The sequence below is a fragment of the Urocitellus parryii genome, chromosome 6 (assembly GCF_045843805.1).
Source record: "Urocitellus parryii isolate mUroPar1 chromosome 6, mUroPar1.hap1, whole genome shotgun sequence".
Classification (NCBI taxonomy): domain Eukaryota; kingdom Metazoa; phylum Chordata; class Mammalia; order Rodentia; family Sciuridae; genus Urocitellus; species Urocitellus parryii.
The window spans coordinates 79,309,140-79,367,733 of NC_135536.1; the positions used below are offsets into that span (position 1 = coordinate 79,309,140).

At 35.6% G+C, this 58,594-nt stretch overlaps 5 protein-coding genes across 6 annotated transcripts; all 5 read left to right on the forward strand.

Moving 5' to 3' along the window:
- Nucleotides 1–7,327: 7,327 nt before the first annotated feature.
- On the forward strand, nt 7,328–8,275 carry LOC113199133 (olfactory receptor 11G2-like). The gene has a single exon (XM_026412021.2). It carries the CDS (start codon nt 7,340–7,342, stop codon nt 8,273–8,275), a length of 936 nt encoding a protein of 311 aa, XP_026267806.2. The 5' UTR covers nt 7,328–7,339.
- Nucleotides 8,276–19,913: 11,638 nt separating this feature from the next.
- Nucleotides 19,914–20,840, forward strand: LOC113199152 (olfactory receptor 11H4-like). Its single transcript, XM_026412035.2, has one exon. It carries the CDS (start codon nt 19,914–19,916, stop codon nt 20,838–20,840), a length of 927 nt encoding a protein of 308 aa, XP_026267820.2.
- A 7,767-nt stretch (nt 20,841–28,607) lies between these two features.
- On the forward strand, nt 28,608–30,219 carry LOC113199151 (olfactory receptor 11H6). Its single transcript, XM_077800133.1, has 3 exons — nt 28,608–28,711; nt 28,883–28,886; nt 29,236–30,219. Exons 1-3 carry the CDS (start codon nt 28,608–28,610, stop codon nt 30,217–30,219), a joined length of 1,092 nt encoding a protein of 363 aa, XP_077656259.1.
- Nucleotides 30,220–35,651: 5,432 nt separating this feature from the next.
- On the forward strand, nt 35,652–36,596 carry LOC113199139 (olfactory receptor 11H7). The gene has a single exon (XM_026412025.2). It carries the CDS (start codon nt 35,652–35,654, stop codon nt 36,594–36,596), a length of 945 nt encoding a protein of 314 aa, XP_026267810.2.
- Nucleotides 36,597–40,505: 3,909 nt separating this feature from the next.
- Nucleotides 40,506–45,229, forward strand: LOC113199131 (olfactory receptor 11H4). Of its 2 annotated transcripts, XM_026412019.2 has the most exons (2): nt 40,506–40,530; nt 44,298–45,229. In XM_026412019.2, exons 1-2 carry the CDS (start codon nt 40,506–40,508, stop codon nt 45,227–45,229), a joined length of 957 nt encoding a protein of 318 aa, XP_026267804.2. The 2 variants fall into 2 exon arrangements, with proteins under 2 accessions (XP_026267804.2, XP_026267803.2); XM_026412018.2 differs by lacking the exon at nt 40,506–40,530 and having other exon boundaries at nt 44,255–45,229.
- The last annotated feature ends 13,365 nt before the right edge of the window (nt 45,230–58,594 follow it).

Consider the following 58,594-nt stretch of genomic DNA (forward strand, 5'->3'; position numbering starts at 1 on the left):
TAAATGATGCTTAAATAATTGTATATCCAAATACCCCAAAATTGGATTTTAATATTGCAACACCCCACAAATTGCACAAAGATCAACTCAAAATCAATCATGAAATTAAAAGTATAAGCCCCTACAAGAAGTAGATGGGAAATTCTTGTGACTCAGGCTTAAGAAAAGATTTCTTAGATACAAGAACAAAAGCACAGTCCATAACAGGACAAACTCATAAACTAAACTCCACCAAAATTACAAACATCTATTCTCAGAAAAACATTGTTTTTTATTTTTATTTGTTTTTTTAGTTATACATAAAAGTAAAATGTATTTTGACATATTATACATACATGGAGTATAACTTCCCATTCTTGTGGTTGTACATGATGTGGAGTTACACTGGCTGTGTATTCATATATGAACAAAGGAAAGTTATGTCCGATGGTAAAGCATTGTTAAGAGAATGAAAAGACAAGTCACAGACAAGGAAAACAAATGTTCCAAAATTGTTGAAGGACTTGCATCCAGAATATATAAAGAATGCTCAAATATGGGTAATCAGAAAATGCACCTTGTCATTGGCATATGACTAGTGAAATACATGTATATATTTAGTTTCAATTATATAAAAATATTGGCTTCACAAAAGGTGATCTTGCCATTTGCAACAACATGTTATACTTGGAGGACATTATGATAGGTGAAATAAACCACAAACAGAAAGTAAAATACTGCCTGGTCTCTCTTATATATGGCATCCAAACGGATGAAATACATAAAAGGACAGTAGAACAGTGGCTATCAGAGGCAATCGGGGTGTAGCAATGGGGATATATAAGACAAACAGTACGCATTGCAGTTATGAAGGATGAATAAGTTCATAGATCCATATACAGCATGAGGGCTAGTAAATAACATTTTATCATATAATGGAAATTTTCCTTTTTTTAATTTTTTTTTAGTTACGATGAATACCAAGACATACCTAGACATAATCACAAAAGCATGGAATCCAACCTGCTAGGATTCATCCTCAGCGCTTCCCCCTCAATCCTCTGCCTTCCTCCACTCCACTGATCCTTCTTAAATTGATTCACAGTTTGCTTTTTTTTTTTCAATTAGTGTCCTGTGGATACACTTGATACTGGAAACCACTTCCAAGAGAATAGATTTTAGGTGTTGTGGTCAAACACACAAAAAAGTAACTGTTGGATGATGGATATGTTCCTTTGCTTGACAGTAGTTGTCATTTAACTCTGTATGAGTACTTAAAAACATGTTGCACACCTTAAATATATACAAGGAGGAAAAGACAACACGTGGCCTAATTTAAAATGGCAAAAGGTTTTATCAGATGTTCAATGAAAGATAAACACATAGCAAATAAATAAAAATAAAAACATGTTCAATATCAGTAGTCATTAGGGAAATACAAATTAAAATCACAATGAGAAACCAGTATACACATTCTAGAAGGACTAAAATTAAAAGGACTGACCACACAAGTGTAGGTGACAATATTTAAAAAATTGGAACTCTCATATGCTGCTGCTGGAAATTTCAAATGTTACAACTTTGGAAAACAGTTTGGAAGTTTCTTAAAAAATTAAGCATGCATCCACCATTTGATATAATTATTTCACTCCTAGCTATTTATACAAGGCAACGAAAAAAAGACTTCATACAAAAATTTGTACACAAAAGTTGCTAGCACTTTTATTTATAATAACTAAAAGCTACAGACAATTCAAATACATCGGATCCCTTGATTGAGGCTGTATCCTGTAAGATTGTTTATGTCCAACAAGAGAATAGCTGTGAGTTTCAAACCAGCTGAAATACCTCTAAGGCCTCTCTGTGATTGGTTATCTAGGGCTGCTTTTCCCCACTTCAAATTTACAAGATTATCTTTGGCCACAAGGTAAACACACTTAGAAGAATTACAGATAGTATTGTTTATTGGTTGATTAGTAAATTAATCAAGTGACTGGTTTATCAATACTTCATTATATCTATGACACGTTTGAAGTAAGCAAAAGATACTATATTTTAACTTATATAGGAAAAACAAAATTTTAAAGAAAGGAAATTAAGACATGCCCCAAGGGAAGAAAATAATAAGAATAAGCACAGAGGTGTCTCTTGACATTCTTCTCCTTTGAGAACCATTAAATGTATCCTCAAGGATCAGGAGAAACAAGCTAACTTACTGCCTGACAAGCTCTGCTTACTAACCCTCCACCCTTTGGTCAACAAAATCAAGGATACATATCACAATCACCACCTTGTCTCTCCTCCTGGTTATGCCTAAAAAGACCATCATTGCTCTCAAAGAAAACTTCTAAGAGGCTTCAGTTTGGGATTCCCTCTGCTGATACAGGTAACAAAATGATGTCGCATTTAGAAGAGTAAAAAAATAATCATATAGTTGCAGAATCTAGTATTCTTAACCCACAGTTCTCTGAATTTACTGTGGTTATACACATACAACCAATATTTCTTAAACTCTTTTTCTTTCTTCTTTTTTTTTTTTTTGTCATTACTAGGGATTAAACCCGGGAGGTGTTCTACATCTGGGCTACATCCCAGCCCCTTTTTAATATTTTTGAGATAGGGTGTCACTAAGTTGCCCAGGCTGATCTTGAACGTACCATCCTTCTGCCTCAGCCCTTCTTACAGTTGTGCACCAGTGAGCCTAGCTTCTTAAACCCTTACTGGTCAGGCACTGCTCAAGATACTTTCCCACATATTATGTCTTTCAGAATCTTTATGCTAGCCCTTTTTAAAAGGCATAATTATGCCCTCTTTTATTGGTACATTGCAATAGTGCATAATATTGGGATTCATCATGCCATATTTCACACACACATAACAATTTGATTAGGCTTGTTCCCCAATGCCTTCCCTTTCCCTCTCCTCCTTCCCCCCAATCTGCTTGTTCTACTCTAGTGATTGTCCTTCTCTTCATATTATTATATTATTATCTTAATTGGTGCATTATAATCACAAATGTAAGCAGATTCATTGTGACATATGGACATAATTACACCTATTTTATATCTAAATATACTAAACATTAACTTCTTGTGATTGGTAAAGAAAGCTCTTGTCTCTAAATTCAGGCTTTTTTGTTAAACACAGCTGCCCATTATTGTCCCAGTCTAGACAAAGTTTCTTCCTTTTTGTAGGTATTTTCTAGAAATCAGCTGCCCAGAGTCACAGAGGTGGTCATCCCCTCACTGAATCTGCAAACTAGCTAGCGGAGGAAACTGCATTGTCATGAGTCTTCTCTGGACTGACTGTAGATGGGGGATCCACAGAGTCAGGTACCAAGACTTTTACTGTACTGAAACTTGGGAGAAATTTAGTATATCCAGGATGTGCCCTCTTCACACACCATGTATGACACAGCTGCCTCACTCAGCATAGTATATTTCAACTTTTCTGGGATTGACTAATTTAGCAAGTAGACAATCCTCTCCCCTTTAGAAAAAAGACAATGGTGACTGGTGGCTGTTAATCTACAGTCCAGGCCACCTGGATCCATAAATGCAACATTGTACACATGTTCACAGTGTAGCAGATGCACAGTGAATTAGCTAGACATGTTTTGGGTTTGGTTTGGTTTGTTTTTTCTGCAGTGCTGGGCATGGAACCCAGGACATCACACATACTAGGCAAGTGCTCTACCACTGAGAAACACCTGCAGCATGGACTTTTGTTTTATATGGTTTGGTTTTTTGTTTCTTGTCTTTTGATTTTTGGGTTTTGGTTTTTTTGACAGCTCCTGTTCTGACTCGTGGCAGGTAAACACCATAGTTTCTTCTTCTCAGAGAGAATAGGTAATAAAAGGTGAGGAGCAATGCCATCTGGCTGAATATGCCATGTTGAGCATAAAATGGTGTTGGCCTACCCAGAATGGTTTTCAGCTCTTTCCTGTTCTCTAAACAGTTGTGTGAGATTTTCTGACAAGGAATTACTCTGAGAGAAAGGGGTTTTATTCAAAGGTCTAACATAACTGTTTTCTCAGTTTGTAAAGAGTAATCTACTGCTACTTGGAACATAAAATGTAGAGGAACAAAAATAGGAAGGGGGATCTCTGCTAGGATGCTACTGCAGGAATTAGGGGGAAAGAGTGATAATCTGAATTTATGACATAACAGTAGGAAACAAAAAGAGAAGTGTAGGAGTCATATTTTGGTCATAGAAGCAGCAAGACCTGCCAGTGAATTGGATAATTAAAAGAAACCTTATAATAGGCTCCACTGGTACTGGGAATGCATCTCAGTGGTAGAGCATTTGCCAAGAATGTATAAGGCCCTGGGCTCAATCCCCAGTACTGCAAAAAAAATTTTTAAAAGGATAATTTTAAAAATATTTTTATTTGAAAATATAATTTTTATTAAATTTTTATTTTAAAATATAAAATAAATAATATTTATACCATTAGAGCTCTTTATTTGAGGAGTTTGTTTTCCATTAGGATGACAGTTGGAAAACCAGAAGGAAGACGTTCTTGAACATTAACAAAATCATTTGGTACATAAAAAAAAATTTGAAATAATGAGCAAAGTTATTATTTCAAAATATAAACTTTTAGAGACATCCTGGAAAATGCCTTAATTTAAAATGTCTAATTGTAATTAGTAACTTGATTTACAAAGAACTGAGCAGTGACTTTTTCCCTTCGGTGTTACTAAAGCTATAGATCTTAAAAAAAGGATTTTTTTAAATTTATGTAACTTAAAATCCATAAGTCACCTACATCTTTTATAGTAAATGTTCCCATGAATCACTCCTTCCATTAATTGGCAGTTAATAGATTCTCATAGATCCAACATTCATTAATATCCCCATTCAAAAAAGTAGCATTATCTTATACAGTTGCTTCAAATATGGACATATTCTTAAATTTTTCATGCTAAAACAGAAAAGCCCACAGCAAAATACATTAGATATTTTTATGTATGATTTAAATTCATCTTCAAAGGAAATGAATGTTTAGAACCTAGTCTCAGTTCCTGATCACATATCCTTAAAATCAGAACTGAAAGAGGACATAAAAAATGTAAGTCTGTGGTACAAGGCCCAGGATCTATTCCTCTCACAGTTCAGGCATTAAAAGGACTGAAGTAATATAAATTAAGACATGAACCAGCAGCATCTTAGAAAACTTTATTGAACACATGAGTCCAACTCTCATAGAAGTCAGATAAAATCTAGAACTATATCTGGGTAGGAGAGGAACAATTTTTTAAACATTATACAAGATCCAAAATACTAATCATTTTGCTAGTCCCCTTCCAAAAAAAATACACTATAATCAACAGTCTCTCTCATCACTATGTGCCATTTATTCAGGAAAGCCTTACTGTTTTTCAACATTCAAAATAGATTATTGTTAGACTCCTTGGATAACTATGCTATCTTTCAAGATACTTTATGATTGATTAATTGATGCTATATTCCAGACAACCAAAAATTATATATTTTCATGTTTCTACTGCATGTCTTATTTATAAAGTACTATAATAATAAAGATCAAGAACTGAGTACAGGATTATGTAACAAAGGTTGTTGGGTTTTTTAACTAGAAAATATAAAGCAAGCCACTATGAGAAGTATAATTACCCAGAGTCATTCTGTCTTGTGCTCCCAAGCAGTAGTGGGGAGAAGGATCAAAAAAACATTTTTTTCTTCAAGTTGCCTGCTAAACTTTAACATTAGATCAATAATGACAGGTTCCACAGTCGGTATAAATGGAATGAGAACCACTCAGACTTTCCCAACACACAAAATCAAAAATCTGTTTCAACAAATTAAGACTGATTCTATCTCCTGGCTGCACCTACCCTCAAGAGCTGAAGAACTGTTTTAACTTAAGTGAGAGGCAGCTACTTCCTAAAATCAACTTGAAACTCTACTCCTGAAATTGGTCAGGTACATTACCAATAGCATGAATCAACAAGCTACTTTACTATCTCCATAAAAAAGGAGGGGGGATTCCAAATTGTCCCAAGGATCCCCTCTTCTACCACTATACAATATGAATCAGCTTTGCCCCCAAATAGATGTATCTCTCTGGGAATTGAGGGAGTACAGTTATTCATTAATTTTATGAACATTTATTGGGAATTTTCTAGGTGCAAACATTTAGTTAATTCCCAATCATTCTAGTAGAGTAACTTCCCAAGTAAATTGACATTAAGCCCATGGCAAAGTGCTATTTGATTCTTACTGCTCAGGAAGATGCTCCTGAGTGAGCCAACTCAAAGAACTCTTTCTTGGTAGAAGCATATGAGAAAAGCAGCAGGTACAACAAGGAAATACCTGGTTTAAATCACAGGGTTGATCACAGGGCTTATCAAGATGAATTTCCCAGAGTAACTGTAAATTACATCCTGCATTCAAGTGTTCTCCTAAACCATGCCTGGGGACCATTTTCTTTATTACTCCTGAAATAGTCTGTCTTGGGAATGAATGAATGGAACAGATTTTATATAACCATCTACTCTAAAAAAAAAAGAAAAAGTACTTCCAAGAAGAGAGGTACCCAGCAGGACATCACCAGAAGAAAGAAAAAGAATATATACTTGGTTTATAAATTATACAGAAAAACAAGGAAGTAACCAACATAAGGAAAGAATAGTCTTGCCTAGCATGTGTGAGGTACTGAATTCAATCCTTAGCACCACATAAAAATAAATAAATAAAGGCTGGGGATATAGCTCAGTAGAGTGTTCACCTTGCATGTACAAGGCCCTGGGTTCAATCCCTACCATCACAAAAAAAAATTGAAGTAAATAAATAAAATAAAGCTATTGTGCCCATCTACAGCTTAAAAATATATTTTTAAAAAAACTAGAGCAGAGAGGCTGAGATAATGATTGACATGAAGCATGAAGGGAGAATCCATGTGTAAGTGATATGCTATTTCTTGACCTCAGTGGTAGTTACAATGGTGTTTTGTTTATAATAATTCATTAAACTATATTTTTATTTACTGCATATGTTCCATACATTTCCTAACAAAGAAATTTCTGTGTCTATACACTGATACTCATTGACTTCTAGTGTCTTTCACAGATCAACATCTATAATCAAACAGAACATTATTTCAGGAATAGAGGAAAAATCTACCTACTGCTGTATAAATGTTAATTGCAATTGCGAAGATGACTTAAAAACATATTTGGGGTGGCTGGGGATACAGCTCAGTAGGTAGAGTCTTGCCTTGCATGCACAAGGCCCTGGGTTCGATCCCCAGCACACACACACAAAAAAAAATCTGGGTTTTAATTTGTCTTTGCACTATTGTTTGGTAATTGTGTGTGATTTTACAGCTCACAGACACATGAAAACCTTCAGCTTACCCAGTAACTCCAGCACCATCACTGGCTTCATTCTCTTGGGCTTCCCTGGACCCAGGGAGAAGCAGATCTTCCTCTTCGTGCTCTTCTCCACTGTCTACCTCCTGACCCTCATGGGTAATGGTTCCATCATCTGTGCTGTGCACTGGGATCAGAGACTCCACACCCCTATGTATATCCTGCTGGCCAACTTCTCCTTCCTAGAGATCTGGTATGTCACCTCTACAGTCCCCAACATGTTGGCCAACTTCCTGTCTGACACCAAGGTCATCTCCTTCACTGGGTGCTTCCTGCAGTTCTATTTCTTCTTCTCCTTGGGCTCTGCAGAATGCTTCTTCCTGGCAGTTATGGCATTTGATCGGTACCTTGCTATCTGCAGGCCCCTACGCTATCCAACCATTATGACGAGACATCTTTGCACCAATCTTGTGGTCAGCTGCTGGATTCTTGGTTTTCTCTGGTTCTTGATTCCCATCATCATCATTTCCCAAATGTCCTTCTGTGGATCCAGAACTATTGACCACTTCCTCTGTGATCCAGGTCCTCTTCTAGCACTCACTTGCAAAAGAGCTCTTTTAATAGAACTTATCTTCTCCTCCTTAAGTCCTCTGCCTCTTGTTATCCCCTTTCTCTTCATCATGGGGTCTTATATTCTTGTCCTCAGAGCTGTATTGAAGGTCCCATCAGCAGCTGGAAAAAGAAAGGCCTTCTCCACCTGTGGGTCTCACGTGGCTGTGGTCTCACTCTTCTATGGCTCAGTACTGGTCATGTACGGAAGCCCAACATCTGAGCATGAAGCTGGGATGCAGAAGATTGTGACTCTGTTTTATTCTGTTCTGACCCCACTCCTTAACCCTGTGATATATAGTCTTAGGAACAAAGATATGAAAAAAGCTCTGCAGAAATTTCTAGTAACATAAAAAGTATTAATGAAAAACACCCCTGAGCAATAAACTTGTATTTAACTTTTACAGATTTTTTTAAAACTTTGTATTTATTCAGATGCATCTTAATATTGACCAAAACCTGTAACCCCTATGGCATGGTTCCATAAATCTTGACCATTTATTCTGTTGCTTAGCTGCCTTAATTTTTTTTTTTACCAAATGCTAGACTTTGTATTTTAAACATTACTAAGGCAATGAACATAGTAATTCCAATCCTTATAACAAATAGAGTAGAAGCATATTGTTTGGATCCCATTTAAGGATTCTTCTTAGGTGTTCATAAAATGAACTAGTTGAGGTCTTATGCCTAAATTATTCCCCTTACTCTAGGAACATAGCTTTTCTGGGTTTCAGCTACAAGCCTGGACTGTTTATACAGCTGCAAACTTAGCAGGTTTTGATCACAATTTCTGTACTCCTTGAACTCTCTGACTCCCAAAACTGCTTGGCTGTTTAGACTCTCACCTCTAGCTTCTACCAAATTTCTTGAAATCTCATTTTGTATATAAACAACATAGAAATCCAAAAAGCCCTTGAAGGAAGATTATATCATGTTTTCGGCCTTACTTCTCTGCAATTCTCTCTAGGATTTCTATCTCAAGGCCCAACTACTTTGACAGCTACACATTCCAAATTCAATTCTCTGGATCTTTTGGTTTTAGAGAAACTATTGCTCTCTCCCCAACCTTTATTTCTCTCCCATAACCTGCCAAGATGTCAATCAATCTGCTGACCATATGACATCACAAAGCAGGACTCCTCTGCTTTGAAACCTTACCCCTGCCTTTGATGTAGCCACTTAAATAAACCACCAGAGCCATTTTGTCTTTGTCTAGTTCAAGAACACATGTGGACTAGATCTATCAGGGGCTTCACTTTTGTAAATATATTTCTGAGTGTTTATGTTTTATTATTTATTAATTATTTGAGATATTAATACTTAAGGTGGCTTAATTATTTGTAATATTAAGATTTAGAGTGGCTCTTTAAGGTGGCTCAAATTCCTCTGGGCAGAAGAACCCTCCAATGAGACTCTGGCTGTCTTCCCCTCGAAAAACTGTCACATATCCTCAAGAGGAAACATGTGGCAAATGTGGAACTCTACCCACTTGTTTTTCTATTTGCCTTGGAATTCTAGACCCTGAAGTCTTGATTATATATTTTGACCAGATTTTACAGTTATTTTTGATGGCAACTACTTTTGGTTTAATACATGCTGCTCAGTCATGAATATAACCAGAAAGTCTTTTATATCTAAATTCCACAATTCTTACTTCTTCACTCGCTCTCAAATGCACTTACTTGTAGTAAGTGCAAAAACCACAAATCAGAGATAGATGGACAGATGGAGGTGGCCTAACCCTGTCTGGGCTATGGACCTGCTTTCAGTTTCATTGTAACCAGCTCCAAATCCCTGAGGACTCCTCCCCTGCAAGCAAAAGGAGAAAGGTTGCTCACCATAACTTGGGAGGTAAAACCAGGACCACAGAAGCATATCTAGGCCATTTGTTTTAAGGAGAGGCACCTGACAATAGTAGATCAGTACAAACATTTACTTGGGATTTATACCGGAAATTTGAACAGGTTCTCCCTAAACTTCCTCCTAGACCTCAAGTGAAATGCCTTCACCTTTTAATACCTATTCTTCAGTTGAAGAAAATGAAAATTGGGAATCAGGAATTGATTTGCCAAGGATAATAATTTTAATTATAAAAAATTAAAATTGCCTTTCTAACACTGTTTTTTATTAGTTCTTTTCACGTATTTATATGTTTACCTATTATGTGTCAGATACTCTTCCTGGTAATAGTGGTATAATAACTTGAATGAATGGAAAAAAAATTGACACATAAATAAAAAGACTGCTGGTGTATCACCTGGCCACCACTCTTTTCAATAGCCTTAGTTGCTTTACCTTAGTAACTAACCTTATATTTCTATTGTTAGTACTTCTCACTCATTTGCCGGTCATATCACAATAATTTTGCTTCCTTAATGCACATAAAGAACAACATTTGAATAAGAAAATGAACAAAAAATATATAAACAGTATCAAAAAAGATTCTTAAACATATGGACTGAGCACTCATTAAAAAGATAAAGGCAAAAAAGCTTATAATGTTGTCTTATTTCAACCTATCAGACTGACAAAGATCAAAAAGTTTGATAATGCACTGTATGGTTGATTGTACTGAAATGAGTTCTCTCACACTTAGCAGGAGAAGTATAAGTTTTACAAACTATAGGATTGACTAGGTAACTTTAACTCAGCAATTCAATTTCTTGGATATTTAGCCTGTTGATATTCTCATCCATGTGAGAAATGACAAAAAACAAGAATATTTGTTGTAGCACTGTTGTAAAAGTAAATTGTTGAAAAAGCTTCAGTTCCCATTAAAAGAGGACTAGTTAAATAAGTTATGGTCAGTCATACAATGGAATACCATATCTTCAATTTTATAAAATATGAAACAGTTCCATTTGTAATATCTTCAAGATATATTAAGTGAAAAAAAGCAAAGGAAGCAGTAATATATTGCAGCTACCTGTCACCTAAACATGTTTGATATCCAAGGAGATGCAGACCAAAAGAATTGATAACTTGAATTACTTTAGGCAAGGAGAATTTGGTATTTAAAGAACAAGGGAGACAAAAGCATTATGCAAATTTGACTCAATTCTGATTAAGGTTCTGATGATGTTCTTTAAGGAAATAGAGAAAGCAGTCATGAAATTCATTTGGAAAAATAAGAGGTCCAGAATAGCCAAAGCAATCCTTGGCAAAAAAAAAAAAAAAAAAAAAAAGTTAAGCAAGAGGCATCACAATATCAGATCTTAAATTATAGCACAGAGCTATAGTGAAAAAAATAGCATGGTATTGGCACCAAAACAGACATGAAGACTAATGGAACAGAAGGCACAAAAACAAACCCACATAAATACAATTATCTCATACTAGATCAAGGAACCAAAAATATACATTGGAGAAAAGATAGCCTGTTCAACAAATGCTGCTGGGAAAACTGAAAATCCATATGTAATAAAATAAAATTAGGCCCACATCTCTCACCCTGCACAAAACTCAATTCTAAGTGAATCAAGTACCTAGGCATTAGACCAGAGACCCTGCACCTACTAGGAGAAAAACTAGGCCCAAAACTCCATCATGTTGACTTTGGAACCAAATTCCTCAACAAGACTCCTAAAGCACAATAAGTAAAATCAAGAATCAATAGATGGGATGGATTCAAACTAAAAATCTTCTTCACAGCAAAGGAAACAATCAAGAAAGTAAAGATAAAGCCTACAGAATGGGAGAAAATCGTTGCTACTTGCACCTCAGATATAGCACTAATCTCCAGGATATATAAAGAACACAAAAAACTTAACACCAAAAAAATAAAATAAAATAAACCAATCAATAAATGGGCAAAGGTACTAAACAGACACTTCACAGAAGAAGAAATACAAATAGACAACAAATATATAAAACAGTGTTCAACATCACTAGCTATTAGAGAAATGCTACATTAAAACTACACTGAGATTCCATCTCATTCTAGACAGAATGGCAAACATCAATAATATGAGTAATAATAAATGTTGACAAGGATGTGGGGGAAAAGGTACACTCATACTTTACTAGTGGGACTGCAAACTGGTGCAACCACTCTGGAAAGCAGTATGGAAATTCCTCAGAAAATTGGAATGGAACCACCATCTGACCCAGTTATCCCACTTTTCTGCTTATACCCAAAGAACTTAAAATGAGCATGATATAGTGACTCAGACACATCAATGTCCACAGCAGCTCAATTCACAATAGCTAAGCTATGGAACCAACCTAGGTGCCCTTCAATAGAGGAATTGATAAAGAAAATGTGGTACATATAACAATGGAATATTACTCAACCTTAAAGAAGAATGAAAATATGGCATTTTCCAGTGAATGGATAGAACTAGAGACTATCACGCTAAGTAAAAAAAGTCAATCCCAAAAAAAACAAAGGCTGAATGTTCTCTCTGATATGTAGATGCTGACTCACAATAGGCAGGGGGGAGGGAAGAGTGGAGGTTCTACAGATTGGACAGGGAGGATGGGGGGAAGGAAGGAGGGATGGGAATGGGAAAGACAGTAGAATGAGTAGATCATAAATTTTCTATGTTCATATATGAATACACAACCAGTGTAACTTCACATCATGTACAACTACAAGAATGGGAATTTATACTCCATATATGTATGATATATCAAAATACATTCTATTTCCATGTATAACTAAAAAGAACAACAAAAGAAAAAAAGGAGGAGCTCTGCTTCTTTGTTACTATGTCCTCAGATGCTTTCCTGTGCCAAGCCCTTCTGCCATGATATTCAACCTGACCTTGGCCCCAGAGTTATGAAGTCCGCCCTTCACGAACTAAACATTTGAAATCATGAGCTAAAATAAACTGTCCTGCTCTATGTTGTTCTTGTCTTGTGGTCACAGCAATGCATAAGCTAACTAAAACAGAAATTGGTACCAAGAAGTGGGGTCATTGCTATGACTAACCTGATCATGGTCTGAAGCCTTTAGAGCTGTTTTACTGGAGATGAATAAGAGACCTCTTGAAAGGTTTAGAGACACAAACTGAAAAATTTACAAGGCCATAAGCAGAGCTTAATGGGAGATTCTGGTGGGAGCTCATCAGACCAGAATGCCAATAGGACTGCAGAAGTTTCAGAGGAGAAGAATTCTATTGAAAACTGAACTAGAGGCTATTCATATTATGTTGTGACAAAGAAGTTGTCTACATTTTGCCCATGTCCTTAGTCTTTCTGTGAGGTGGAATTTAAAGGTAATGGACTAATTATCTAATGGAGGAAATTTCAAGGCAGCACAACATTCAGGAGGTGTCATGGGTATTGCCAGCAGCTTTTAGCCAAGTTAATTTTGAAAATAGGGAGTAGAAAACAGAGCAAAAAGATTCGAAAATTTTGAAATTTGGCCAGAAAATTGCAAGTAAAACTGGAGCTAAGGAAATTGTGGTTGTTAAAGAGATTATAGCCACTAAAGAAATGCTAAGTACTTTACCCAGTAACAATAGGAAAGACAGTTTGAGAGCACCTCAGAAATTGGCAAGATCATACCCATCTCAGTTTCAAGATATAAAAGTAAAAACTCCTTTGAGAAGAAAACAGTGGGGCACACTGTTTGCACAGAAGGGTGCCTAGGAAGTTGCTTCACCATGCTTAGCCACCCAGGCACTCAGAGGCTGCTGCAGCATTAGTTCCTGGAGGCTTGGCTACTTCTCAAAAATGATGGGAGTCTTTGGTATCAACCCCGTGATACTGTTCTACAGGATTGCAGGATGCTGGAGTGAGGTGATCACTGAGGCTTCCACCAAGATTTCAAAGGAATGTCTGGGAGGCCAAGCAAAATGCCACAGGGTCAGAGTCCCTGTGGGCTACCCCTGAGAGTGTGATACATGAAGATGTGTGGAGGAAGCTGAAGCTGCAGTAAAGACCCACGAGATAAAGAGATGCCAATATTTGAGGTATCAGCCAAGGAAAGTTGCAGGAATTGAGCAGAAACAAGCTATATGGGCTGCAACCAGCAAGACCATCCAGGAGGAGCTACAAAAGCCCTTTGGAGAGAACATCAGATTGCCATATTCCCAGATGCTGAATGTGGAGTTACAGAACTTGTTTGCCAAGCAGGATTTCAGTCTTGCTTTGGTCCCATCCATTCTTTCTGTTTCTACTTCTCCCTTGTGGAACGGAAATGTTTATTCTGTGCTATTATATATTGAATATATATATATAACTTGCTTTTGATTTTTACAAGGGCTCATGCTGAGCATTTGCCTTGAGTCTCAGGAGACTTCGAACTTTAAAAAATCCAAATGATGGGGAGGGCAGTCTTCTAATTTAATGGTGCTGAATATCTACATGATAAATAATGAAGCTGGAGTGTAACCTAAAGTTACATATAAAAATTAGCTCATGACTCATAAGACTTAAACATAAGACTAACAGAACTCTGAGAAGAAAACATAGGTGGAAAGTTTTATGATATTGATTTTGGCAATGATTTCTTGGATATGGCACAAAAGGCCTGGGAACCAAAGAAAAAAATAGGTAAATTGGATATCAGGATTAAGAACTTTTATATACCAAATAACACTATAAACAAAAAGAAAAATCAACCCATGGAAGAAGAGAAAATAATTACAAACCACAGATCTGATAAGGGATTAATATCCCAAACATATGAAGAACTCCTCCAACTCAACAATGACACACTTTTTTTAATGAACAAAGGACTTAAACAGGCATGCCTAAAAAGAAAGATATACAAATTCTTAATAAGCACATGCCAACATGCATAATATTACTAATCATTTAGGAAATGCAAACCAGAATCACAATTAGATTCCACCTCTCAGCCATTTTCATGGCTATTACTTTTCAATAAAAAATGTTACACATGCTGTGAGCTTGAACCTTGAAGACATTATGCTAGATTAAATAAGCCAGGACAAATAATGTGTAATTCTACTTATGAGAGCAACTTATGGAGACACAAAGTAGAATGATGGGTGATTGCCAGGAACTGGAAGAGACTGTAACTGGGAGTTATTTTTTAATGAGTACAGAATTTCAGTTTGGAATCATGAAAAATTTCCAGAGATGGACAGTGGTGATGGTTGCATAACAATGTGAATATACTTAATGTTACTGAACTGCACACTCAGAAATGGTTAAAGTGGTATTTTTATATTACTATATATTATATTGTGGTTATACTTTACCAAAACAAAAAAATTAGAATCAACAAAAGAGCTAATAGGGGAGAACACAATAATGAAAATATTTGAATAATACAAAAAAAGACAAGGGGGTCTGGGGTTGTGGCTAGTGGTGGAGCACTCACCTAGCACATATGGGCTACTGGATTTGATCCTAAGCACCACATATAAATAAAATAAAGATATTGTGTCCACCTACAGCTAAAAAAAATACATATAAAACAGACAAAAAAGAAGGAATAAGACCAAAGAACAGGTAAGACAAATAAAACACAAATAGTTTAATAATAAAAATTGAAAGCAAAAATTTTACAGATGTTTAAATGTGTGGAAAGAGTATAAACAATGGACACTATGAACTCTACATTTCACAATGAAAAGATTTTCCTGAAAATAAATAGTTCTCTAGAATTCAGATGTCTCATCATTGCCTTTTAGAACATTCTTCCTGCCTTTGCTCTGGGGTCCAATTTACCCTAAACTATATGAACACTGTGGAGGGAAGAAAGGCTACTGCACCAAGCACTCTTGAGGGTATCATAAGCCAGCCCCAGGGAAGGCAGAAGACATCAAAATAACATCTAAGATAAAAACCTTAATTGCACCCTTGAGAGTCCCAACAACTCCCTTTTCCTTCACTCGGCTGCACCCCCTTTCTGAAATCTCTTCATGAAGTTTATAACCACCCGGATTTCAGCCACCCTGCAGCAAAAGTAACTAATGTATAAAATTCACCTGTTGAACTTTTCTGGCTGGGTAAAACAAGTGAAGGTCTGGGTAGCTGGAGGTGATTGAGGTCTCTTAGACAGATGCTCCTCAAATTACTGTGGGGTTATTTACTAATAAACCATTGTAAGCTGAAAATATCTTGTCAAAAATGCATTAAATGCACCTAACCTACCAAAGATCATAGCTTAGCAACACAGTACACTGTGGAGCATGGGTTGTTTCCCATTATGATCACTCACTGCCACTACCCAGCATCTTAAGTGTGTATCCTGCTGCCTATCACTAGCCCAGGAAAAGAAAAAATTCAAAGTACAGTTTCTACTGTATGCTTACCACTTTTGTGCCATCATGAAGTAGAAAATTGTAAGTGGTATCATTGTAAATGAAGGTCCACCTGTATAGACCTTGATAAAAATATAAATCAATTATTGTCCACAAACTCAAGGGCTGATTGTAAAACTGTGCTCCTTCCCTGGGATGTTTATATGGCCCAACAGAAGTAGCTGTCACCCTGTTTCTTTTGAGAACTTCAGAAAAGAGAAAAGGAGTTTTGACAGTTAACTTTGTGTATCCAAGGACTCTTGAAGTCAGGCCTGGGTCTGGATCCCATGCAAAGGAAAAAGAGGCATCCTTGGGAAGAAACAGACTTGGTGTTTATTCTCAGATCCATCCTCATTTAGGCCTGTCTTGAAAGGTAAGTAACTTTTCTCCCTGTCTAAACACCCCTGGATTTTTTTTCTAACGTTTATGCTAACTCCAGTGAATCCCTTTGTATTATTAACATATTTTGCAAACTTTTGTGGGTTTCTAGCTATGTGACTTCATCCTCAACATCTTCAGTATCATCATAATAAATTATGTTATAATGAACCTTTGACTTTAATGCCCAACTACTCAGATCTCCCTCAATTAAACACTTCCTTAACTTTCTAGCCTAATGATTCACAAAAGAATGCCATATTGTTCAGATAAATTACATAATTTGGTATTAGATTGTTTGATGGTGTGCTTAATAACTCACTTTCTATAATTCCCCAATTATAAAATATAACTTATTCCCATGACTTTTATGCACATCCCAGGTAATGTAACACCCTTTCTTTGTTTGTTTTCTGCATCTTACATTATTAACATTATTATGTTTTTATATATTTTCCCTTTGTATCAGACCAAACTTAGAAACACACAGTTTCTAAGTTTCAGAGTATACAAGAAGGTCAGTAAGATAAATCTGAGTCACTCAAGAGTGCTGCCTGTAGCTTTGGTGTGTAATACATTGAAACTCTTCCTTTCTCATCAGCTGTATCCTTTTCTTCTAAAGCAACATTTCTAGTCCTTCCTTAGGAGAAATCCATTTTTCTTTCTGGGTCATATTTGTAGCTATTCCATTCCATGATTGGACTATCAAATATTTACATTACAATCTCCAGCATTCACAAAGATCTCCTATATGCTCAGATCAGATTCAAAATCTTTTTCATTTCTTTTTTCTCTCTCTCTGTTTTTTTTTTTTTTTTTTTGTACTAGAGATGAAACTCAGGGTGCTTAACCATTGAATCACATTCTCAGACTTTTTATTTTGAAACAAGTTCTTGTTGAGTTGCTTAGGGCCTCACTAAGTTACTGAGGCTGGCTTTGAACTTGTAATCCACCTGCCTCAGTCTCCTGAACCACTATGATTATAGGCAAGTGCCACCTTTCCTGGTCTGATTTGAAATATTTTGAGAGGAAAAATCAACAAGATTTGGTGACTGATTGTATATGAGAGGTGACAGAATTAAGAAGGTACCCTGAATGACTTTCTGGTCTCTGGCTTTAGCAAATGCTAAATGGATTGGTGAAGGAAAGTGTAACCATTCACCAAGAATCTAATATAAAGAAGGAGGAGATCTTACAAAGAAAAGACACAATAGGAACTTCTGAGCAAAATGGTGATTATAGGTTTGAAAACCTAGGAGAATACATGACTAGAGAGGGATACAAGACAAGTTGAGATTAATGGGAAATAAGCCAAATATAATAATAAATAAGCCAAAAATAATGCTAAATATAGCTAAATTTGTAAATTTGGTCAGAGTCACACAAGACTCTGCCTAGTGATGTTTAGATTGGGGACTCAGTGACATTCATAAATTGAATAAATGAGTGTTTTGTTAGAGGATTAACAAATTTGTAATTTCTTCAACCATTAATTTATTCAAGTACCTACTGTGCACCAAAAACTGAGTCATCTGAGAATATCAAAATAAGTACATTACTTACAAATTATGGAAGTTTTCAATCCAAATGGAAACACATAAACCCATGATTTGATCATTATAGCATATATGTACCAGTAAATAAATACATAATATGCTATGGAATTATTAAATGGAATTTATCTTATATGTAATCTGGTTTTGCCTTGATTACTTCAATATATAGTAGACATCCAAAAAATGGCCAAAGTCTTTATCTCTAAAAACAAAAGCACTCCATATTCATTGCTCTAATTACTAATTTTTTTAAATCACTGTAAGCTCACTTTATGAGTCAAATGTACTATGGTGTATATGGAAGAATGCTAATTATAGTGGTGATTGTGACAGAAAACATCAGCAACAATCTCAGGTGTGGATTAAATCTGTAGTCTAGAAGGCAATGCAGCTATTGAATTGATCATATAGAGATATATTTTCAAAATATAAAAAAACTAAAATATTATAATATGTTTAAAAGCCTGTTATAAAGCAATGCATTTTTAAAAACCATTTTAACTTTCAAAGAAAAGATGAATGCAGTAGAGTTAAAATTTATTTTTTATTTGTATATATATATTTTAATATTAATTATAAAATTTTATTTTAAGTAATTTTTAACATTGTAACATTAATACATTTAATAACAAAACATGGGTAGCATTTTAAATTATTTGAAATGTGCTGAATAATGTGATGTTAATACATGTCCTTGTTTATTGAGGTTTATTGAATATTTTATATGTCTATTAAATATATATATATATATATAGTAACATCAAAGTGAAAGAAAATATCATTTCTGTTCAGCAATCTTTAGTAACATTTAGAGCTCTGTTATGTTTGCTTATTTGTCCATTGGACTTCTAATAACTGACCTTACAAATTTATACAGATTCCAAATTTCCTGCAGCAGTTGGAATAGCAGTCAAATAACAGAACTGTCATCTGTAACATGTAGATAGCATAGGATTGAATCTTTGTAGTGGAACAATATTATTTTGAAACCAGTCATTTATCTTAATGAAACATTCATGGTAAAATGATATAAAATGCTGCTATTTATTTAAAGGTAATAGAGATTCTATTGATAAATTAGCTTAAAATAAAAGTATGAAGGCATATTCTAAGGTAACTAGTAACTCCATACTCTCCAGCAGAATATTGTTCTGACCTTCCGCCTAGTTTCTGTGTTGAGACTTACAGGTTATTAATATACTGTAAAAGAAAATGATTCTGATATGAACCACTCAGAGTATGTAATGGACATTCACAGCCCTTGAGTACCTAAGAATTATACCAAGTACCTTCCACATGTGGAGAGATGTCCCCCCAAAAAGTAGTTATTCCAATCCACTGCTGTTTATAAAAATAAATGTGTTGGGGCTGGGGATGTGGCTCAGTGGTAGAGCGCTTGCCTTGTAGGTGTGAGGCATTGGGTTCAAACTTCAGCACCACATAAAAAAATAAATTAATAAACAAAGATATTATGTGTCCATCTACAATTAATTGGAAATTAACCAGGGGGGCTCGCAAACTGGAAGCACTCTTCAGCCTTTCATGTACTTCTGAGTTTTCAAAATTTCAGAGGGAAGAAGGGATCCTTTTAAATCTTATTCATTGAAAACAAAACCCCAAATAATATAAAGATACTATTGTTATGAATCTAGACTTACTGAAATTTGGGTTCATTGGGAAAGTTAATTAATTGGTTGCTTTTAAATAAGAGCTAGGAAACAATGGAGGCATTATTCCAAAGTAATTGCCAAAAAGCCAACAGATGCACCTTGATGATAGGTTTCCTCCAAGATGGTATAATGGTGTTTTTGATCTTCTCTGCAGCTCTTGGATTCATGAATAATTCAAAGACAAGCACTGTGACCACGTTTGTCCTCCTCGGCTTCCCTGGATGCCAGGAGATGCAGAGTTTCCTCTTTTCGCTGTTCTTTGGGGTCTATGTATTTACCATAATGGGAAATGGGACCATCGTCTACGCAGTGAGCCTGGACAGACGGCTCCATACCCCAATGTACATTCTGCTAGCAAACTTTGCTTTCCTTGAAATCTGCTACATCACTTCCACTGTGCCCAATATGTTGGTCAATTTCCTCTCAGAAACAAAATCCATCTCTTTTGTTGGCTGTTTCCTCCAGTTCTACTTTTTTACTTCCCTGGGTACAACCGAAACATACTTCCTCTGCATCATGGCATATGATCGCTACCTGGCTATTTGCCGTCCATTGCACTACCCAACCATCATGACCCCACGCCTGTGCTATATTTTGATTTCTCTGTGCTGGGTGTTCGGGTTCCTCAGTTACTCTGTCTCCACTGTGCAACTCTCTCAATTGTCTTTCTGTGGATCCAACATCATTGATCACTTTATGTGTGACATGGACCCTCTGATAGCTCTGTCTTGTGCTCCAGCTCCTATCACTGAGATTGTCCTCTATACCCTGAGCTCCCTCATTATCATCCTCACCCTTCTGTACATCCTGGGCTCCTACACTCTTTTACTGATAGCTGTGTTAAAAGTCCCGTCAGCAGCTGGCCGGCGGAAAGCCTTTTCTACCTGCGGATCACATCTGACGGTGGTGTGTTTATTTTTTGGAGCCCTCCTGGCAATGTATGTGAGCCCCACAGCCGATAACCCAGCTGCAATGCAGAAGATCATGACTTTGTTTTATTCGGTGGTGACTCCCTTCTTAAACCCTCTGATTTACAGTTTACGAAACAAGGAGATGAAGGCTGCACTGAAGAAAGTCCTGAGGATACAATAAGCATAAAGCAAAATCAATCTATGTGAGGCCAAGCAAACCACTGACCAGACACAAAAGATCAGTTAAGAAGACTTGATTTTGTGCAACCATTTCTCAATACACACTTTTTTAAAGAAGATGTCTTCTCAGAAGAGTCCCTCATTGTTTTACTCCACAACTAACCTGACAGAGCTAAACCACATTGGAGTCTTATTACATTCCAGATGTAACAACCACATTTTCAAGTTGGGTAACTGCAGCAGATGATATATGAGGACATTTTATCCATCTTTCTTATATTGTTTTAGTTTTGATTATTAAGGGTTTGTGGCAAAAGGTAGAGGGCAGTAGCCCTAGCTGAATCATCATTGGTATACTTATGGCATATCTTAAGACAGCCAATACCTTCTAAACAACTTAGCAAGACCCTATCTCAGAATAAAACATAAAAAAGGAGGAATGGGCTAGAGATGTGGCTCAGTGGTTAAGTGCCACTGGGTTCAATCTCTGGTACAAAAAAAAAAAAAGTAAATAAGGAATCAAAATTGAGTGCCTAATAGATGCAGAGCTAAAGGATTTAACAATTTTCTTGTCCCTTGCCTCTTTATGGTAGATAGGCTTCCAGTCTAGGAAAGGCTGAAAGTTTCATGCTTTTGAAAGTGGCTTTATGTGTAATGGTGATTCAATAAATAATAATCGAGTACCTACTATGTTCTAAGTGTTTTTCTAGAGAGACTAAAGATATGTTATGAAAACAAATGGTCAAAAAAAAAACACTACCTAATGGAGTTTACATTCTACTAGAGGATAGATGGCTAATAAAAATGTAAGTAAAATATATAGCATATCAGAGAGTTCTAAGTGCTTTGCAGAAAGGGGAAAGAGAACAGGAAATGTGGGAGAAAGAGCAGAAATGTTGAATAGAATGATCAGGAAAGGGTACCCTGAGAAGATAACATTTAAGCAAAAGGATAAAGGACACCATGGAGAGAGCCATGTAGACAGCTGAAAAGACAGCATGCCAAGCAGAGGGAAGCAAGTGTCCCTTAAGATCCTGAGGCAGGATTTTGTTCAGGCATCAGCAAGGAAGTTGGTTTGCCTAAATATAAAGATTAAGAGGAGGGGTGTATTGAACAGAAGTTACAAAGTGGACAGGTGGTCAAGTTTTGTAGGACTTTTTGAATCATAGTAAGAACTTTTTTCAATTATTGTTGTATGTATTTATGGGATACAAACTGATACTATGATTCATGAATACAATGTTGAATATTTAAATTGAGCTAATTAAAATATCCGTCATTTTAAATACTTATTTTTGTGGTGAGCACATTTGAAATTTATCCTCTTACTCTAAGTGAAATACAAAATAGGACTGGGGATGTGGCTCAGTGTTTGAGTGCCCCTGAGTTCAATCCCCAATACCCAAAAAATAAAAATAAATAAAAAAAATATCGTTTTAGCAATTTTGAAATGTTTGGTACATTATTACTATACTCACTACACTGCAGTATGTCTCAAAAAAGAAAACACTGCTTGCTCCTATCTAATTAAGGCTCTGTACCGTTTGACCATCATCTGCCCATTCCTTCTCCATCCTCTTAGTCCTTGATAACTACCATTGTACTCTCTGCTTCTTTGAGTTTCAATATTTTAGATTCCACACACAGGTGAGAATATGCAGTATTTGTTCTGTGCTTTATTGGACCTAGCATGTTTTTCAGTTCCTTCTATATTATCACAAATAAAAAGAAACTACTGCATTTTAAGACTGCATGGTAATCCTTTGTGTACATTTCCCACCTTTTCTTTATCCATTCATCTGTTGACAGACATCTAAGTCGATTCTATAAAAAGACTATTACAAATTATGCTGCAATGGATTTGGGAATGTATCTTCAACATACTTATTATAATCTTTTGTATATGTACCCAGAAATGAGACTGCTGGATCATACAGTAACTCTAATTTTGGTTTTCTGAAGAACTTCCATACATTTTTCCACAAAGGTTGTGTTAATTCAACGCCCAATGAGCAAGGATTCCATTTTCTTGATATATTTGCCAATGCTTATCTTATGTCTTTTTTGATAATAGACATTCTTACAGATATAAGGTGAAATATCACTGTGGTTCTAATAATTATAGATGTTGAGTGTTTTTCCATATATTTGTTGGTAATGTGTATGTTTTCTTTAGAGAAAAGTCTCCTCAGATACCTTTTCATTTTTTAATTGGATTGTTTGTTTTCTTTCATTTAGTTGCTTGAGTTCCTTATATTTTTGGATATTAACCTTATTAGATGTATGGATTGTGAATATTTTCTCTTCATAGGTTAAATCTTCATTCTGTTGGTTGTTTCTTTCACTGTGAAAAAGATTTTTATTGTTATGTAATGCCATCAAGTTCTTTTCTTTTTTCCCTAAATTTAGTGCATGTTTAAAGAGCTAAAATCACAATCCAAATAATCAGGTTTTTCTGGTCTGAAAGGAAACATTTTTTTTAAATATCCAAAAGGAAAAGTGATAATTTTTAAAAAACTTAAATGTGGAAAAAAAGAGGATTATTACTTTTAAAGAAATATCCTCTTATTTGAACAAATTCAATCATTCTTTGTTGGAGCTGAATTATATCTAATTATCTATTTTTGTTTTGTTTTCTGAGCTTTGGAGGTTATAGTTACTCGTGTGTGTGTGTGTGTGTGTGTGTGTGTGTGTGTGTGTGTGTTGTGCTGGGGATTGAACTCAGAGCCTTGTGCATGTGAGGTAGGCACTATACCCAACTGAGCTATATCCCCAGCCCATGAAGTTATATTTTAAAAATCATTGCCCAGACCAGTGTTGAGTAATTTTCCACCTATATTTTCCTTATAGTCATTTTACTGTTTGGGGTCTTATATTTAAGTCTTTAATTCATTTTGAATTTATTTTTTAAAATATTTTTAATGTGGATGGACACAATATCTTTATTTCACTCATTCATTTTTTTATGTTGTGCTCAGGATTGAACCCAGTGCTTTACGCATGCAAGACAAGTACTCAACCACTGATCCACTATAAGCCCCTTGCATTGATTGTTGTACATGGAGTGAGATAAAGGTCAAGTCTCATTCTGTTGCATAGGGATATCCAGTTTTCCAGCACATTTATTGAAAAGATTGTCCTTTTCTCAGTGTATGCACTTAGCACCTTTATGGACCATGTGCATTTACTCATGTAAGTGCATGGGTTCCTCTCTGAGCTCCCTACTCTATTCCTTTGATGGTTGAGTTTATTTTTATGCTAGTACATTGCTGTCTCAGTGACTATCATTTATAGTATAGCTTGAAATCAGGTTGTGTGATGCCTGCAGCTTTGTTCTTTTTGTTCATTACTGCTTTGACTCTTCAAAGTTTTTGCGATTAGTCAAGGGTTCTACCTGAATTTTAGAATTGCTTTCTCTATTTCTATAAAAAATGACATTAGACTTTTTAAATTATTTAAATTGATACATAAAATTCTACACATTTCCAGGATACTATGTGATATTTTGATGAAAGTATACATGTAAAATGATTCAGTCCTGGTAAATATACTTATCTCCTTGAACATTTATCATTTCTTAATGGTGAAAACATTCAAATATTTATATATGAACTACAAGAAAAGATTAGGCTGTTTCCATTCTTGGCTATTATCCATAGTGCTGTAATGAACATAGGAGTACAGGTATCTCCTTGACATACTGATTTCATTTCCTTTGGATATATATCCAAGAGTGGAATTGCAGGACCATAAAGTAGTTCTGGTTTTCATTTTGTGAGGAAATGAACTCTTTTCCATAATGGCTGTACTAATTCATATTCCTATCAACAGTTCATTGGATTATTCTAATCCATAAACACAGTATGTCTCTTCACCTTTTTTTGTGTTCTCTTAAGAAACTCATAAATGTTTTGTAATTTTCATTATAGACATCTTTCACCTCTTTGATTAAATTTATTCCTAGGTATTTTTGTAGCTATTATAAATGGATTGCTTTCTTTATTTCTGTTTCAGATAGTTAATAATTGGCATAGTAACACTACTTATTTCTGTATATTGTTTTTTTAATCCTGCACTTTTATTGAAATCATTTGTTCTAATTATTTGGTTTTTGTTTTGTTTTGTTTTGGGTGGAGTCTTTGAGGTTTTCCATAATTAAGACCATGCCATCTGCAAACAGTCACAGTTTGACTTCTTCTTTTCCAATTTGGATGCATTAATTTCCTTTTCTTGACTTAACGGCTCTGGATAGGTCTTACAGCACTATGTTAAATAAAAGTGGTAAAAGTGGGCATCCTTGTCTAGTTCCAGATCTTAGAAAGAAAGCTTTCAGCTTTCCCCACTCAGTACATTAGCTTCTGGTTATTATAAATGGGTTTTATCACGTTTAGGTATTGCTTCATATCTTTATATTTGAAACCAAAACAAGCATGTAAGCTCCTTGAAGTTTTGACCTTGTTTGTTCTCATCATCTATGGGTATTCAGTATTTAACCCAGAGTCTGACACACAGTAGGTACCTAATAAATGTTTGTCAATTACATAGCTTTTTTTAAAGAATAAAGCAATTCTATTTTGAAGAGTATGTTTTGAAAACATCCTATTGCACACACACACCCTTGGCTACACATACATTCTCTCTTCCTCCATTAACCTCTCCCTTGCCACCCCCAACCCCTACCCCACCATTCAGAAATATCTGTTCTTTACAGAGAGACTATCTCCACAAAAAAGGAAAGTTTTCCTTGCCTCTTTGCCTCACTAGTCAAACCCCTGGGGAAAATATAAACAGATACAGGTAGAATGTAATGCATACACAGAAATACAGCCACAGGGAAGAAACTGGGAAGCTCCCAGCAGACACACGGGGGAACTGTGGATCCTATTCTGGAGAGATTTGTAAACTCTTAATAATCACTGACTTACAAAACACAGCTCATTTGGCTCAGAGTATTAAAAGATGTTAGGTCTCTCAAGTTGCAAATAATATTTTCCATCCATGAGTCAACTTTTTTACTATATAAAGGAGAAGATTTTTTTTAAGAGAGAGAGAGAATATTTTCTAATATTTATTTTTTAGTTTTCGGGGGACACAACATCTTTGTTGGTATGTGGTGCTGAGGATCGAACCCGGCCACACGCATGCCAGGCGAGCGCGCTACCGCTTGAGCCACATCCCCAGCCCAAGGAGAAGATTCTTATGGCTGAGTTTCTCTCACATCTTCCTCTCCAAGTCAGAAATGCTATCAGGTATGTAAGGAAGTCAGCCTGCATCTGAGAGCCACTGTCCCACTTCATTCACTGCTGTCAGATGACAAGAGCATGCGGTTCTTCTGCAAATCCTTAAATTCTTTGTTGCTTTGTTCTTTGTCAGAACGTGTTAGGTTCTCCACTTCTCCCACTGTACCCCTAAGGGAGCCTGAAGTGACACAAACACACTAAAGGCTCACGCTACAACTCAGGGAAAGTGGTGTTCAAATGTCTTAGATATTTTTGAGGAATCACTAAATTCCTTTCGGTTAAAATATAGGTGACCTTGTACCACTTTGTAAATTAGTTGATGAACAAATTATCTTCCAACAGGAGCAATTAAAGCAGGTGGTTATTTTTTTAGAGTTGTTGCAAGTGACAAATAGTAAGTACAAAGAAAGAAACAGGTCAGTGTTTCTTTTCCTTTGGATTTGCCTATACATTAACCTCAAAAACATAAATTTTTAAAAGAAGATGAATCCATGTACTTATAATTTAAAAAGAACTTATTTCAGGGCCAGTGGACTTAAATTCCCATAAGTGGTTAGAGCTGTAGAGGAGGGTCTGGCTCCCTTCTCAGTTATACAAAATGGATTTCATGGTTGTTTGTCCTCTTCTCTCCAACTGTGCATTTGTACTATCTTTTGAGATGAACAGAAAGACAAAAGAGGTGAATTTAAATTTGCCCCGTGATCTGCTAATAGATGTACTTTAGAGGTGTAGGTTATAGAAATGATGCAGTGAGATTTTGAATCATCTGTGTAGTTTATCTATCTTTCTCTGATCCTATATAGCTAAAATTTCACTCTGGCAGAAAAACATGTCAATAAGATCTTGGCTAGCATGAAATCAAATAATTACCAAAGTAGGAGTCAAGACTCAAGTTTTGGTTCCAGGTCACACACAATGCATTGGAAGGTACCAAGAATTTCCTGGTCTGTGAGTAGGGTAAGTTAATTTGTGTCTCATGTTATTGCGTAGTGTCTTAAAAAGCCTCAATATCTGTTCTGATACTAAATAAAAGTTGTCATGCCAGCTGCACTATAGATTTATTTAAGTATTACTAACTGAAATAAATATCTTTTATGACCCACAGTATACAGATGGGCACACTGCAAAACACACAGCTCAAGAAATTATCTATGCATGGGACTGATGATGTAGCAGAATTTATTTGTAATATTTTTTTAGTTGTCAATGGAACTTTATTTTATTCATTTATTTTTAAGCAGTTCTGAAAATCATACCCAGTGCCTCAAACATGCTAGGCAAGTGCTCTACCACTGAGCTACAACCCCAGCCCTGTAGCAGCATTCTTGATTGCTTTGGCAAAGTAAATTTGTAATGGGGGAGGAATTTTATTCTTTGTGTTCATTATTGTACCCCACAATGGTAAGAAAATAATTAATAATAAATAAATATTTGTCAAGTGCCTAAATAAATAAATAAAGTGCTACAATTTAAATTCAGCACCTAACCTTTTTATTGCAAGCTATTTTCAAACTCAGAATGATAGCATGTAGTCTGGTAAATATAAGTATTATTATAGAAAGTATATTTGAAATTAAAACTCTTCTGGAAATTTCAGTACATGTGGTCATCATAATTATAATCCATTGAACTAAATCACTTGGAGAAAATGTACATTTTCATTAAAATCATGTTCATTAGATAAATGTTTTCATTATTCTAAAAATATTGTAAATTTAAATATCTAAAAATATTGTAAATTTAAATATCTTGGCAATAAGACATTTATCATTCTGAATTTGTCCAGGTTTGACCAAGTATGAAGAAGCAAACCTCTTGATCTCTGCAGATTGTATAAATGGCATAATTATGGAATTTTGTGAGTATCTTCACAGTGACATTAATAAATAGTGTCTTCAATTATCCTACTTTTAAAGACAATATATTGTTAAATCTAAAATACTGATGTTGGCTTATTCAGTCAAATATCATACTTTAACCAAGAAACTTTAGGTCATAGAAATAAGCCTGAACCAATAGTTTTAAGAAGGTTGTTAGCAAAATATCCACTTCTTTAGTCTGGTCTCAACTCTTGATGCAACCAATATCAGAAAGATCTTTCTGGTCTCTGCATATCCTAAAGAGACCCTTCTATTAATTATTTAATTCATACATAAATTAAAAGTAAGATGAGCAAGAGATCTATTATAGAGTTTAGGGCTTAATTCTAGCAAAAATGAAGGCACATGGTTTTACATACTGGAGAAACAGACTTACCCAGCAGCAAGGTGTCTCACAAACCAAGCCACAATGTAGAAGAGTGCAGTTTGGGAAGTGGGGGTGAGATGAAGCCAGGGGAAACCATGGTCCACAAAAGAAATCATGTACAAGTGATATAACATCTGACTTCAATTACTTAAGACCCCACCACCACCATCATGAAAGGGAAATTAGACTTCCTTTGTATAGCTTCAGGAGAGTTTAAATTTACCTGGGGAGTGCCAAAATCAATGTGTAAAATTAATATAAGGAAACCAATTTTGCTCAACATGAACTACTCAGAGACAACCAGAGTTCCTCAGGAGAGGAATGAGCTGGACTGTTCACCAAATCCAGACACTACTTGGGAAGAGTCTGATCTAGAAAGAACTAGGTAGGTAGTTCTCACAACATTTTACAGATTCTGAGGTGTTCTACAGCACCTCCCTAAAAGTAAAAAATGTAAGTGGGCTCAAGACTCTGATACCACAGTTTTAATCTTACTTGTTTTTTATTGGAGGTATCATTTGGCAGTTGTTTTTCATATTTATACTAAATTTTTCAGCGAAGTGAAAGGATGAGATCAAAGTTTATGTTCATACATAGAATATACAAGGGGCAATGATTTTTACCATTAAAGATGAAACATTACTAAGACTCGGTGTTATAGGAACATTTTAAATTAAATGAGGTCTATTCCAAATCCATCTCCAAATATATTAGTATTTCTAGGATTTACTGAGTGCACACATCTAAGTGAGACCCTTAAGTCTCTCTGAATATCAATTTTCTTATCTATGAAAGAGGAGGATAAAGTGTACCTCCCTATAACTCAAAGGCTCATTAGGAAAACTAAATGAGATGGTGTAAAAATACTTAGTACATTTTCCAGTATTGTATGAGCAAAACCTTCAAAAGTACCTCATTGTTCACTTCTTGGTTACTTCTGTTTTTCTAACAGCTTTAGGATCCCAGAACAGAACAGTGCATTTTGTGACTGAGTTCATCCTCCTGGGTTTCCATGGTCAAAGGAAGATGCAGAATTTCTTCTTCTCATTAATTCTGGTTCTCTATCTCCTGACCTTGCTGGGGAACGGAGCTATTGTCTATGCAGTGAAATGGGACAGGAGACTCCACACACCAATGTACATCCTCCTGGGAAATTTTGCCTTTTTAGAAATTTGGTATGCTTCCTCCACTGTCCCAAACATGCTGGTCAATATCCTCTCTGAGACTAAGACTATCTCCTTCTCTGGTTGCTTCCTCCAATTCTATTTCTTTTTTTCACTGGGTACAACAGAGTGTTTCTTTTTATCAGTTATGGCTTATGATCGGTACCTGGCCATCTGCCGTCCATTACACTACCCATCCATCATGACTAGGAAGTTCTGTGTAACCCTGATCTGCGTGTGCTGGGTGAGTGGATTCCTCTGCTATCCAGTCCCCATCATCCTCATCTCCCAACTTCCCTTTTGTGGACCTAACATCATTGACCACATCGTGTGTGACCCAGGCCCATTGTTGGCCCTGGCCTGTGTCTCTGCTCCTTCCACTGAGCTTATCTGTTACACCTTCAACTCAATGATTATCTTTGGGCCCTTCCTCTCCATCCTAGGATCTTATACTATGGTACTCAGAGCTGTGCTTCGTGTTCCCTCTGGTGCTGGTCGAACTAAAGCTTTCTCTACATGTGGGTCCCATCTAATGGTGGTGTCTCTGTTCTATGGAACCCTTATGGTGATGTATGTGAGCCCTACCTCAGGGAACCCAGCAGGAATGCAAAAGATCGTCACTTTGGTTTACTCAGCAGGGACTCCATTCCTGAATCCCCTTATCTATAGTCTCAGAAACAAAGACATGAAAAATGCCCTTAAAAAAGTCCTGGGATTAATAACTAGTTAAAGCTGAGACCACTTTGAAATAAATGTTGAATAGGCCACTTTTCTTTTAAGAGGTTAAAGAATTATTTTTATTGTTCAGAACAATGGGATTTACTGATCATGTTCATCCACCTTCTACCTTTGTTCCCCCTCCCCCATACTTCCCTGTCCCTAGCAATCCCTCTTCTACTTTCAGGTCAACCTCTTTTCTGCCATGGTCCTGGGGATTGAATCCGGGGTCTCATACATATGAAAGAGAACAAGCAATACTGCACTTTCTATATTTGGCTTATTTTGCTTAACAAACGACGTTATCTAGTTCCATACATTTTGCTGCAAATGACAGTATTTCATATGTGTTTGTGTGTGTATACATACATATATATGCATACATATATATACACATACCATGTATATACACACACACCATATATTCTTTTTTTTTTAAAGAGAGAGTGAGAGAGGAGAGAGAGAGAGAATTTTTAATATTTATTTACTTATTTTTTTAGTTCTCGGGGGACACAACATCTTTGTTGGTATGTGGTGCTGAGGATCGAACCCGGGCCGCATGCATGCCAGACGAGCGCGCAACCGCCTGAGCCACATTCCCAGCCCCACCATATATTCTTTATCCATTCATCTATTGATGAGCACCTAGGCTGATTGCATATCTTAGCTATCTTGAATAGTGCCACAATAAATACCAATATGCAGATATCTCTCTTGTATCCTGACTTCATTTTCTTTGGTTATATACTAGGGAATGAGATTGCTAGATCATACAAATGTTCTCTTTTTAGAGTTCTGAGGAAACTCCATACTTTTTTTCCATAGAAGCTGTGGTAATTTACATTCTAAGTGTGTCATTTTTTTAAGAGAGAGAGAAGAGAGAGAGAGAGAGAGAGAGAGAGAGAGAGAGAGAGTTTTTTAATATTTATTTTTCAGTTTTCGGTGGACACATCTTTTATTTTTTTTTATGTGGTTCTGAGGATCAAACCCAGAGCCCTGCGCATGCCAGGGGAGCGCGTTACCACTTGAGCCACATCCCCAGCCCCTAAGTGTATCATTTTTGACCTTAGTTACTTATAATAATAGTAGAGAATGGCTTCAGTAAATGTGTTCTGATTCATACTTATAAGGAGAGGGAAAAACTTATCTTTCACAATCCCTTAGCAGTTCTGTTTCAGCTCATTGGTGATAAATGCTCCATAAAATATTTTTAACATACATTAACATACATGGCCTCACTGAGTAATTACATTTTGTTCAATATATATATATATTGTTCATTATATATATATATATATATATATATATATATATATATATATATATAAAATCAACAATACATGTGTTTGTATACATGTTTACATACATACATCCTTTTTCTATTATGTATATTTTATTTGCTGGTCTTAACCTTAGCTGATGTAAGAAATTAATTGCATGTGTATCTGAAGCCTTGGAAAAGAGTGTAATCTTTTAAATTAATTAAATAAATATTCTTAGAGATAACAGATTGAGAAGCCACCAAAAAAAAAAAAAAAAACCGCTAGGAATGGACATCTTCCCTAGTTTGAAGCTGTCTTTCACACCAAACTTACAGTATTCATCACCCTTCTATGCTTCATGCCTCTATCACTTAGGAATAAGTGAAAACTTTCTTTCTGTAACCCAAAGCCCCATTCACTCTTCTCTCCTACTGACCCACAGTGTGAGCCTTATACTTTGTGATGATCAGCCCTCTAATTTTTTACCTCAAACACATTTACTCTCATCTGGATTCTCTATTCATATTGTTTCCTCCAAAGTCAATGTGGTAACCTTCATATCTTGTGTAATATGGAATAACAATACCCTCAATATATTTTTATTTGTACAGTATAGGTAATGTGTTCCTCTCAGGAGGCTACAGGGCAAAGTCTTGGTCATAAAAGTATTCAGAGAAAAATAATGAATTTCATATTTATACCCCAAACCTATCCTGAGACAGGAAGGTCATCAGTGGAAGGACCACTCCTCTAAAATGAGAGTTCACCTTTTTAGTTATGACCATTTCACAATGAAATGAGAAATGCAAGGAAACTGGGCCACCAGTGCTAAGAGGCACTCTTAGTGAATTTCTACCAAAGCAAGTTTGGCAACAGTGGTCAGAGGACACGGAGCATTTGGCTGTGACATTTCTTTGAAGTCCAAAGTTTTATCTTAAAAAAAAATGGCAAATTGTACTTTCTAATTCCTAACATATAAAATTATTTTTCTGAGTAAAATTAGCCCTTCAGAAAGACATTTCATTGGGGACTCTGTGTATCCTGTGGCACAATAATCCATCCCCTGTTTGAGAAACATGAGCTTAAGGAGACCACAGGGTCTCTCCCCAAGTTGATGTAGCATGCTGTTTTTAATAATCCCCATAGATCAAGTTATTGAAGAATATCAATGAAACCCCAGGCAACAAAGAAGAAAGTCCCTATGGACAACATGGAAAATTACAGGCTCACTGGAAGAGAGACCTGTGAATTCTCAACAGTGGCAAACATGAGGCATAAGTAGGACCAGCACAGAATCTCTACACAGTGAAAAATAGGCCCCTAGGATCTTAGGGTACAAGGCAAGTAAAATTAGTCATGCAAGAAGCTCTCACGCTGGACCTCCACCTTAGAGCCAGGAAAGGCGAGATCTCTGTGCCCTCCGTGCAGATGTCCTTCAGGATCATCTCGGAGAGATTTGTGGTATTAGGGGAAAAATAAAATTCCTCAGAGTGTTTAGATCACCATGGAATTCACGCACTCTAAAAATCAGTGCGCTGAGTGTTCACAAAGTCATTCCAGGTCTTCCCCCTCTTGGGAAATGGCTTAGGCACTCAGAAAGTTTCTAATTTTGTAGAGAAGTTGAGCAAAATGGTATGGAAATAGTTCTATCCACTGAGACTGGAATAACATGGTGTGTTTTGTTTTATTTTGTTTTGTTTTTGTCTACTCTCAGTTCTATCTTCTTTAACCATTCCATTACTCATCTGCACCTGGAAAGAGTGACATTAAAAAAGAAAAGAAAAAGTCAAATTCATGTGTATGAAGGCTAAGATTTCATATAGAGTTTAATGATGGATATATTAGGAAATGCATCTTACAAGTACATTGAACTTATCTGTGAAATTCATTTATCATGCTTTCCCTGCTACTAAAAGTTTTTCTACAAGTTTGTTTGTTGTTTCTAATATCAGCAAAAGTAGTCTGTATCTTGAACACATAAACTAAGTCCTGTGCATTTAGTTTTAGAGTCAAAGTCTATGAATCTAAGTTCAGAATCCTTGCTGATGCTGCTACATTCAATGGTAAGTAGCTGCTCTCTGCTCTCTCCTCTGGTTGAGAAGTTTCTTGCCTGGAAAGATGGAAAATGTGTACAGTTCCTATAGTGGGGAATCATTCTTTCATGGAACCTCACTAAAACGACCTCCAATGAAGGCTTGTTTAGTTCTTAATAATCATCCTAGTTGAAAAATCAAAAGTCATTTATCCTCATCTTTCAGTTTCCTTCTTATCTTGGTTTCTGGTCCACCAGATCACAACCTGCTTTAACATGATCAGCTCAACAGGGAGGTTGTGCTGCCTCTAGATGGGTTTCATAGTTCACTTAATATATTACTAATTTATTGAGCCTGCAACAGCTGCATAATTGTAAACATATTTATTTATTTACTTAATGTGATTTCAATAACAGGAGAGGTTTTTTTAATTTACATTCAATGAGTACTATAAATTTTATATATAGATATGTGTATACACACACGCACACACACATATATAAAGAAGGTTTAAGTCTAACTCTTCTCATCAATCAAAAATGTTAATAGTTTCTTGTTAAAATTTTTTTGGCTATCACAATATGTTAAAAATACCATTGTACTCTTTTCTCTGAGTTGTTTTTGATTCTTAAAAATATATCTTCTTGGGCTGGGGCTGTAGATCAGTGGCAGAGTGCTTGCCTTGCATTTGTGAGGCACTGGGTTCAATCCTCAGCACCACATAAAATAAATAAATAAATATATATATATATATGTGTATATATATATATACATATATATATGTGTGTGTGTGTGTGTGTGTGTGTGTAGTAGAAGTAGAAGTAGTTGTAAATGGACAGCATGCCTTTGTTGTAGATCTATAGATAGATAGATATCTTCTTTGGTAATGATCTCCTAAGGAAACAAGGAAAATTTTTAGAATGTGAAGAAATTAATTTTTGAAACAACATGTTTGTCTTGTACTTTGTTACTTTGAATATTGAGGGGTTTTTTTAAATGAACTAAAACAAAATTTCCCAAATAATGGATTTTAAGGGAAAATTCTGGCAGCATTAATAGAAAAAGTTTTAAAAGAGAAACTCTTTTGTTATTGTAAATTTTTTTCTTCAGTACCTCTACGTTACATTTGTCTTCCAATGAAATGCCTCTTTTTAAATGTATGTGAATTATGATTAGTTACCATGTGAAATTAATCATCAGGGAATGACTAATAATGACTTCTTTGCTAAAATAAAATGATTAATTACCTAATTCTAAATGAGCTACAGCACCATATAAATCTCTTTAATTGGGTAAAACAAAATATATTTTTAAAATTCCATGTGTATATCCTCATTGGTTTTCTTCTAGTATTTTAAAAAACTGATTGAAGATGAATTTTCCTAATGGTAAAAGCTCCAGAAAAAATCTGAAATAATGTCAAAGCACAAGCCACTATAATTTGTAGTAAGCCTCAAATTCAAATCTTTTGAAAATGATGGCATAAACTGCCATCATACCTATAATCTCAGTAACTTGGGAAGCTGAGGCAGGAGGATCACAAGTTCAAGGCCAGCCTGGCAACTGAGCAAGACCTTGTCTCAAAATAGAAATTTTTAAAAAGGGCAGGAAAATGTAGCTCAGTGGTGGATAACCCTTGGTTTCAGTCTCTAGAACAAAAAAAAAAAAAAAAAAAAAAGAAGAAATGATGGCATACATGCATACATGTCCTCATATTTTGAAGTGAATAGCACTATATAATTGTCATGTATGAGTAGCTTTCACTGAAAAACAAACTACATATAAAACAAATCATTTTTACCTTTATTTCAAAATTTCTGTCTCCTGCCCACCCCAACACTGGAAATGAAAACCATGGCCTCGCACATGATAGGGTAGGCACTCTACCACTGAGCTAAGGAGGATGAAATTTAACTGAGTTTTGTCTAGTGCTACCAAAAATTCAAACAACCTAGAATTTATGGGAAAAAAATAATTAGGCCAAAGGGCACATTCAGAATAGGGCAGGATTTGTTTAAGACTTGTTTTAGAACAGCCAGTATATTTGCCTGCATGAGTCAAACTCCTTGTCTCAAGAAAAGCTTCAAGACATTTCAGCAGCAAAGTAAATCATTATTATCTGTCTATTTTCTCTCCAGAGTCAGGGAATCATGAATAAGTCAGAGAGAGCTACAGTGGCACATTTTATCCTATTGGGCTTTCCTGGTCCCTGGAAAATGCAGATCACCCTTTTCTCAGTGATTTTCTTGGTCTACATGTTGACTCTGACTGGGAACCTGGCCATCATTTGTGCGGTGTGGTGGGACCACCGACTCCATACTCCTATGTACATACTCCTAGCCAACTTCTCCTTCCTGGAAATCTGGTATGTGACTTGTACAGTACCCAACATGCTGGTCAACTTTCTTTGGGAAACTAAGACCATATCCTTCTCTGGCTGCTTCACTCAGTTCTACTTCTTCTTTTCCCTGGGCACAACTGAATGCTTCTTCCTCTGCATCATGGCTTATGATCGGTATCTGGCCATCTGCCGCCCACTGCACTATCCCTCCATCGTGACTGGCCAGCTCTGTAGTATTTTGGTGTCACTTTGTTGGCTCATTGGTTTCCTTGCATATTCTATTCCCATTTTCTTCATTTCTCAACTTCCTTTCTGTGGTGCCAACATCATTGATCACTTTCTGTGTGATGTGGAACCGCTGATGGCATTGTCCTGTGATCCAACACCCATTGTAGGCCATGTATTTCATTCTATGAGTTGTTTCATCATCATTCTCACCATTTTGTATATCCTTGGATCCTACACCCTGGTGCTCAGAGCTGTGCTGCAGGTTCCCTCTTCAGCTGGACGACAAAAGGCCTTCTCTACCTGTGGATCTCACTTGGTTGTGGTGTCTCTGTTCTATGGAACTATAATGGTGATGTATGTGAATCCCACATCTGACAACTCATTTGCTATTCATAAGATCATCACACTGATATACTCTGTGGGGACACCAGTCTTAAACCCTTTCATCTACAGCCTACGGAACAAGGACATGAAATGTGCCCTCCATCATGTCATCTGTGGTATGAGAATTATCCACAGCTCATGATAAGGTTTGAATAACCCAGTGACACTCTTTGCACAAGTTGAAGGCTAATTATAGCCATCAAAGTCCTTTTGTGTAAATCAAATTCACTATCTAATCATATTTTGATGAGCTTCCAGTTTCAGAAATGTGTTTCCAGGATCTCACACCAGGCAGAATGGCAGTCATCAAGAATAAAAACAATAAGAAATGCTGGAAAGGATTGGGGAAAAAGGAACACTTTTACATCACTGGTGGGACAACAGTATAAATTAGTACAGCCACTATGGAAATCAGTATGGAGGTTCCTCAAGAGACTAGGCATGGAATAACCATATGACCCACCTATGCTACTCCTCAATATTTATCCTAAAGAATAAAAGTCACCATACTATGGTGATTCAAGCACACCCATGTTTATAGAAGCATAATTCACACTAGCTAAACTATGGAACCATGCAAGTGTTCATCAACAGAAGGGTAAAGAAAATGTGGTATATATACACAATGGAGTTTAATTCAGCCATAAATAAAAATAAAATTATGTCACTTGCAGGACAATGGATGGAATTTGAGAATATTATATTAAGCAAAATAAGCCAAACTCAGAAGGTCAAGAGTCACAGTTTTACATGTGGAAGTCAGTAAGGAAAAAGGAAAATAAAGGTGAAGCAGAGTGGGAGGGTTAATGAAAATTGAAGAGAGTTCAGTAGAGTAGAGGAAAGGTATGGGGGAGGGAGGGAGGGAGGTAAAGGGGAAATACTGGGCAATGATATTGACCAAATTATATTGTATATTTTATACATGTACAAACATAAAACAACAAACCCCCCCATTATGTACAATTATAATGCATCAGCAAAAAAAAAAAAAATGTGTTCCAGGGGAAAAGATGAGCTCCAAACCTACAGAAAAAAATAACTTTTAAAAAATCTTAATTTCTTGGGCTGGGGATGTGGCTCAAGCATGCATGTGGCCCGGGTTCGATCCTCAGCACCACATACAAACAAAGATGTTGTGTCCGCCGAAAAACTGAAAAATAAATATTAAAAAATTCTCTCTCTCTCTCTCTCTCTCTCTCTCTCTCTCTCGCTCTGTCTCTCACTCTCTCTTTAAAAAAAATCTTAATTTCTACTTCCAGAAAGGGTCTGTCCACATAACTTTTTAAAGAGATAAATCAGTTATTTGTTTACAGATTGTCTATTGATTCTGTAATAAAACACATAACAACATGCCTGTTGTCCTGGATTCTTTTTTGGGGGGTGGGGTTACTGGGAATTGAACCCAGGGGCACTTTACCACTGAGTCACATCCCCAGTTCTTTTATTTTCTTTTTTATTTTGAGACAGGGTCCCCCTAAATTGATTAAAGTCTCGCCCGATTGCTGAGGTGTCTTTGTTTCCCAAACCACTGGAATTACAGATGTGCACCACCACACTCAACTGTCCTGAATTTTTGACAACACATCATTGTTGGATTCACTAAGTGTGACTTCAACTTCACAATTATTAGTTCATAATCCTCATCAACTGTGTATTAGGGGAGGCTGGAAATCAGGCTGAATCCATGAGTGAGAATAACTTCAGTGAGAGTTGTGGATAGGAAATTCCTCTCAATGAAGTGACAGGCACATCAAGAGGACCACTCAGAGGGTTTGGCCTTGTCCCCTGGAGTTGATAGACACCTGGACTGTCCCTGATTCATATCTGAAAAAAAAAAAGTGCTGATTGTGAAAGAGTTGGCTCTGAAAGCAGAGCCCGAGTGATGCACACAGCAAGAGCAAACTCTATTTCCACGATATATAGAATGCCCTCATCTGACCTCATTAGACCCCATGGAAGATAACTTGGGCCATCTTGAAAGGGATTCCACCAAAAAGCACCACTCAGAGAAGTAAAGCAATCCCAAAAGTGAGTTCACAGGGAGTAAGTAGGTCACCAGAAAACAGGATGAAAGAAGTTGTAAGTAGCCAGTCAGTGAAAAAACATTGGGGAGCCCCCTCCCCCCTTCCCACCATGTATGTGCGTGTGTTTGTGTGTGTGTGTGTGTGTGTGTGTGTGTGTGTGTGTGTATCCATACCTACACCAGTAAAGGAATAGCCTTTTGGCCTTGACTTCTCAACTTCTCCCCAACCTTGAACTTAGAGTAACTGGAAGCATCATAGTAATATAGGGAGAAAGAATAAAAGATCAGAGGGAACAAAATAAACTAAGCTTAGATTAAACCCAATCTGGAGAAGTTTTAACTTGAATTTAAAAATTAAAATTCTGATTTTAGACTATACTGGACTTTACAATATCTGGATGAGAAGATCATGTATTGATACTAAACAAAGTCATAAAAGCTATTATACTGGCCAAAGGTATTAGCCATAGGTGGAGTTAAATAGATCATCAGGAAGTGTTTAAAATTGACATGTTGGGAAGAAAAATAAAGTTCCTTTAAGGTTATACCCTAAGTTTAAATTGTGCAATAAGACAGTTAACAGATGTAAATGTTGAAACATTGCTATAGCCTAGAAGAAAAAGGAAAGCTCTTGCCTGACAGACCAAGAGGTATCTCCTTGAAAATCCCCCGGGGTGATTAAGAACCTTATGCTTCAGAATGGGCAGAGGGGCCTAAAAAAGGTGGGAAACGGAATCAGAAAATCTGCTTAGTATCGTCCATGTCCCACACTAGCAATGGAATTGGGATCACTCTGAATGGTTTGGGCTGGCGGCGAAAAGACCACATGGACACGGAAGCAATTTTTCACAAATCGGAGGTTGCTGTCGCCTCTGTGACCTCAAGGTCCTCTTCCACACTGGAAGGCAAGAGAGTGAGTGCACCTGGAACCCTTTTATTTATAGGGAAAAGGCATTTTATATAAAATTCTAACCAAATAAGTCAGGAGATAAGGTTTCAAAAGGTGTTGCCCAATCCCACTGGGTAACGCTCAAGTACTGAGCTGAAGCACTTCATTGAGAGCGAAGGTAAAGGCCACTTGCTTTGCACAGCACGTGGGTAGAAATGCCAGTCCAATATCCCCTTTATTTAAGGCTGAGAGGGGATGCTTAGCTCATGGGCAGGGCGGCACCCCACAGCTTAGGATGGTGCCAAAGACAAACTTGAACTCCCATCTCAATTTTTCTTTAAACCAGCCCTAATAGTTCAGTGATCCAGCAGAATTCATTAGCTCAGAGGGATAGAAAGTGTTTTTTATAAAACTCAATGAATCATAGTATCCTATTGCTGCAACTTACTAGATGTTGAATTTGTAATTGTGTCTAGCAAACACCTGCTCTTTCATTAATATTCAACACAGATATCACTTCTGGAAAGCCTTTTTCACATCACCAAACTGTTCCATGTGTCATCTAGGTGTCATAAGAGACTTAAGCGTGTCTTATGTGTCTGTGTCTCTTTCCCTAGACTATAAACCATTTGAAGAAAGATAGTATCTTATTTTTTTAGTCCTAACAATAGCAAAGTGCTTGACTCAGAATAACATGGGAAAGGAACAGTTTGTAAAACTGTGTCAGTGGGCCAGTTCTTGAACCAATCCTCCCAGGAAGTAAATATGGATTTGTCATAAAATCATTAACTGTTTAGAATTTTAATACTTATGAAACATATGTTTTAAATCCACACATGGATATGAATCTTTACTGTAAAATAATGCATGCTTATCATAAAATTTTCAAACAACACAGATAGTATAAAATTAAAGGCAAAAGTACTCACCCTCCCTCCACAATCCCTCTGCCCACAAGTAACAGAATTAATACTGATGTAAATTATTATGCATATATATGCATGTAAATGCATAACCACATATGGTTTTATTAGAACCAATTGAACTAATTCAGAATTCTATATCATCAGAATACCCACCCTTGGAAATATTTGGTCTCCTACTCTTCTCCAATCTGAAATTCTTTCTAATCCAAGGGAATGAAATCCTGGTCTCATAACATTTGCCACTGCTGCCTTCTGGAAGTTAGTTCTCTTAACTTTTTTTGAGTCATTAATATAAGCTACCTGATTTTCTTATCCCCCACTACTCATTAAAGGAGTCCATCCTCTGTCTTGTGTGTGGAGCCTTGCAACTTAAAATACTAGAGCTTCATCTGGAAATTAGTCAAAAATTCCAAATCTCAGGTAATACTCCAGAGTTTTGGAATAAGAATCTGCAGCATAACACAATCCTCCAGGTGATTCATATGCACATTAAAGTTGGAGAATCACTTGTCACTTGGAGAAGTACAAAAAATACTGATGCCTGGGCTCACATGAGAGATTCCGATTTGTCTACCATAAATCCTGGATATCAAGAGTTTTCCCCAGTGGTGCTAAGATGAGAAGACAAGGCTGAAAATCACTGATCTAGACCATTGCTACTTAGTATAGCCTGGTGAACTAGCAAAGTCAACATTACCTAAAAGCTTGTCAAAAAATTAGACTCTCGTGTCTCAACTAAGACTTCCTGTAGTGTGAAGAGTGTCACTGAACATCAATTTCACATTCAATCTCAACTTCTATGAGATAGATCAACATTTTCAGATTCCACATGAGTAAGATCATACAGTACTTGTGTTTCTGTCCCTATTTCACTTAATACAATGATCTCTAGTTCTATCGATGTTGTTGCCAATGGACTTAATCTTCAAGTAACCAAGAGAATATAGAGTTCTGTTTAAGTTGAAGTATTTTAAGCTAGAGAGGAAAGGTTTTCTCACAAACATCTCAGTATTAGAACTGTAGTCATACATAAAACTACCATTGATCCCCTCGAAAGTGATTCCTTAATGAAATTCAATCTCTTTCCAATAGAAAGCCTCCTAAAATTTATCTGGTATTTCCCCTGGATCTTCTCTTTCCTTAACACTAGCCTATATACTAGAGTTAATATAGAGAGAAACAAGGCAAGTCCCAAAGGTTAAAAATAGAATGCACTCCAGGGGAAGAAGGAAAGCCTCAGAGATCACTTGGGGAGGTACCCAGGGGTGTTTTACAGTAATTCCTGAAATGAAACAGATTTAATATCCTTCACATGTCAAATGATTCTGCAGACTCCTGAAAAACAAGTCTCTGGAGCTTCCAGAAATGAAGTGCAATGAACCATATACAATGCCTGGTGTTACCTGGACTTTTTCTCATAGAGCCAGGGAGGAGATGCTTGATGCTGAGGTGATGTTCAAATCCACCATACCCACCCCTCTCTCCAAGCTGATCCAGGAAAGCCGTCTGCATGTGTGAGAGAAAAAGACTGAGGGACCCTATTACAACCCCTTCTGTAGTGCATTAGAGTGCCTTTTACTTTATCAGTCTGGAGAAGTTCAAAGGAGGTAATGTAATAGTGTAATATAAAAGTTCCATATGTGAATACAGGACACACACTCATTGAATGAAAAGTTACACCCCATGGCTGAGTCACACTTGTAAAATGAGGAGTTAGAACGGATCATTATACAGTTTCTTTCAATTCTATGATTTCATAGCTAAGATTATGAGATAATCTTTCAGAAAACAATCTCATTTTTCAGGAATAATCAAGTGACATGTTTCTTCTCTCAGGCTACCTATGAAGAGAACATACTAAGTGAGGGTCATTTGGAAGAAGGCTATCTATGTAAGCTACCATACTTGCAGTAGGTGGACTGGTGGGTTGATAAGTTCATTGTTTTCTTGCACTGGAGAGGAAAATATTTAAAAAAAAAACTGTTTCCCTAGGATTGTAGGCCAGATAATGATTTATGAATCTCAAAAACATGAGAAACATTATGTTTATGGCATAAAAATGATGAAGATTTTAGTCTACTAGCCTCACTGTTTCCAGAAAGTAATTTTGGTAATTTTAGAGTATGGGATTATGTAGAAGTTTGTTGACTCAGTTCATTATAATCAATGTGAAAACTCTGGAATTGATTACTCAGGCTTTTCCTTTAAACTCTCCTCCTCTTTGATTATTTCATTAAGTAGCTACACTTTTCCCAGAGACGTGAGGAAAAAGAATAATAAACGTTGCTGCTGATAAATCTCTTACAAGGTGTGGTGGTAGAAAAGATGAAATGTGATGTGAAGTTGTCAGTGTACAAGGGATGGCATCCAGAACTGTTAGTCACATTAAGCAGGCACATCCCATTTCTCAGAACAAATGACAGGAGTCTCAGACCTCATAATTCTCATTTCTGGTTTAAATCTATAAGCCTAGACTGGTCCCTGACCTCAAGCAGAAAAAATGAATCACCTGTTGAGCAGCTAAGTCAAGGAATATGTTAAACAAATGTATTTGAATTCACCAATAATTGGAAAGCTGGATAACATTAGAGCTTGGATGCTCAAAACTTCCCTTTTTGTGCTTCCTTTAAAACTATAAACAAGGGACTAGTGATATTGAAGTGGATCATATATGAGCCTTCCTTCAAATTCTGTGTTTTTTAATTGTCTTTGAAATTCTTTTCTCTTGCATTCCTGGAGAAGTTACTGACCTCCAATACACAAGACAAGAAATCTGAAATTAACAAAAGCTCAATATTGAAACTACCATATTTTTAAAAACTCTTAATGGGTTCATTTTAAATACTAACCAGTTACAAGATTGGTTTAAACATAAGTATTTATAAATTTTACTTGTTCAATTCTTAAATACATAAGTCCTTTGCTATCCAAGTATTTCAAAATGTCCCTTTTCTTTCTTTCAGTAAAATTAATTCCAACAGATAAAATTGTAGCTAAAATTAATTCCAACAGATAAAATTGTAGCTGAAACCCCATTGATCTCAGATTCTTTTAGGGAAAAAAAAACTTTATTTTTATCATCCAGAATGCTTACTAAATAAACTAAACCCTTGTATCAACAACATAATTTCCTTTGTTACATCTAAGTGGGATTTGAAAATGATAAGTAAGATAGTCTTGTTTTTTTTTGTTTGTTTTCTTTTTTTGTTGTTTTTGTTTTTGTTTTGCATAGTGTGTATAAAAAAAACACTTAACCTCTCTGTGCCTTGGTTTTCTCATCGTTAAATGAGGATAAGAATATTACTTTTTTCATAGGCTTGTTGTGAGGATTAAATGAAAAAAACATTAAAATGAACATATAATAGGTAAAGATATTTGAAAAATAATACTTATTCTTTGAAGTAAAGATATTTGATAGAATAAGGATTTTTTAGGTGTTATTCAACTGGCTAAAGTGAAATTTAAAAATAAAACCCTTAAAGGAAAATTTAAGAGCAGCTCTCAGTGGTGGGTATAATAATGTCTATGACAATTCAGTTGGTTAGACTGTTCTGAAAGGCCAATGTCCTATTGTGAGTTTTATTTCCATGTGGTGGTGTACTGATTTCTTGTTACCAAAGGTCTAGTTTGGGCTGACTAAGATAAAATGGAAGATTGTGTGCATGAGGACTCATAATCAACATTGGAAAAACAAATCAAAAGCTGAAAAGCTCTTGTTAAAACTCCAAGGGGGAATAAAAAGAAATCTATCTAATTGTACCACTGGTATATAAAATCCTAGTTGCATTGGATTATAGAGAAATAATACTGAGATTTATAACCAAATTTCAAGTATGATAGGATTTGTTTCCAGTTGGTCTCAGAATATTCATATAGTTTCCTGTATGCTCAAGTTTCCTCCTCAGTAAAGAGATTTTAAGTCCAAGAGACAGGTTGAAAGCAAGGAAATCTGGATTAAACTCATGTCTTTCTTCTTCATAGATTTAGGTCCCATGAACAGATCAGCATCACATACTGTGACCGAGTTTGTTCTCCTGGGATTTCCTGGTTGCTGGAAGATACAAATTTTCCTCTTTTCGTTGTTTTTGATGATATATATCTTGACTTTGCTGGGAAATGGCGCCATCATCTGTGCAGTTAGATGCGACCCACGGCTACACACCCCGATGTACTTTCTGCTGGGAAATTTTGCCTTCCTTGAGATCTGGTATGTTTCTTCCACTGTTCCTAACATGCTAGCCAACATTCTCTCCAAGACCAAGGCCATCTCATTTTCTGGGTGTTTCCTCCAGTTCTATTTCTTCTTTTCACTGGGCACCACTGAATGTCTCTTCCTGGCAGTCATGGCTTATGACCGATACTTGGCCATCTGCCGTCCACTGCACTACCCTACCATCATGACTGGAAGGCTCTGTAGCACACTGGTATCTTTATGTTGGCTCATTGGATTTCTTGGATATCCAGTCCCCATTTTCTTCATCTCCCAACTCCCTTTCTGTGGCTCTAATATCATTGACCACTTCCTGTGTGACATGGACCCATTGATGGCTTTGTCCTGTGCCCCAGCTACCATTACTGAAACTATTTTTTATGCTCAGAGTTCCCTTGTCCTCTTTCTTACTATTATGTACATTTTTCTATCCTATACTCTGTTGCTCAGAGCTGTTTTTCAGGTCCCTTCTGCAGCTGGCCGACGAAAAGCCTTCTCTACTTGTGGTTCTCATTTAGTTGTGGTGTCTCTTTTCTATGGGACAGTCATGGTAATGTATGTGAGCCCTACATATGGCATCCCAACTTTGATGCAGAAGATTGTCACATTAGTATATTCAGTAATGACTCCCCTTTTTAATCCTTTGATCTATAGTCTTCGTAATAAGGACATGAAACTTGCCCTAAGAAATGTCTTGTTTGGAATGAGAATTGGTAAAAACTTATGAGTCAAGAATGCATAACCCAAGTTATAATGAAGATCGAGGTGGAGGTGTATTAGTTCTTTCAGTGCCACCTGGTCCTCAGTTTAAATAGTCAGAGATCATATATTTCACCTGGAATTGTGCCCAGTATAAATATATTTTTGGTACTAACTACTTAAACCTTACTGCACCAGTCTTCAACACCTAATGAAATTTGTTCAAGCCTGTCCTGATTGGAAAGATCAGACAGGATTGCTGAATAAGATAAAATGGATGATTTTGTGCATGAGGACTCAAAATCAACATTGAAAAAACAAATCAAAAGCTGAAAAGCTCTTGTTAAAACTCCAAGAAGGAATAAAAAGAAACCTATCTAATTGTACCACTGGTATATAAAATCCTAGTTGCGTTGGATTATAGAGAAATAATACTGAGATTTATAACCACAATAATTTCAAGTATGATAGGATTTGTTTCCAGTTGGAAACAAATGTGAAATGCTCTCCTACTAAGATGGCTGATGGTTTATCATTGTATATCTTATTCTTCCCTGCAACAAGACAATAAAACAATGCGGTTCAACTATAGATGCATTCCTGGTAGTCTCTGCATGGTAGGAACCAGCAGAACTACAATAGAAAGCATACTGTAAGACTTAAAAAGAATTTTTTGAGGCGCTAGGGATATTGTTTAGTGATAGCTTGCTTAGCTTGCATGAGGTCCTGGGTTCAAACCCCAACACCACCCCAAAAAATTAAAAGTGCTTTTTTAATCTCTTTTCATTTAAATTTATTTTTTAACTGATACAGAAAAATAAAAGTTGTAGTAACATGTGATGTTTCAATATGTGTATACATTACATGTTTTAAATCAGCATAAATGGGTAAGCATATCTGTTCAAACATTCGTTATTTCTTTTTTTTTTTAAAGAGAGAGTGAGAGAGGAGAGAGAGAGAGAGAGAATTTTTTAATATTTATTTTTTAGTTCTCGGCGGACACAACATCTTTGTTGGTATGTGGTGCTGAGGATCGAACCCGGGCCGCACGCATGCCAGGCGAGCGCGCTACCGCTTGAGCCACATCCCCAGCCCCAAACATTCGTTATTTCTGATGAAAATTTTAATACACTTTCTTCTAGCTTTTTGAAATGTACACTTCATTACTTTTATTTATAGTTACCCTACTGTGCAATAGCACACCAGAACTTCTGGCCCCTTTCTAACTATAACTGGATATTTTATCTCAATTTTTTTTTACAAAATAATAGATGGTTGATGTAACAAATAGAAGCAATTTGGAAGTATATAAAATGACGGGTTTCATATATCCATTTACATGATGGATTTTCCATTTTCACCCTCAGTCCTACCAATCCTCTCTCCGCTTCTCAGAATCAATGTGTCTAACCTCCTCTGACATTCCACACCTTTCTTAATATGGCCCCGCTAAACCTGGTTTCTTTCTTTTCCATTACTTCCCAGTATGAACTCTTAACTCTTCTCAGGCCATTCACTTTATTCCACTCCCTATCACCTGTGCTTCTTTCTTAGACTGTTCTTTCAACCTGGAGGGCCACTTGTCATCTTATTCCATTCGACTTGAGAAAAATAATTAAAACTTATATTCTTAAATTCTTATTCAGTAAAATGAGTATAAAGTATGTCTTATAAAATTATCATAAGGGCCAGACAGGGTAGTGCATGCCTGGAATCCTGGCAAATTGGGAGGCTGACGCAGGAAGATCACAATTTTAGGCCAGCCTCAGCAACTAAGATAGGCCCTAGCAACTTACTGAGACTCTCTCTCAAAAATACAAAAATGAAAAAAGGAGGGCTGGGGATATGGCTCACTGCCTAAGGGCCTCTGAGCTCAATCTCTAGCCCCCCCACCTCAAAAAATGATAAGTATTAAATGAAATAATTTATGTAAAGACCAAAGCACAGTAAGAGACATATTGGGAGGTGTGGAGCACACAGGTTTTTTTTTTTTTTTCTCCTCTGCTTCCTACCTTTCAAAACTGACTATGAACACAGTTTGCTAGTTATCTTTTAGAATTTTGCTACACTCATAGAAACCTTAGTACTTAAAGACGGCTTGTTTATAAACTAAGTTGGTAGATATATAATTTGACCATCATAAGGGGACTGAAGGGCTGGGGATGTAGCTCAGAGGCATAATGTTTGCCCATCATACGAGAGATACTGGGTTCAACCCCCAGCACACACACACACAAAAAAAAATCTGTTGGTGATTCATAAAGGAATTGGATAGAGTAGACACTCTGAAGTCATTATCCTACTCATCTTCTTACTACCTATGGGATCTTGGACAACTTGCTTGAACACTATGAACTTCAGCTACTTCATCTATAAAATGGGATAATAACAACACCTTAGGGTTGTTGGGTTGTTATGAATTGATTCTTGTAAAGCACTTAGAATTATGACTGGAAAATGATAGAGCTGAATAAACATCAGATTAAAGATAAGTATTTTTAACTCAACAAAATCATGGTATCTTTCAAATTCAGTTCATATGCTTTGAATGGTGGTGCATGTCTATAATCCCAGTGATATGGAAATCTGAGACAGGAGGACTACAAATTTGAAGCCATCCCGGGTAACTTAGCAAGACACTGTCTCAAAATGAAAAATAAAAAGGATTGGCAATATAAATCAGTGATAGCACCCCTGGGTTCAATTCTCAGTACCAAAAGAAAAAATTATAGTTTATATAACTTTACCTCATTTCATTTAACAAATATACTGTGTTCCATTTTGTGACCATTTCATAATTTATATATTCAGTACTCAATTAATAATACTATATTGTATTATTATATTATCTAAGATTTTATAATTAAAATAATACTTCAATTAATGTCCTTGAATATGTCCATATTGACATTTCATAATTGGAACAATAAATCCTGGGACATAGGAAATGTGCATTTTAATTATGAGAAGCATTGCTAAATTAGGTGCCCCAAATGGTATGGGACAAATGGTGCTAGGTTAAGTCAATATCCTTATCAAAAGAATGAAGTTGGATGTTTACCTCACATTATATACCAAAAAAAAAATGCAAAATGCATCAAAAACCTAAATGCAAAAGTTAAAACTATAAAACTCTTAGAAGAAAACATATTTAAACCTTCAGAAGGTTGGATTAAGCAATGGTTTGTTAGATATGATATTTAAAGTACAAGCAAACAAGAAAAAAGTAGATGAATTAGATTTCAAAATAAATTTTTTTGTGTGCTTCAAGGGAAATAACAACTATTCAGAAAGTGAAATAACAACTATTCAGAAAGTGAAATAACAACTATGATGGTCTGAATGTTTGTGTCCCCCCAACCAAAGTTCACATGTTGAAATCATAACGCCCAGGGTGAGGGTTTAGGAAAGTGGGTCCCTTTGGGAGATGATTAGGTCATAATATCAGATCCTCAGGCCCAGAACTATTTCCCTTGTCAAACAGGTTCAAGGACACTCTTTTGCCTCAGAACAGAAAGGTGCTGTTTGTGGACTAAGAAATAGTTACTTCTGAGATACTGAACCTGTTGATGTCTTGATCTTACTTCTCACACTCCAAAACCATGAAAACTAAATTTCCAATATTTATAAGCTACCAAGTTTATGATATTTTGTTATAAAAACTGAACAAACTAAGACAACTCATGGAATAAAATATTTGTAAATCATGTATCTAATAAGAGTTTAGCATCCAAAATACATAAAGAACTCTTACAACTCCACAATAAAACTTAAATAACCCAATTTTTAAAATAGGAAAAGGTCTTGGATAGACATGTATCCAAAGAACACTATATAAGTGTCCAATAAGCACATGAAGAGACAGTTAATATCCTTAATCATTAAGAAAAGAAAAATCAAAATCACAATGAGACACTATTCACACCCACTTAGCAAACCTAGAGTCAAAAAGACAGAAAATACCAAGTATTGACCAGGATGTGAAAAAATCTGAGCCCTCATACCTTGCTAGCAGAAATGTAAAATGCTGCAGTCTCTTTAGAAAACAATTTGGCAGTTCCCCACATAAAACTGAATTACCATATGACCCCCAAATGTGTAAGTATATACAAAAGAATTTAAAGTATGTTTACATGTAAAAACACACACAAAGCATTATTCACAATAGCCAAAGAAAGTGAAACGGCTTTATTTTTTTTTTAAAGAGAGAGTGAGAGAGAGAATTTTAATATTTATTTTTTAGTATTTGGCGGACACAACATCTTTGTTGGTATGTGGTGCTGAGGATCGAACCCGGGCCGCACGCATGCCAGGCGAGCGCGCTACCACTTGAGCCACATCCCCAACCCAAGTGGAATGGCTTTATTATCTCTCAAATGATGAGCACATAATGTGTTATATAAATAACAATGAAATTATTCAGCCATAAAAATGGAATTAAGCATGATGCATGCTACAACACAGACGAGCCTTGATAAAATGACACAAATGAAAAAAAACACATTATGCTAAGTGAAACATGGCAGAGAGGGCCACATATTGTATGATTCCATTACATAAAATGTCCAGAATGAACAAATCCAAAGAGACAAAGAGTAGAATAATTGTTTCCAAAAACTAGAGGAAAGAAGGAAAGGGAATGGCTATTACCAGGTACCCAGTTCCTTTTTTGAGGTGATGAAATTGTTCAGGAAAAGATCATTGTGATGGCCGCATAGTCTGTGACTACACTAAAAATTCTAGATTGTACACTTAAAGGGATGAATTTTTCATCATGGAAATGTATATCAAAACCACTATGAGATAGATATACCACTTTACTCCTATTAGGATGTCTATTATCAAAAAGACAAAAAGATAACAAGTATTAGCGATAATGTGGCAGAAAGGGAACTCTGGTACATTATTGGTAAGAATGTAAATTGATACAGTCACCATGGAAAACAGAATGGTGGTTCTTCAAAACTGGAACTACAATAGGATCCGGTATTCTTACTTCTGGCGGTATATCCAAAGGAGTTAAAATCAAGATCTTGAAGAAATATCTGCCCTCCCATGTTCACTGTGGTATTATTCACAATAGCTAAGACACAGAAACACAAATGTCCATCAGTGGACAAATAGATTTTTTTTAACGTGGTATGTACATTCACTGGAATATTATTCAACCCTAAAAAGGAAGAAAGTCCAGCCATTTACAACCACATGGATAAATCTGGAAGACATTATGCCAAGTGAAATAAGCCAGGCAGGGGACAAATAGCCACGTATGACAAATGTAAAATAGTTAAACTCATAGAAGCAGAGAATAGAATTTTAGGTATTCTGACCATGAAAATAGACAGGGAAGCATTCCTTGGGTGAGCAAACTCCCAGGAGGCAGGGGTAACTGGAGCCCTGATTCCCACAAATGGAATGCCCAGCAGTTTCCCCCTGAGGCTATGAAGACAACTATGAGGGTGCACTATCTGGTTTCCACGATAACGTGCTGGGGTGTGAGAGGCTCTGTGTTTGTATTAACCTAGACCTTATCTCAGTTAGCTAACACTCAGGGTTAAAAGAATACTGGATGGAGTGTAGTCAGGTGTGATGGTTAATATGTAACTTTTTTGAGTTAATAAAGTTGGCAGGAAGGAGGAGTGGACACTTCACTTCTTCACTTCACCACCTCACTTCACTCTCTCCTCTCCATCCTGCCTGCCTGCCTGCTTATACTTTTGTGTCTGTGTCTGTTCTTTGTGCACCTCCTCACAGGTATTCCTCCACAGGTGTTCCTTTACATAGGCTGATGGTTGCATTTTTTGGGGAAGGGTAAAACAAGGAGGCATTAGTCGGGGTGGAGGGGGTACAAAGTTTTAGTTACACAAAATGAGTAAGTCCTAGAGACATACTGTAAAGCATAGTACCTGTACTTAACCATATTTACACTTAAAATATGCTGAAGATAGATCTATGTTAACTATAGATAGATCTATGTTATTACTATCAAAAATAGTAATAATAAAATAACAAATAAGGATGAGAGGAAACTTGAAGAGATGATGGATAAGCTTATGGCGTAAATTATTGTGATGATTTCACAGATATATAGTTGTCTCCATCACCAAGTTATACACATTAAATGTTTGTATCAATCATGCCAAATTAAAAAAATTAATGAATTTTTTTTCCAAAGAAATCTGAAAACAAAATAAATAAATAGATAGATAGATCTTAAACCTATGAATCTCGTTATAAGGCAGAACATGACTTTACTAATCCATGTATGTTTTTCTGCCCTCTAGTGGTCATTACTATAGAAATAGTCATCTACTATTCCGTAGTGCCTAGGAATAGAAGAAAAAAATCTCAACACCCTCAGAAATAAAAGGGAAAAGAGTGTATTAGTTAATCGAATCTTCCAGTTGACTGAAAACTCACCCCCAAAAAAATGTTTGATATTGAATATTAGAACATTTCGAAAGTGTATTTTACCAATTTTAGACCTGAGTATGCTGAAAATTATTTAATTTCTTACCCCACAAAAACCCAGAGAAAGTGTAATGTGTTGGAACAAGCAGTGAACAGGCAATCCATTCCAACCCCAGTTGTACATCAGCAAGATATGTGTCCTTATATAAGTCACTTCACCTCTCTGGCCTCAGCTTCTTAATCTGTAGTTTAAGAAAGCTGAACTGAATTTTCTAGGGCTGCACTTACAGTGTAGTGGGAAAACAGGTTAAGTGCAGAGTCAATTTTAGTTTAGTGTGCAAAATGTTACAATGGAGTGAATACAGATGTTTTCAGAACACATGAGAGTAGCATATAACCTAGTCAGGGTCCAAGGGTTTATGGGAGGTGTCAGGGAAATCTTCAAGAGGATGTAACATTCACCTTACACTTGATGGGTGAATGGGAATCATTCGTGAGCAGGAATGGAGGAGAACTGTGGAAGAAGGAAGAGTATTTAGAAAGGGATCAGAAATGTGAGTTAATACTCAAGAAACTAAAAGTAGTTCATCTTGTAAAGAAAAACATCAAACAGAGAAAATAGAGCTAAGTACAAGCTAGCTCATTTATGGTCATATAAATCAAGACAAGTATTTTGGACTTTATCCTAAGAGTAATGGGAAATGTTTGAAAGGTTTGACTCAGAAATGACATGATCATTTACATTTTTGAAAGATCATTATGACTATAAGAAAAAGAACACACTAGAGAAAAGCGATCATGATTAAAGGAAGGGGATCAATTATAAAAGTGGTACAATAGTAAGGTAGATAAATGACCTGGCCTAGACTGTGCTTCTCAAAGTATGGTCTGCAGTGAGAAAAGAAAAGAAATTAAGAGGAAGAGTTAGAAGCATTTGTAGCAATTTGGCATTGTTGTAGCATCAAAGTACTTGATCTGTGGACTCATCCCTTGAACAGGATATAAAGAGTGCGCGTGTTGCAGTACCATCTGTATATGCTAGTCTTCCTAATAGAACCACATTAAAGCAGGAGATATTTTAAGGCTGCCTTATAAACAATAACACAAAATTATATAAAAATTGAGAAAAATAATGCACATGTAGTTTATAGCTTGTTTATGATCAATTTTAGCATGTTATAGATTAAATTATGGAATTATAACATTTTAGTACTAATTAATGGCAAAATCAGCTTTATTGGACTTCTTTTTTCAAGAAAAGATACATCCTCTCTAAATGTGGTCATTGTAGCAAATGATGATAACTTAAATGATTCCCAAGAACTGAAGACTAAAAGAATTGGGCTGGGATATAGCTCAATAGAAAAGCATTTGCTTCACATTTGCAAAGCCCTGCATTCAATCCCCAGTTCCCGAAGAAGAAGAAGAAGAAAGGAGAAGGAGAAGGAGAAGGAGAAGAAGGAGAAGAAGAAGAATTATTTATGCTAGTTTTACTCAGAAGTATGAATCATCACATATTTTTAATTATATAACTATAATTGACCTGAAATATCAAGAACAGTGTTATTTTACAGAGATGGCTAAGCCATTGAAAAATCTACTACAAACAAAACATAAAGAAATAATTTTAAAAATAAATGAAAATTTTTGTGGTGCTGAGAATTGAACTCAGGGGCTCACACATGCTAGGCAAGCACTCTACCACTGACCTACATTTTCAGCCCTAAAATCACAAGAATTTTTAAAGAAATATCATTATTGACTTAAAAGTCAGAAAAATGAAATGTTAAATATTCCATATGAACATTATTAGTGCTTGATGAGTTATTAGTGAAAGATTAAAGTTACTTCCTAGAAAACGGTGTGTGACCAGCAAGAGATAGCTAAACCACTACTTTTTAATGAGTCATAGTTCAATGTACTAAAAAACAATACTGTAGAATAATGTTAGCAGATTTTCTTCCATGCAACTTGATGAATACACTATTGCTAAAATATCAATTATTTTGAATATGTACAACCTGAACATGATGGTGATATGAAGGAAGAATTCTTCAGCTTCACTCCTGACAAAACAATCCGCTTTAAATAACTTTGACTATAACAAGTATGTCTTGGAGTTTAAATTTGGAATATGAGCATATCCTGATGATGCATCTATAATGTTAGAAAATATTCTGTAGCACTTACTAGGATGAAGTAATTTGTACCCTTTGCACAAATTTAATAAGCTTATTTTCGTCTCCTCGAATCTGACTACTTACGTGATTTTATGAACCTGAGTTTCTGGAACTTAAAGCTGAAGGATTATTGTTGTCTTGGCTGTGATGAAATATCCATTATCAGATTTCTTTTCCCACCAAAAAATAACTATAAAATTTAATCAAAATTAAAAAAAAATGTCTGCTGGCATCGTACAGCAACCAAAGCAGAACTGAATCCTTTAGAAAGGGGAAGTACATAAGTACATCCACTCACACTTTCTCCCCAGAAATACTTTGTGGGCTACTATATAGGGAGGTGGAGTCTAGAAGATAGATATCTCACTGGGAAGAGAAAGTAGAGACAAGAGTTCCAGGCTGTTAAGATGACTGGGATTTAGGGAGTAAATGTTATAAGTTTATGAAATGACATAACAACTGAGGAAATGATTCTCACTTTGAAGACGTATCAGTTACTGATGTTTTAAACTCTCAAAGTTCAATATTAAGAAAACAAAGTGTGGGGCTGGAGTTGTGGCTCAGTGGTAGAGCACTCACCTAGCACATGTGAGGCACAGGGTTCGATAGTTAGCACCACATATAAATAAATAAAATAAAGATATTGTTCCACCTACAACTAATAAAAGATTTTTTTTTAAAAGAAAGAAAATAAAATCCAGTAAAAATGGGCAAAAGATCTGCATAAGCATTTAACTGAGGAAGGTATAAAAATGGCAAATAAATATATGAAAAGCAGATCAACATTACATGTCATTAAAGAAATGTAAACTAAAACTGAAATGCATTATCATTACACATATTAAAAGGACTAAAATCAAAAACACTGACAATAACAAATACTGGCTAGGATGAGAAATAAAAGAAATTCTCAATCATTGCTGGTGGAAATGCAAAATTGTACAGCTATTTTGGAAGATGGTTAGGCAGTTTCTTATGAAGTTAAATATAAACTTAACAAATGGCCCAACAAACATACTCTTAAGGATTTACACAAGTGATTTGAAAATTCATGTACACAAAAAAAATCCTTTTACAAATGTATATAATTTTATTCATGGTTACTAAAAACTGGAACAACTAAAATGCCTTTCAATAAGACAATGGATAGACTGCAACATATCCATACAATGAAATACCATTTATCAATAAAAAGGAGTGAGCTACTTAATCACGTAACAACATAGATTTGTCTTAAATGCAATTTAGGAAGTGAAAGAATGGCCTGAAAGACTACATATTGTATGATTCCATTCATATAAGATTCTGGTAAAAGGACAGAAAATTGTCCAACACAGAAAGTAAAATTTAATGTATGCAAACTAAGAAAGAATCAGCCAAGATATAGAGGAATCCCAAATGGAATGGAGATTGTGACAAATGAATCTCACATATTACAGATATGTGACATAACTACACTGAAGGGGAAGAGAAAAGAGAAACTTTTTAAAATGGTGTTTTGACTGGAAATTATAGGACTAAACTCAAAAATAATTGTACATAAACACTCTAGTTGGTAAACTGTGTTTGGTTAATTTTGAATCTGTTTCTGAAATAGCTTCACATGTATATTGGGGTTGAACAAATAAGTAAATGAATGATAGATGATAGGAGCCAGGTTTCTCACTGTCTGTTTTAGTTCCTTACTGCTGCTATAACAAATTACGAGGAACTTAGTGGCTTAATACAATGTCCATATATTATCTTACAGTTCTATATGTCAAAGTTCAATCGGTTTCACTAAGCTAAAGTAAAGATGTTAGCAGAAATGGCTGCCTCTGGAGGCCCTGTAGAAGCCATTTCCTTTGACTTTTCCAGATTCTAGAGATTCCTATGTTCCTTGGCTAATGTCCCCATTATCCATTTTCAAATCTCTCAGTGTATCATCTTCTGATCTTAATCTCCTTCTTGCCCTACTTCCAGTCACCACATTGTCTTCTCTGTATTTAACTATCTTTCCTCCTTCTTACAAGGATCCTTGTAATTATATTGGTCCACACAGATAATTTAGGATACCTCATGGGTTACAATATCTTTAATAACATATGCAAAGTCACTTTTCCCATGTAAGGTAACATATTTACAAGTTACTGGGATTGGGATCTGACCATCTTTGGAAGATAATTATCCAGTCTACCATACTGTTAAAGAGGGAAGTTATACTTAAGCAAGAAAACGAGTCATGGATGAACTCTGTTACTGGTTAGAAGTGAATATGTCAGTATGAATTCATATTTAAATTAAGAAATATATAGGTGAATATAGACATAATTATATAAATTTATAATATAATTATTGTCATATAATAATTATATATTATATATACAGGGCTTAGTATACATACATATATTATCTAGCTATATATTTTGAAATTGCTAGAAGTAATGACACTCTGATAGTAATGAACATACCTGACACCCAGATGTTGGTTTCTAAATACTATTCTTCAATAAAAAGTACCAACTCTCCTTGGAGATATAACTTACTCCTGAACTAGCATATGGAAAATATGAAATGAGCCTGGAATCATGTAGTTCCAAAAAGGACTCAAAAACCAAATGGATAGAAACATGTCAAATAAATACAAGAGCCTTCCTGAAAGTTCTCTCAAAGCCAAAACTGAAATACTTTTAGCAAAAACATAAATAATATAGTATTATATTTGGATCATAACACAATACTAGTTTATTAACCCAAGTATAAATTAAATATGCATGAGACCACACTGATATAAGTAATCAGATAAGTAAATAAACAAGAAGAGACAAATTTCCCTTACAGATTTCAAAATAATATATGCAAATAAGCCCACATGTAGTAGAGCTTAATCCTCCTTCCTAAAATATGGCCTAGACATAATGACTCACTTCCTAAGAATAATAAGGAAAGAAGGAAATAATAACTTTACGTAGAGAAACCTGGCTAACACTATATCAACTAACAGATGAAGGTTAATAACACCAATGATGTCATGTGGATATTATATACCCCTAATGTGATCTGATGAAAAGAATACTCTATCTGCATGGTGTCTCCCCAAGACCCCAAATTAGTCTAATTATGAGGGGAAACATCAAACCCAGGTTGAAGGCCATTCTACAAGGTACCTAGTCAGTACTGGTCAAGGCTGTCAAGGTCATGACAAACAAGGATTAGACTTGGAAACTGTCATGAACCAAGATGGGACTGGAGTCACATGACAACTAAATGAATGGTGATACTCTGGGTCAGATCCTAGAACAAAGAAAGAACATTAATGGAAAACTGATAAAGTCTGCAACTTAGTTACTAGTAATATAACCCTTGATTATCTAATTTCCTAGTTAATATACCAAGAAAATGTCAGATGTTAACAATGAGTGAAACTGGATAAGTAGTATATGGGAATTCTGTTTTACTTTGAAACTTTTCTATGAATCTAAAATTATTCCAAAATAAAAAGGCTATTTTTATAAAATAGCTTACCTGATATTTTCTACCAACTGAATAATCTCATTCAAAAATACTAAGTCCCACATTAATTATATTAATGTACTAAAAATATATGTAGATTCAAAACAAACTTCTAAAGAGTGACCAGAGAATAGTGCACTAATAATGTTTATTCAGTTTTAGTACTTGAACCTGAAGATTTATTAAGACTAATGGAGCAAACTCAGTGTATGCTGGAGTAAAATCTTAACCATTTTTAAATATTTGAAATGAGAAAGTTTGATTAAATAATAATGTAATGTTAAAAGTTTCCTTACAAGACCTTTCAACATTACATTTGTTAATGACAGAAAAGAGCTATGAGATTCAAAGAATGGTGTTGCCCTTAAGTACAATCCAAAGAAACTGAACTACCCAAATTCTAATTAATAGTCAACAATATAAAAAAGCATAGAAATACAGAAAAAGCAACATATACCTTCTACCATTTACAACCATGTACTTTTACCAAAAAAACTTCTCATTAATAATAACTATCTAGAAATTGAATAGATCATCCTTTGAAGTTTTGATCAGGAACTGCATGACCATATCAAACTTTAAAAATTAATACAAAGAGAAGATATATATTTAAAACTTGCATGCAAAGAAACATTGAAAACTTGGAAAATGTTTTATTTAGAAATTTTATATAAATTCAGTTTGATATATTTTAATTTTGCTATACATTTTAATCACATTGTTATATAATTTTTTTCTTATACCAATAAAAAATGATTTTTTATTTCTATAGAGATGCCTTCAAAGTCCTTCTAGTTTATTCCACTATGTCAGACAAACATCATTTTATTAGCATGTTTCTACACATTGCTTTAAGGGACAGAAAGATTGTTTGATCAATAGTTCTCTATGGTATCCTGAAGAAATAATGTTAATCTAATTTAATTCCTCCTCCTAGAATTGTTCTTGAAGATTCATATGTTTATTGCTTAAAACTTAATAAACTTGTTGGATGTTGATTCTATACCAATATAACTTGTCAGTCTTATTCAGATTCTTCTCTCTCTCCAGTTTTTTAAACATACTGTCCCTTGGCAAGCATCTCTGTCTTTTAAAATCATATTTACTACAACCTCCAATTCAAAATCAATGTAATAAGATTTTTCCCTTTTTAAAAATTTGTTGTTGTTATTGTTGTTGTTGTAGATGGACACAATGCCTTTATTTCATTTATTTTTATGTGGTACTGAGGATTGAACCCAGTGCCTCACACGTGCTAGGCAAGCACTCTACCACTGAGCCATAACCCCAGCCCCAAGATTTGTCTCTTA

What these genes read in the sequence shown, in the direction of transcription:
- LOC113199151 (XM_077800133.1), top strand. Translation starts at nt 28,608, where the DNA reads ATGAACTACTCAGAGACAACCAGAGTTCCTCAGGAGAGGAATGAGCTG.
- LOC113199152 (XM_026412035.2), top strand. Translation starts at nt 19,914, where the DNA reads ATGAATAATTCAAAGACAAGCACTGTGACCACGTTTGTCCTCCTCGGC.
- LOC113199131 (XM_026412018.2), top strand. Translation starts at nt 44,255, where the DNA reads ATGTCTTTCTTCTTCATAGATTTAGGTCCCATGAACAGATCAGCATCA.
- LOC113199139 (XM_026412025.2), top strand. Translation starts at nt 35,652, where the DNA reads ATGAATAAGTCAGAGAGAGCTACAGTGGCACATTTTATCCTATTGGGC.
- LOC113199133 (XM_026412021.2), top strand. Translation starts at nt 7,340, where the DNA reads ATGAAAACCTTCAGCTTACCCAGTAACTCCAGCACCATCACTGGCTTC.